The sequence below is a fragment of the Piliocolobus tephrosceles genome, chromosome 9, assembly GCF_002776525.5.
Source record: "Piliocolobus tephrosceles isolate RC106 chromosome 9, ASM277652v3, whole genome shotgun sequence".
Taxonomy (NCBI): domain Eukaryota; kingdom Metazoa; phylum Chordata; class Mammalia; order Primates; family Cercopithecidae; genus Piliocolobus; species Piliocolobus tephrosceles.
The window spans coordinates 44,378,121-44,450,209 of NC_045442.1; the positions used below are offsets into that span (position 1 = coordinate 44,378,121).

A 72,089-nucleotide genomic window follows, 5' to 3' on the forward strand; every position below is an offset into this window, starting at 1 on the left:
TGCCTTTAAAAACTTCCCCTTGTCTTAACCTCTTTAAATATGCACATAGTATAATATGGCACACTTATTCCCATTGCAAACCTGAATCAATGTCTTAACCTCTTTAAATATGCACATAGTATAATATGGCACACTTATTCCCATTGCAAACCTGAATCAATGTCATTTTCTTCTGTAGAGTCTCCTTTTCTCTTTCATTAAGTTTAACATGGAAAAGGTGTGGGTCATCCACCAGTCATTGTGGATCACAATGGCCCAAAGCAGGAAGTAGGAGAAATCTTCCCCTACCTGGGTGAAGGAATTTTGTGGTTATATTTTCATTCATTCACTCACAGATGACAACCTGGATTCAGTTTGTCTGGGTTGCATTTTGGGCTGCATCACTTTTTACTTTTGCGAAATTGTGCTAAGCCCTCTACATAGAGTGTCTCATTCAATCCTCAAAACTACCTTTATATCCCCATTTTACAAGTGAAGAAACTGAGGCTTAGAAAGGTTAACTATATTGCCCAATGTCTGACACACAGAAATGCTGCTCAATCTGTTGCTCATTTCTCAGTACTCACTTCACTTAAGCTATCATTGGCACTTGCCTGGGCTGATCACTTCCTCTTTCATGAAATTTCTTTCTTCACTTCATGTCAAGTACAACACACTCAGTTCTCCTCCAACCTCATTGTCTTCTCAGCTTTTATGTCTTCTGAATCTCTATGTGTGTTCTTTGCTACTTATGCTTACTTTACAGGGGATCTCATCCAGCCTCATGTCTTTAAATACTGTTTCTAATATGATTAGTCACAAATCATATCTCTAGCCTGGAGCTTGAATACAACATCTATATTTCCTAGTCCCTACTCAACATCTCCATGTGGATGTTTTGCCAATCTTCTCCTTTTTGTCTCCAAATCCATTCCCTGTCCTACCCCTGTTCTGCTCTGTCATGTGGAGGATGGAGTGGTCTGACCTCTGCAAGCTCTTGTGTCAGCCAGCTTTAGCCTGTCTAGGATCCTCAGAAGGGACTTGTGGAAGACTGAAGGAAGAAGGAAGGGAAGGTCCAGCTATTTCTAGCTCCTCTCTTTCTTGGCAAGGGGTGGTGTCTCGACGGAGACTGCTGCTCAACTTCTGGTCTATGGTATGACATTTCCTTCATCCAATGATACTCCAGCTCTTCCCACTGTTAATATTCTGTGGTGCCACCCGAACCCTGTTTGTCTTCTCAGCAATGCCGTCACCTGTGTAACCATGTCCTCTGTTTGCAATGCCTAGAGTGGCTTCTTTTTGCTGATATGGCCTGACTTGATACAGGTCTCTAACAGGCATCTCAAAACCAACAAATCTAGAACAAACTCCTAATTTCCCTCTCAAGTTGCTCTTCCTGGTACTTTGTCCATTCAAATTCATGGCAACTCCATTAGTGCCATCCTTGTTGCTACTGTCCCTCTCATATCTGTATTCAATCCACCAGCAAGTCCTGTTGGTTCAACGTTATAAACATACCTAGAGTTGACTATTTTTCTCCACTTTCACTGCTATCACCATCCTGGTCCAAGTCATTTTAACTCTCACTTGGACTATCGTAGCCTTCTGATGTGGTTTGGCTGTGTCCCCACTCAAATCATTATCTTGAATTGTAGTTCCCATAATGCCCACATGTTGTGGGAGGTATCCAGTGGGAGATAATTAAATCATGGGGGCAGTTTTCCCCATACCTCTCCTGTGGTAGTGACTAGGTCTCATGAGATCCGATGGGTTTATAAGGGGAAACCCCTTTCACTTTGTTCTCATATCCTCTCACGTCTGCTGCCATGTAAGACATGCCTTTTGCCTTCTGCCATGATTGTGAGTCCACCCCAGCCACGTGAAACTGTGAGTCAATTAAATCTCTTTCCTTTATAAATTACCTAGTCTTGGGTATGTCTTTATTAGCAGCATAAGAACTGACGGTAGTGAGCCAAGATCACGCCACTGCACACCAGCCTGGGTGACAGAGCAAGACTCCATCTCAAAAAAACAAAACAAAACAAAAAAAAACCACAAGAACTGACTGACACAGTAAATTGATACCAGTAGACTGGGGTGCTATTGTAAAGATACCTGAAAATGTGGAAGTGGCTTTGGAACTGGGTAACAGGCAGAGGTTGGAACAGTTTGGAGGGCTCAGAAGAAGACAGGAAGACATGGGAAAGTTTGGAACTTCTTACAGAACTGTTGAATGACTTTGACCAAAATGCTGATAATGATATGGACAATGAAATTCAGGCTGAGATGGTCTCAGACAGAGATGAGGAACACGTTGGGAACCGTAGTAAAGGTGACTCTTGCTCTGTTTTAGCAAAGATACTGGGGGCATTTTGTCCCTGCCCTAGAGATTTGTGAAACTTTGAACTTGAGGGAGATGATTTAGGGTATCTGGGGGAAGAAATTTCTAAGCAGTAAAACATTGAGATGGTGACTTGGGTGCTGTTAAAAGAATTCAGTTTTAAAAGGGAAACATAACAGACAAGTTCAGAAAATTTGCAGCCTGACAACACGATAGAAAAGAAAAACCCATTTTCTGAGGAGAAATTCAAGCCGGCTGCAGACATTTGCATAAGTAACGAGGAGCCAAATGTTAATTGCCAAGACAATGGGGAAAATGTCTCCAGGGCATGTCAGAGACCTTTGAGGTAGCCCCTCTCATCAGAGGCCTGGAGGCCTAGGAGGAATAAATAGTTTCCTGGGTTGGCTCAGGTCCTTCCTGCTATGTGCAGCCTAGGGACTTGTGTCCCAGCCGCTGTAGCCATGGCTAAAAGGGGTTGAAGTACAGCTCAGGCCATGACTTCAGAGGGTACAATCCCTAAGCTTTGGCAGTTTCCATGTAGTGTTGAGCCTGTGGGTGCACAGAAGTCAAGAACTGAGGTTTGAGAACCTCCACCTGTATTTCAGAGAGTGTATGGAAATGCCTGGATGTCTGGGCAGAAGTTTGCTGCAGGGGTGTGGCCCTTAATGAGAACCTGGGCTAGGGCAGTGCAGAAGGGAAATGTGGGATTGGAGGCCCCACACAGAGTCCCCACTAGGGCACTGCCTAGTGGAGCTGTGAGAAGAGGACCACTGTTCTCCAGATCCCAGAATGGTAGATCCACTGACAGCTTGCTCTGTGCACCTGGGAAAGCTGCAGACACTCAACACCAGCCTGTAAAATCAGCCAGGAGGAAGGGTTGCCCCTGCAAAGCCACAGGGGCAGAGCTGCCCAAGACCGTGGAAACCCACCTCTTGCATCAGTGTGACCTGGATGTGAGACATGGAGTCAAAGGAGATCATTTTGCAGCTTTAAGAATTGACTGCCTTGATAGATCTGGACTTGCATGGGGCTTTTAGCTCCTTCATTTTGGCCAGTTTCTCCCATTTGAAATGGGTGTATTTATCACATGCCGGTACCCCCATTGTATCTAAGAAGCAACTAACTTGCTTTTGATTTTACAGGCTAATAGGTGGAAGGGACTTGCCTTGTCTCACATGAGACTTTGGACTGTGGACTTTTGAGTTAATGCTGAAATGAGTTAAGACTTGGGGGGACTATTGGGATGGCATGATTGGTTTTTGAAATGTGAGGACATGAGATTTGGGAGTGGCCAGGGGCAGAACGATATGGTTTGGTTGTGTCCCCACCCAAATCTCATCTTGAATTTTAGCTCTCATAGTTCCCATGTGCTGTGGGAGGGAGCCGGTGGGAGAAAATTGAATCATAGGGACAGGTTACCCCATACTGTTCTTGTGGTAGTAAATAAGTCTCACAAGGTCTGATGGTTTTATAAGAGGAAAACCCTTTCATTTGGTTCTTTCTCTCAGATCTGCCGCCATGTAAGACATGCCTTTTGCCTTCTGCCATGATTGTGAGGCCTCCCCAGTCCTGTGGAACTGTGAGTCAATTAAACCTTTTTCCTTTATAAACTACCCAGTCTTGGGTATGTCTTTATTAGCAGCATGAGAACAGACTAATATACCTTCTAATTAGTCTCCCTGCTTCTGTAGTTCAGAATGATCTTTCTAAACTAGATTATGCTGCCCTTCTATTGAAAATATTCCATTGGCTTCTCATCTTAGTCAGAAGATATGGTAAAATCTTGACAAGTGGCTCCCAAGGCACCAAACTTCTAGGACTTCATGTTCTGCTACTTTCTACTATGTACATTCTGTTTTAGCCTCAAAGACCTCACCACTCTGACTAGGACCCACCAGGAATATTCCTACCACAGGGCCTTTATACTTGCTATTTGCACCTGGAATGTGCTTTCTCCAGTATCTAAGGCTATTGACTACCTCCTTGCCTGTGCTTAGATGTCACTTCATCAGAGTCCTTTTCTGATTACTATATACATGTCATCCTCCTTCTTATCCCTGTTTTTTTTTTTTTTTTTGAGATGGAGTCTCACTCTGTTGCCCAGGCTGGAGTGCAGTGGCATAATCTCCACTCACTGCAACCTCCACCTGCCTGGTTCAGGCGATTTTCCTACCTCAGCCTCCCAAGTAGCTGGGATTAAAGGCGCACACCACTATACCTGCTAATTTTGTATTTTTAGTAGAGACGGAGTTTCCCTATGTTGGCCGGGCTGGTCTTGAACTCCGGTCCTCAGGTGATCTGCCCTCCTCAGCTTCCCAAAGTGCTGGGATTACAGGCGTAAGCCACTGTGCCCAGCCCCTTGTTTTTTTTTTGTTGTTGTTGTTGTTTGTTTGTTTTTGTTGTTCTTTATAGCACTTATCACCACCTCATGTATTATATAGTTATTCATGACGTGTCTCTTCCCATCAGAATATACACAAGAGAACAGGGATTTGCTTAGTTCGTTTCTCTATCTCCACTGTCTTACTACTGCCTGGCATTTAGTAGGTGCTCAATAAAATCTTTGTTTTAGAAAATGATAAATAATATGTGCATATTGAATATTGTTTCCTCTTGTAACAAATCTTTAATCATAATAAAAAATTAAAAGCAGCAAGATTGCTTTGCATCAGGCACAATGATCAACGCTTTAAATAGAGCACATGATTCACTTTCATTTATAGAGCCCACATGCTCTCTGTCAGGCGCAGAGGGTGCCAGCCCTGCAGGAGCTTCGGGGGCGGAGCAGGAGGCCGCCTAAAAGAGCCTCTGCTAAGAGAGCATGCGTAGGCGGCGCGCTGGTAGAGCTGGGGACCTGCCAGCCTGGGAGGCGGAGGACGGATCCCATCTCTTAGGACCGCCTACAGCGCATGCTCTGCTGGATCAACTGGCTAGCTGGTAAGCGGCCGCGCTGGGCTGGGGCGGAGTCTCCGCGGCACTTCCCGGTGGCTGGCTGCTCTGATTGGCTGAACAAATAGCCTGAGGGTGGTGGGCACCCGCCCTCCCGACAAGGCAGACCAGGCCCCCTGCAGGTACCCTATCCGCACCCCGGCCCCTTTGAGCTGGCACTGCGACTCGAGACAGCGGCCTGGCAGGACAGCTCCAGGTGAGAGTGCCGGCCCCGCGGCGCTGCCAGGTGCGGGTGCGGCGTGGAAGCTGGTGCCTCCGCCAAGGGGAGGGTCGCGCCCTGAGGCTCTGCCGGCCGGCAGGACCCTCTGCGTTTGGACCCGGCGAGTCTTGCCTGGGGTGCCTGCGGGTGCTTTTTCTGCGGGCGTTGGCTCAAGGCATCTGCCAATCGAAGTTGCCCACTCTTCCCTGGGCGCTGTTCACTTTCCTGGACAGGCGCGGTCGCCGGTCAGTGAAGTTGCCCAGTGCTCCTGGACCGTGAGGACAGCAGGGATGTCTGAGTCCTCTCTCTGCATCCTCGTGCTCTCCTCCCATTAGCTCCTCCAGGCATCCCATCTTACCTCTCTTGTTAGCCAACGGCGTGGTCGAAAGCAGACTTGGGCATCAATCCTGGTTAAAGTCCCAGCGATATTGCTTTTTAAACAGCTGACACTTTGCTTCCAGTACTTAAGCTGGGTGAACCTCAGATTCCTGAAAAATGGAATTAATGGTACTGCCATAGTGTCGGTCGAGGAGTAATTGACATAGTAGATCAGAAGCGCTCCCTGCGGTGGCTGGCGCCTCGCGAGAGCTTAAATTTGAGTCGTAATAATTGTTGTTAGTAGAAAGCTAAATGGCAAGCTGCCTTGGGACCTTTTCTTCTTCCACTGAACTGTTGGACTGCTCCTATCTTTTTTCAGAATCTGTACTATGCATCTAATATATACATGGCACTTCGCTTGGTTCTGGGGGTACAAAGCTGAGTCAGACTCAGGCTTTGCCCTGTGGCCTTGGGCTGGGGTGAAATGAGGGCAGACAAATATCTAATTGGATTGTTACAAAGTCTAAAGTACTGAGATGAAGGTGTTAATAACAGCCCAGAAAAGCACACTGAATTCAGCCTGGAGGTTTTGTTTTTCTCCCCCCTCCTTCGAGATTTTCACAGTTATCTCCTTTGTAAGAATTGCTTGGCTTTGTATGTTGAGAAAAACATACTAAGTATGTAGTGTTGTGTTGAAAGGAAAACTTAACTGGGTGAGATTTTCAGCTGAGTAGCTTTAGCTGTTACTCTCATGGACCTTCCTCTAGGCAGCTGGTGCAGGTTCTGTAGGAAAACTGCCGAATGAAAGCAGCTACTGCAGATGCTACTCTGTTTTAAATTGTGGTAATTCCTTTGATTTTTTTCCCTTTCAGTTTACTCCTTATACTCTAGTAATAATAGACTTTTGGGAGGTTGCGTTTATCATAAAAAATAGCCTGGGGCTGTACAATCCTTCCTATCATAAAGAAGTACAAAGTTGTAAGTAGAAGCAGTGGCCTTGCTTTGCCAATGCACACTGAAGGGGATAACGTTTGCTCCTGTTTAGAATTTAGAGCTCACGGCCAGGCGCGGTGGCTCACGCCTGTAATCCTAGCGTTTTTGGAGGCCGAGGCCAGCGGATCACGAGGTCAGGAGATCAAGACCATCCTGGCTAACACAGTGAAACTCCGTCTCTACTAAAAATACAAAAAACAAAATTAGCCGGGCGTGGTGGCGGGCGCCTGTAGTTCCAGCTACTCGGGAGGCTGAGGCAGGAGAATGGCGTGAACCCACGAGGCGTAGCTTGCAGTGAGCCAAGATCTCACTACTGCACTCCAACCTGGGCGACAAAGCAAGACTCTGTCTAAAAAAAAAAAAAAAAAAAAAAAAACAAGAAGAAAAGAATTTCAGAGTTCACTACTTCTTGGAAAAAAATAATCCCAGGAGGAATTCCTTCAACAGAAGGGAGTCAGTTCACTTTTGCAATCTCCTGAGAATCAATTTCTTAAGACTTGTGGAATATTCAGTTTAAACACAAGACTAAAAACGAACAGCTGTAGTGGAGTATTATTGACATACGATAGCATGGCATATTTCAATTGTACAATTGTATAAGTTTTTACATGTGTACACACCTGTGAAACCATCAGTACATTCAATATTATGAACCTGTACATCACCCTCAAAAGATTCTTTGTGCATATTTCTTTGTAATCCTTTCTTACTGCCCCTTCTCTCCCCAGGAAATCACTGATCTGCTTTCTGTGAGTATAGATTAGACTGCATTTTGTGGAGTTTTATGTGAAGGGAATCAGACAGTACTTCTTTTTTTTTTCTTTATTTTGATCTGGCTTCTTTCGGCATAATTAGTTTGAGATTCATCTATATTGTTTTGTGTTCATTCTCTTTTATAGCTGAGTAGTAGGTATATACCATAATTTATCCAGTCATCCATTTAAAACATTTGGGTTTTTCCAGTTTTTGGCTATAACACCATAAACTGCTATAAACATTTATGTACAAATCTTTGTATGGGCATACATGCCTGCATCTTTTTAAGTGTTTCTATTTATTTTTTAAAAATGTAGAAGTTCTGGACTATAGTCATAGGTTTTTCTCTAACCATTTGTGTGTTCTTAGGAGAAGCGTTTAACTTTGCCTTCAGCGTCCTCAAGGTTGAGTCATCACTGCCAGAAACCAAGATGGTCTTTGTTGATTTGATGGTTAGAGAATTTCAGAAGGAGAGAAATGGGTCAAAGTTTTCCTTTCTGTTTCTTTTGAAGGCTCTATTTTCTTTCATTTCATTTTTTTTCCCATGATTGACAAATTTAATTGCTGACATATAATTGGGGCAAGAACAGAAGTGGTTAAACAAGTAGGACGAAAAGCTAATAGTGGCTGAACTTAAACATGTCTAAATCACAGGTGGAGGGCAAGAGGTGGGAAATAAGCAAGCTCAGAAATTTTGTAGCTCTTTCTTTTTCTCAAACTATCCTCTTCTAAGTCTTGCCTTTTGTTATTTCTCCATGAACAATTTGTTTTTAACTTTGGGGTTAGGACGTATGTGGGTATGCTGGACTCCAAAGGTCATATATTAACTGGAGGTGGTGGGTGGGAGGTTTCTTAGTTAAAAATAATTCCTTTGGGAGGCAGAGGTGGGCAGATCACCAGGTCAGGAGTTTGAGACCAGCCTTGCCAATATAGTGAAACCCCATCTCTACTAAAAATACAAAAATTAGCTGGGCATGGTGGCCCTCTCCTATAGTCCCAGCTACTCTGGAGGCTGAGGCAGCAGAACCACTTGAACCCGGGAGGTGGAGGTTGTGGTGAGTGGAGATATCACGCCACTGCACTCCAGCTTGGGTAACAGAGCAAGACTCAGTCTCAAAAAAAAAAAAAAAAAAAAAAAAATTCCTGGCCGGGCACGGTGGCTCATGCCTGTAATCCCAGCACTTTGAGAATCTGAGGTGGGTGAATCACGAAGTCAGGAGTTTGAGACCAGTTTGGCCAATATGGTGAAACCCTGTCTCCACTAAAAATAGAAAAATTAGCCTAGCATGGTTGTGTGCACCTGTTGTCCCAGCTACTCGGGAGGCTGAAGCAGAAGAATTGCTTGAACCCAGGAGGTGGAGGTTACAGTGAGCTGAGATTGCGCCACTACACTCCAGCCTGGGTGACAGAGTAAGACTCTGTCTCAAAAAAAAAATAAAATAAAATAAAATAAAAATAAATTAAAAATAAAATAAAATAAGAAATTCCTTATTTTCTCCTTTCAGATATGGCTGGAGTCATTTGTTTCATATTTTCCCTTCACCTTTTACTTGCCCTAAATCTGGTTCAGAACTTTTTGTGGGAGCATTAATTTACCAGAATATTTTTGTGTAGTAAAATAAAAGCAAATAATAATAGACTGTTTTATTATACAGAATGAAAATGCGGTTCTTGGAGTTGGTGATCTGTTTGGTTCTCTGGACCCTGCATTCTGAGGGGTCTGGAGGGAAACTGACAGCTGTGAATCCTGAAACAAACATGAATGTGGTAAGTTTCTCAAAGTTATGTACTTTTAAAATGCATCTGTGACAAATGTTGTTTTCTCAGATCCAGTTATGTGAGCTACATGAAACCATACTCATACATTCATCTCTTTATAACTCCTTTGCTTTTCAATTTCTCTGAATCTTTTTTTTTTGAGACAGAGTCTTACTCTGTCACCCGCCCACCCAGGCTGGAGTGCAGTGGTGCCATCTTGGCTCATTGCAATCTCTGCCTCAGGGGCTCAAGCGATTCTCGAGCCTCAGCCTCCCGAGTAGCTGGGACTACAGGGATGCGTCACCACGCCTGGCTACCTTTTTTTGTATTTTAGTAGAGACAGGGTTTCACCATGTTGCCCAGGGTGGTCTTGAACTCCTAAGCCCAGGTAATCTGCCTGCCTCGGCCTCCCAAAGTGCTGGGATTACAGGCGTGAGCCATCACGATTGGCCCAATTTCTCTGAATCTTAGATTCAGTTTGTTAGCCTTTTCTCACCAGGTAATATGTAGTTAACAAACCTCAGTTTAATGTTATATATACTTCTTAATAAGCTAAATTATGATATTTATTAATTCATTTCATTTCTAAGTCTTAATAAGTTTGTTTAAACTATAAAAAAGTATTTAAACTTTGCAAGAACTTAACTGCTATTGAGTGCTGGTTTTAGAATACATGGAACAAAGATTGTGATTAAGAATGTCCGGGGAACATATTTCTATACAGAAGTCAAAGTATCTGAGGAAAATTTTGTTAGAACAAATATGCAAAAATAACTACTCGACTAATTAAAACATCTAAAAATTATTAATCTTAAGTAAACAACAAAATCTGGAAATACCTCATTTAGGCACAAAATATCAGAAAAGTACAAATTATTAAAGAAAACAACAACTTTAAAATAGACGTTGCAGTGACCCAGCTGAAGAATCTGGCAAGTTTAGGGACTCGGAGAGAAATTCACAGTGAGCCAGGAGAGTGTGACCTGATAGCAGGGTCTTAGAGTTAAGTTTTACTTCTTAGCTCAAAGCTTTTCTTTTGCCTCCCAACTTTTCCAACTTTTAAAAGAATTTTTTAAATAAGAATGATAAAATTAAATTCTTTCAAGTACTTACAGAAGAGAGGGTATGTGCACTTATTTACATTAAATCCTCTGGATACTTGAATTATCCATATCCCACTGAGCTCCTGATTAACAATTGTCCCATGAATCTTTTCCTATAGAGAAGTGAATGTGACCATAATTCCCTATTTTGTTCAACTTTTCTTTCATCCCACCTTGACATTCTACATAATCTTTTTAGTCCATTGATAAAAACAGGTTAATATTTTTTATGCTTTTTATTGGCCAGCAGGAGATGTCTCAAAACAAAGGAAGTGTTTTATACACTGACAGTTCTAGCTGGCATATTTAGAAAAGAAAGAAATGAGCATTTATTTGTGCCTGGTAGGCAGGATGGAAACAAAGAGGCCCAAGCTGTGGTAAAGTTAGACACATTTGTGTATAAACATGCTAGAATGATGAAACTGAAGTTTAACCAAACACCTGTAGGTAGAACACAAGCGTGAAACAAGGGAGGATTTACTGTTGTGATGGGAGGTTGGTCACTAGATTTAGCAGGCTAAAATTTCAATGACAAATGCTTTCTTAAAGCCTGGAGAACACAGTTTATCTGCTCCTTTGCTTGTGAATGTGGGAGACTGTTGCAGATTCTGTCCACCCAGTTTCCATTGTCCTTTTTCTCTATAGAGTGAAATTATCTCTTACTGGGGATTCCCTAGTGAGGAATACCTAGTTGAGACAGAAGATGGATATATTCTGTGCCTTAACCGAATTCCTCACGGGAGGAAGAACCAGTCTGACAAAGGTATGGGAACGCTCTTAAAAGTAAAAACCAGAATTTGGCTGGGTTTTGTGTTAGTAACCAAGTTCAGATTTAACTTAAAAACATTGAAATGGGACTATTTTTAGACCAAAGCACTAGCTGTGTTGCAGTTTTGCAAGGCATAGACAAATAATTTTCTTGTAAAGAAGTAAGGACGAGAGTCATCCAATGTTTTGTTCAAAGGTCAGATTCATTTGAAGATATGCTGAAATCTCTGTGGCTTTGTTTTTTTAAGGAAGTATCTCATTTAATGAAATGTTTTGAGCATTAAGTAGATGACTTTTGCTATCTAAAATTTATTTAATATTTTTGAATTCATATAATCTAAAAATCAGAGAATTAGAGGACATACAGTAAAATGCCTCCATTCTCGCTCACTCCCTACTTGCTGCTTTTTTGTATATCTTTCTAAAATAACTTCACTTTAAAATCTTTTTATTTCCAAAAATCTCATTAGAAACAAGTACAAACACAGATTCTTATTTTTCCCTTGCCTCCATTTTAATGCAAAAGATGGCACTATTTTCTTCTTTGAATTTTTTACTTAGCACTTGGAGATCTTTCCATACAGTACATAAAGCACATCTTCCAGAGGTGCATGGTATTTCATTATATGGCTGCATCATGATTTATTTACCAAGTGTCCTATTAATGAGTATTTGTGCTATTTTCAGTCTTCTGTTAATAAATATTGCTGCTCTAAATAAGCCTTTGTGTTTGCAAGTTTATGTATACGAGACATGTCCAGAAATAGAATTTTTGGATCACAGGATATATGCATTTGTGATTTTGATATATATTGCCACGCTGATTTTCATGTGCACGTGTCCTGATAATACCTATCACTATGAATATATGAAAGTTCTTGTAGCTTTGGCTTAAAAAGTATATATGTATATGTATATCTTTTTTCTCTCATTTTATAACTCAAGCAAAACTGCAGTTTGTAGTACGGATAAAGGAATTTCTAGACAGACTGATTGAAATTATTAAGCAGGTATCAGAAGAAGGATCTAATCTTTATTCAATTAACTCTCCAGATGTAGTTTATTTATTTATTTATTTTTTTGAGACGGATTTTCGCTCTTGTTGCCCAGGCTGGAATGCAATGGTGCAATCTTGGCTCACTGCAACCTCCACCTCCCGGGTTCAAGTAAGATGTAGCTTATTCTATAACTTTTTTTTGTTTCTGGAGACTTTTCTTGGGGAAATTAAGGTTTAGATTAAGGTAGTTAGATAGCTATTCTTCAACTTAAGTGTTATACGGGCAGCGGAACCATCTTTGCCTCAATTCCTGCCCAAATTGTTATTCAAAGCAAACTGAAAAACCCTCTGTGTTAATGTGAGCGTTGTATTATTATTTGCTTTGTTTTTTCTTAATTTATCCTAATTTAGCTTTTTTCTTCCATGTGTTCTAGCTATAATAAGATTTTAATAATGTTTAGGTGGCCGTGACAACCATTGTTTTTGAAATTTGATTTCTAACTCTTGAGATTTTTATGGTTTACAGATATATGCCATTAAGCTTTCTTTTTATAAATATGTTATAAAATGAGTGATAATTTATAGTGAGAGCTTTTAGTTTTTCCTGTGCTCAAAACACTCAAAACATATTTTATGCTAGAGCAAGCATATAATCTTGGTTTCCTTCTTTTTTTTCCCCCAAAGAATAACCTCTGCATACTGATTTCAGATACTGTATAAAGAAAAATGTTTTGTATTATTTTTCTTAAAATTATAGTTGATTAATTAGTAATGTGAATCACTGTTAAACGATGGTAAGCATTTCAATAAAACATGCTGAGAGCTCTCCTCCTATATCCACCTTCAGACTTCTTTCTCCATGCAGTGGTTAAAACACTCAGAGTCACATGCTCTACCTGTGTGTATCACATTGTTGCAGGGGAAGGTGCAGTGCCCTGGAATATGAAGAAAGTGAGCATGAGTCTTGATATGCTCCCAGGTAATAGAAAGGAGACTTACGGGACCTTGGTGCTAGACCTGGGTCTGCCCCTGACTTCTTGTATGCTTTTGTTTTTCATTTTTTTAAACCTCTGTGGGATATATTATATATACTTTATTTTATTTTTGGCAGGAGGGTTGGGGATTGGGAGAGTGGAGAGTCTAGGTCTTTAGAATGGGGAATATAGACCGAAAGTACTTACTCTAAGCTAAATCTGTTCATAGCATTTGATCCTCATGTTCTTTCTGTATTCTGAAGAGGCCCTCCCTGTAGGGGATCACTGATATGAATGTCATACCTGCCATGAGCTAACCTCAATGGGGAGTTTTCAAGGAAGTCTATGGTGAACAACTCAGTTCTCTAAAGGAATTGCGATTTTCCTAAGAACTGCATGGGTACTTTTCTGATGGTTTGCATTTCCACAGTCTAAAAGAGAGCATGGACAGAGGCTCTTTACTGTCCTCCACTCGTATTCAAGAGCGAGGTTGTTGCCACTGGTGTTATTTCGGCTGTTTAAAGACAAATAGATAAAAAGAATGGAGAAGGCCTTTCACACCCAAAGTGAAACGTGTCGTCTTCTCATGCATCCCACTTCCCCTCCTGACTTCCTCCTCTATTATTAATAGCACCAGCATCCTCCTAATGACATAGCCTGGAATCTGCAGAATCATTCTTGACCACGGGTCCTCTCTAGGCCACCCACATTAAATTGCTTCAGTTCATATTTTTCTTCTGTTTCCCTGACCACCATCCTACATTAGGCTCTTGTTACCACTTAACTGGGTGCCTGAAATAAGCGCAGCAGCTGAGAGAATCTTGAGCCATTTCCCTTTTCAAGGCTCCTCGTATGTTAACAAAAAGAAAGAATTTCCAAATAGGAATATGAAAATTCAGTTTGCTTATATAGTTTAAGAAATTAATGCCTTTAATACACACAAAAATACTGCTATACATTCATACTATTTCCAAGTAATTACAAAATATATTAAAACATTATTCATTTTTTGGTACCACATTCCTTGTGGAACCTGAGTCTACAGCTGAATGGTGAGCATCTTTCAGTCCTGTTGCCATGGGCCTCTTTGACTTACTGTGTAGCCTCACTTGGAGATTGGGTTTTTTTAATGAACACAGGGCTTGGCCACATGGCTTCTCTGCCCATGTTTGCTTAAAAGCTTTACCTAACTGCTCTTTTCTCTGCCAGCCTTCCTGTTCTCGTTCATCCTACATGGTTTTGCAGGATTAAGTTTCTTAAAACTCAGCTATAATTATGTGAAATTGCCATTCAGCAAGCTTCAGAAGTCTCAGAAATGAAGATATACACTGTTCCATAAATATTCCGTCCTAGCTGGTATTTGTACTTTTCACCTCCATTCTGTATGGTAGTAGCCCTTGGCTACTTGTGCAGTATGTGCATGTTGTTTCCCATCATTAAGCAACCTTCTTAGAAAGTGTTGAGTAACCCTTTGCTCCTGAAGGGAACTGAAATTCAGAAATTAATCCTTCACAGGGAAGTGGCTCTGTTTTCATCTGCTCAGCCTTATTTCAGAAAGTCATAGGGAGTTAGCACTAGAGGGATCTCAGATTCCTGCCTGGGCTAGGGATTTTTGGTTTTTTAACACACTTCACTGATGGGTTCCAAGGTAGAATTCTTGGTTTTGGCAACCTGTGTTCTAGACTAACACCCTCATTTTGTTGGATAAGAAAGCCAGGTTCAAATAGGGAAAGGAATTTGCCGCAGGTCGGAGGGTCATGGCCTGGCCTAACTACAGATTCAGTGATCTTTGAACTGGAGAATGTGGCCTTACATAATAAATATTAACCAATTGATCCCGTGATAGGCACAATATATATTTTATTAAGGAAATACACACTGGTCTTGCATTAAATACATACAACAACAAGGCAGATTTACTTCTTGCCTGACTAAGAAATTGGCCAATCATCAAAACACCAAGAGTGGCACATTTGTATCTGAAAGGTACGCATCAGATTGCCAAGTGGGTGAAGTGGTGCTGTAGACTGTGAAAGCCTGGAATGACTGCGAAAACCTGGAATGACTGCCTTCAGCGTCCAGAAACAGGCTTTTCAACTGTGGCCTCAGCAGAGATTCCCCAGGGGTTGTCCATTGAGCTATCAAGAGTCATACCTGAAAATTCACAGCATGGCTTGTGAGTTAAGTCTTTAGAAGGAGACTATCAGCTTGTATTTTGCTTTGATTGTTTATTTTAGAATTCTGGTTGATTTCTAGATTTTTCTTTCTTTATAGAAAAATCCTTCACTTCTAAAGAAACTATTTTTTGAATCACTACAGTGCCCTAACAGGCTATACATAGGCCTTGGTGATCGGGGATGTAATTCCTCACCCCTGATGGTGCCGAACAGATGTGGGTTCATTAATCAATGCCTGAGCTTGGTGACTTGGGCTGAGCTCAGGCTCATGTAGCACTCTGATGGTGCGTTGGGTAGGGGATTGCATTCAGAACCTTTGCCTAATGGAGCAGCATAAGTGAGGTCAGCCATACAGTTTGTCTCATAGGCCCAGGATGGGATCAGAGCAGAGAGCCAAGTGGAAAGGAATACAGTGCTCTGCCCTGTCCCCTTCCCTCCTCTTCCTCCTGGTTACCGCTCTGACCTGTCCTCTGTCTTCAACCTAATTTTCACATCTTCAGGGAGGATTTCCTCAGCCTCTCACAATAGATCAGGCACCTGGCTACAGATTCTCATAGTTCTCTGTGTTTTTCTTCATTACAATTAAGACAATAAACAATATATTATTATGTAGATGATGATGTGTGTGACCTCTGTCATCCCCACCAGACTCTGTGGGGGCGAAGACTTTTCTGATTCTCTTTAAATGGTAAATTACTTTAACTCCAGGCTTCAGTCTACCCAAGTATGCTCCTGCAACCCTCCTGTGACACTGAGATTTAATAGTGTCCCCTGCTCAAGGCCACACTGCATTAAGGATTTCCTACTCCTGGGGTCCTAGGAGTCCATGAACACAACTTGAAAGCGTCCTGTGGTGGGTAAAACTTGAAGCTGTATTGCCTCGTGTTAAGGTGAGCATATGAAGAGCCACCAGTCATGGGTGTTCTGGCTCTACTATTTAACTAGCTGTGTGACTTGGCAATTTTCTTTACCTCTCGAAGTTTTGACTTATTCCATTATTAAACAGGAAGAATAATACTGGCTACTTCGTAGACTGTTGAGAACATTTGATAAGGCCTGTGAAATATATTATAATAAGTACAGGTGATACAGTTTCTTTTAAGACATTTATTTATTTAAAATATTTAAATGAATAAATAAATATTTTAAAAGTCTCGTCCTGTCTCCCAGGCTAGAGTGCAGTGGTACGATCACAGCTTACTGCAGCCTCAAATGATCCTCCCTCAGCCTCCCAAAGGGCTGGGATAACAGACATGAACCATGGTGCCCAGCCTCTGTTTTTAATTTTGAAATATCAACGTGGATTTGATGGTGGTCTTTGATATTGACTTCTTCAGGATTAAGCCCTCCATGACAGGGATGTATTCTAAATTGTATGCAAAGGAGGAAGATGCCTTTGTTTACAATGGACTTAAGTAAGAAAAGTAAGAAATGTCATAGAACTATGTCTGGGGGTCAGGTGACACGTGCGGTGTCATCTCTAGCCCTGTGTGTCCTGAAAGTGCTTTCTTCTGTGGACCCTCCGCTCCTTCTGTTGAGGGAGCATTTTGGATGAGAGCTGGATAATTTCCCAAAATTCGGTCAACTGTGAAACTCTGGAACTCAAGTTGCTGTGCTGCAAAGCTGTCTGAGGACAGGCTGTGGTGACAGAGAGGGGCAAGGAAGACAGAAAGGCAATTTGGCATGGAGATGATGGGCACGTTTGTCACATGACCTGGGTTTGATTCCCAGCTCCATTATATACTAATTATGTGTCCTGGGTCAAATGATTTATTCTCTCTAAGCCTCAGGGGCCCCAAAGGAGGAAGAATGATGTAAATGGCCCAGCACCATCCTGGGTGCATGGAAAACTCTAATTATGACAATGTCCTGGAAAGTTCTGCAGTGAACAAGACAGACCACATCACTGCTTTCATGTTGCCTGGTGATCAGAGTGACTATTGCTAGTGGTGGGGAAAACAGCATGGAATGGCATGGAACGGTTTTCTTCCCTGCTCTGTGATGCAGGGCGCTCCTGGTGTGTTCACTCTTGCAGGCCACCTGCTCCCTAGCAGAGTGACAGTGAAGTGTGAGTGCAGTGGACTGCACAGCGGCAAAGGCCATGTGACTCTCTGAATGCGTCCTGTGGACTGGTCAAGCGCTGTGCTCTGTGTGCATCATCAGGTGAACTCTCATACAATTCTAGGGTGTAAGAACTCCTGTTACCTCCTGTTTTACAGATGAGGAAACCAAGGTTTATAGGGGTTAATTAACTTTCCCAAGATAAAGCAGCTGATGGGTAGTGAAGGCGGGAGTCACACAGCCCGTGACTGTTCCTGCCCACTTGATCCTCTTCTCAGGCCTGAGAACAGCTATGATGTCCTTGATAAGGTCACACTATAGAAAGTATCGGACTTAGATGTCCTGTATCTGCTAGATGTCCTGCTTCTGCCTACTACACCAACTCAGAGAGCCGTTAGGTGACTTATTTGAGATAATGCATGTAAAGCACTTAAGTGCTTAGCATGGTGCCTGACACATTTTCAACATTTAGTACACTCTTGCTGTTACTATGATTATATTACCTGGGCCAAAGAATACCACTTCACTTTATCCTTCTTCATAGTGGTTGTGTTCTAATAATATTTTATTACATTTACAGTTGACTCTTTAACAACATGGGGGTTAGGGGTGTTGGCCTCCAGAGCTATTGAAAACTGTATATAACTTTTGCATTCCTCAAAATTTAACTAATAACCTACTGTTGACCGGAGGCCTTACCTATAATAGACATAGCCGATTAACATATATTTTGTATGTTATATGTATTATATACTATATTCTTACAATAAGTAAACTAGAGAAAGAAAATGTTATAAGGAAATCATAAGGAAAAGAAAATATATTTACTATTCATTAAGTGGAAGTGGATCATCATAAAGGTCTTCATTCTCATGTTGGAACAGGCTAAGGAAGAGGAGGAAGAGGAAGAGTTGGTCTTGCTGTCCTATAGCAGAGGTGGAAGAAGGGGAGGAAGTGGAAAGGCAGACAGGAGAAGTAGGCACATTCAGGGTAACTTTATAAAAATACATTGTAATTTCTGACCTTTTTTCATTTCCCTAGAAATGTTTCTATAGAATAGCAATTCTTCCATCATTCGCTTGAGTTTCAGTGCCTGTGTCGTAGAAGCGTCAATGTTGTAAAGGAAGTCTTGAATAATTGCAATTGCCACCCTTCTGCTGAATTGTCTAATATCAGTTTGTTTTGTGGCACTGCATTTCCCATGTCATCTTCCCCATAGTCTGGTGCTGTTTTAGAAGCACTCATGTCCATCAAGTTATCTTCTGTAAATTCCTCTGGTGTGTATATTAGCTCTTGACTTCATTTAAGATGCATATCTTGAAACTCTTTACCTGCTCCCACCCTCCACCTTTTTGCCATATCCACAATCTTTTTCTTGATTTCCTTGATTGGCTAAGTCATGGATATGGATTCTGTGAAGTCAAGCACAACATCTGGACACAGTTTTCTGCAGCAGGAATTTATTGTTTCAGGCTTGATAACTTTAACAGCTTTTTCTGTAACAGCAGTGGCATCTTCAGTGGTGTAATTCTTCCAGACCTTCATGATGTTCTCTCTGTTGGGGTTCTCTTCCATAACATTGTCCATCCTTTCCATGGTGTATGTGTGTAATGAGCCTTAAAGGACCTTATGATCTCCTGATTTAGAGACTGAATTAAAGATGTGTTTGGGGGCAAGCAGACCACTTCGATGCCTTTGGTATTGAATTCATGGGGTTCTGTGTGGCCAGAGGTATTGTCCAATATCAAAATAACTTTGAAAGGCAGTCCCTTACTGGCAAGGTACTTCCTGACTTCAGGCAAAAAGCATCAATGGAACCAATCTGGAAAAATAGTTCTCATTGTCCAGACCTTCTTATTGTACAGCCAAAAGACTGACAGCTGATGTCTATATTTTCCCTTCAAGGCTCAGGGATTAGCAGATTTATAGATAATGGCAGACCTGACCATCAACCCTACTGCATTTGCACAGAACAGCAGAGTTAGCCTATCCCTTCCTGCCTTAAATCCTGGTGCTTGCTTCTCTTCCTTACTAATAAATGTCTTTTGTGGGATTTGTTTTTTTTCCAGAATGGAACACTTTCATCTGCATTAAAAATCTGTTCAGGCAGATACATTTTCCTCCAGGAACTTATATGTGGCCTCTTGGCTGGCAGAAGCTGCTGCTTCTGTTATCTTGGCATATTTTTAAAGTTTTTAAAATTTTTAATTCTTAAAATTAATTAATTTTTGGCTTTTTAGAGATGACATCTTGCTCTGTCACCCAGCTGGAGTGCAGTGGCACCATTATAGCTCACTGTAACCTCAAACTCCTAGGCTCAAGCAGTCTTCTTACTTCAGCCTTCTAAGTAACTAGGACTACAAACACGTGCCAAACATACTCGGCTAATTTTTAAAACAATTTTTGATAGAGATGGGATCTCATTGTGTTTTTCAGGCTGATTTCGAACTCCTGGCCTCAAGAGATCCTCCCACTTTGGCCTCCCAAAGTGCTGGGATTACAAACATAAGCCACCGTGCCTGGTCTGTCTTGGCATTTTAAAAGCCAAACAAACCTCTTTGTAAAATTATCAAAGCATCTTTTATTGGCATTACATTCTCCAACTTTAGATTCTTCGCCTTCTTTTTTCTTTAAGTTGTCATACAATGACTTTGCTTTTTCTTGAATCTTAGAGTCTAGAATCTATTCTTGCTTTATCTTGAATATAAGAGTCTAGAATCATATTAGGGCAATTCTGCACCCACATAAAAGCTGCATTTTCAATATGAGATCAAAGGTATTTCAGAAAAAGTGCAAGGTTTTGGCACTTGCTGTCATAGCTACAATGACAAATGGCTTCACAGATTTTCTTCCCCCCCTTTTTTTTTAACAGTTGTCTTTATGTGTCATTTATCTTGAAATGAAGATAATTGAAGCTGCAGACCTTAATCTATGACACATATCAAGCAATCCAACTTTTTCTTGTCTGGACTTTTCTCTGCTTTTTGGGGGCACTCCCAGACCACTATTAGTTCTTCGTATGGGTCCCATGGTGTTACTCAAGTTTTGTGATATTGCACTAAACATGATGGAAAACATACGAGAACTGCAAGAGATCACTGTTTACTGCAATATGCATTTACTGGAGAGACGAACTGCTCACGTGGAGATGATTAGTGTCATGGGAAATTTAAGCAGATATTTACAACACTTGAGCTCACCACAAGAGCAACAGGAGGCGGCTACAAAATTATTACAGTAGTACACAATATACTCTAGTTAATTTTATATGCAGTTATGATTTAATACCGCATCTTCACATTTGTTTACATTTCTCTTAACTGTCAATGGCACCGTGTATGGTCTGTAAGTGTGTGTCTAAATTTTGAAAATGTTAACTTTTTATACTTTGTGTATATTTATGGTAATAAATAAAAAATAGGCCAATATCTAAATATATTTTATACATTCATGACATACCTAACCTTTTAGTAACTTTTTATTATTTCTAGACTACAGTTGGTCTGTTTTTCTCAAATTGTTGCGAATCTCCAACAAATTTTTCAATGTTTATTGAAAAAAAATTCATGTATGAGTGGACCTGTGCAGTTCAAACCTGTATTGTTTAAGGACCAACTGTATAGATTTATTATTGTTACTATCAGGGACTATTATCTATTCAGCTTTACTATGTATTAACTACTTCATCATTCTCACTTTAGAAAAGAACACCTATACTTCAGAGAGAGTTGAGCAAATCCTATGAAGTTTTGTAGCCAGTAAGAACTGAAGTCTGCTTCATGCTAATGCCCTGGTGTCTGACCTCCTCCTTGTTCTCTGTTTCGGTTCTGCCCTGGACCTCAGCTGATTTCTCACATGTGTTTTGGAGTGTGACAGAGTCCTGTTCGGACTCAGCATCCTGGCAGAGAAGGCCAGTGCCTTGGGAGGCAGGAGGAACTTCCCCACCCACCCGGTCATCTTCCTCCTGCAGAACTGTGGACTCAGCACATTCAGTTTCGGAGCCTGAGTAATCCCCTCCTGGCTTCCACCCACACTGGGAAGGCAGCGTCATGGTGGGCTGGCACTGGGCTGCTTCTTTGTCAGTTTTGTCCTATAGGGCCATGATGAATTCACTTGCCATCTCCAGGCTGAGAAATGGTCCTTTAGTCTTTTCCCTTAATCCCCAGCCCTCCTAGAGCCACCCGTAGGGCACAGCTGGGGAAGGCAGTCCTTGATCTGTCATGCTGGTTTGTCACTCAGACAAACAGGGCTTTAGGGTGCCTGAGTGCATTGAGCAGGTTGGGCCTTGGAGGAGCTGCCTGAGCAGGCGAGGCTGAGTGGGTGCCTCTCCTTTCATTCCCTATCCCCTCCATCTACTAGAGATTACTTTCTTCAAGCACTTTGTCCATATCCTCTCAAAAATAGCTTCCCGCCTTCAGTCAGAAGCCCTCAGTGTGTTCTAGAGACTTCTCTCTTGTTAACCTTCTGTCCCTAGCAAAGCAGTGAAAAGCATGGCCTGTGGTGTCAGACACACCTTGTTAGACTCCAACTCCCCCGCTTCCTAGCTCTCGTTCAGCCTTGGGCAAGTTACTTGACTTCTCTGCCACAATTCCCTGTTCTCTTAAATGGCAGTAGTGCCAACTTCAAAGGATTTTCAGTACAGTACCTACAGCATATAAGCGTGCAATCGGCGCTAGCTATCATTTCAATCAGCTATTCTCAGCAAGGTGAAGTGAAATCTGAAATAGTTCACTGGAAGATGTGAGCGGCAATAGGTTTTACCTTCCCAGAGAGAAACATCCTTTGCCAGTAAATCCTTAAATCCTTGTTTGGTGGTGGGATGGGAAAGAACCACGTTGTACCTTCCTTTCTTCTCCCTGCTGGGAGCAGATGAGAGAAGATGGCAGACAGTTGGCTGGGCCTGCTTTCAGCATCCAGTCAATATCATTTCCTTTTGTATTCACCCAGTGCCAGAGGGAAGGGGCAAGCAGTTTAGCAGCCATTTTTAAAGGTTTTCCACGCTAGGATTTGATACTATTTTCTTTGTTGAGGATCCATGATGCCTAATGGAACCGCCGTCTCTGGAAGCTCAGTAAGTTATGTCCTCTGCATCTCCCTCCTCAGAAGAGACTTTTTTGTTCTCGGATGAAAGGAAACTGGCTCAGCCTGGAAAGATGTGCATCCCGTGAAGTCCTTCCTATTCCCTGTGTTCCCAGGTCAGATAAGGCACTGGACTTTTCCTAGTTGTTCCCCAGCCTGGCTGCGCATCAGAATCAGGCAGGGAGGCTTTCATGTGCGCATTGGTCCCACCTGGCCAAGGCCTGGGTGTGGTGTCAGCTCTCTATTCATCTGACTCCTATGTTTTCTCCAGAACCCTTTGTGGAAACATCTGTCTCTTAGAATCCAGGTCAAATGTTTGTCCCTCTGGCCAAGTAACTTTCTCCTTCTTCTGAGTGGTGTTCTAGCCTTCCTTCTTCCTGAGTGGTGTTCCTGAGTGGTGTTCTAGCCGCCTTCTTCCTGGGCTAGACAGTCACTGTGTGTTTGTCTCCCTAGAGGATGCAGCTCCCTGTGGGAGGGAGCAGGGTTACCCATCTTTGCATTCCTAGCATCTATTAGGTTGGGGCAAAAGTAATTGTGGTTTTTGCCTTACTTTTTTATGCCATGGGGGTGGGAGCTAATGGAATCCCTCTCTGTCACCTAGGCTAGAGTCCAGTGGTGCGATCTTGGCTGACCGCAACCTCCACCTCTTGGGTTCCAACAATTCTCCTGCCTCAGCCTCCTGAGTAGCTGGGATTACAGGCATCCACCACTAGGGTTTTGCCATGTTGGCTAGGCAGGCCTCAAACTCTTGACCTCAGGTGATCCGCCCGCCTTGGCCTCCCAAAGTGCTGGGATTACAGGCGAGCCACCGTGCCCGGGACTGCCATTGCTTTTTAGGGGCAAAAACCGCAATGACTTTTGCAACAACCTAATAGCAGTGGCTGCTACTCAGTAGGCACCACTAAAGGTTTGCACAAAACGTAATGTGTGTTTTCAAGTCACCTCTTGATATTTTACCTTCTAGTGCACTGCTTAAGATATAGCAGATTTCCATTAAAAACTTTTCACCTGAATGTGGAGGACACAGCTGAGTGGCCTCCATTGCTCTAAAGCCATGCCTTTTGTCAGACATTTACCTTTCTTCATCAGTCCCTTTCCTTATCTGCCAGCATTTCCCATGAGAAAACAGTGTGGTCTGCAGTACCCTTTGGGGTGCTTGGCCCAGATTCTTCAGATTTGAAAACATTTAACTTGTAAAGGCCGGGCGAGGTGGCTCAAGCCTGTAATCCCAGCACTTTGGGAGGCCGAGACGGGCGGATCACGAGGTCAGGAGATCGAGACCATCCTGGCTAACACGGTGAAACCCCGTCTCTACTAAAAAATACAAAAAAACTAGCCGGGCGAGGTAGCGGGCGCCTGTAGTCCCAGCTACTCGGGAGGCTGAGGCAGGAGAATGGCGTAAACCTGGGAGGCGGAGCTTGCAGTGAGCTGAGATCTGGCCACTGCACTCCAGCCTGGGCGACAGAGCGAGACTCCGTCTCAAAAAAAAAAAAAAGAGTAGATTCACTGTTTCCTTCCCATCTGGTGCATCTTTTGTGTCTGTTGTTAATTGAGCTTTTGTATTCAGCTTGAAGTAGGGGATGGAAGAATCCAAACAAACAAAAAAGGACAATTAGAAAAATAGTGGCTTTGACTTGTTCTTTAGAAGGCTCCTTCAAAGGATAAAGTAATTCCCTGAGAAAAGTGTTGTGCAGGTGTGAATTAGGTCTGGTGGAACAAGGGTATTTACAGATGTTCTTAGAAGCTGCTCAGCCACCCTAGGCATGGTCTCCTGGGTAGCACATGCTCCAGCTGTCCACATGCCATTCCTTGCTTTACACTCAGCTCCCAGGAAAACTGCAGTAGCTCCTTATTGCCCTTGGGAATCCAGGAGTTATTTATTGGGGATGTTTAAAGACTTTCCTGATATGTCTTCAACTTGTCAACTTCCACATTTCCCCATTCAAAGCTCCTGGAGGTTAGAGAGGGAAGTACAGGGACTTCATGGAAATTTTGAACATTGCCCACTGAGAGAAGGTGGGGAGCTGAGTCCTGGTCCCATGCACTGGCCAACGTCTCCCCTCCCAGCCTCTGTCCTGTCCTGGCCTGGCTGCCACACATCACCCTCCTCCTCCTCTCGCAATTATCCTTGCCCCAGGGCCCTCTCTGGTTTCAAACCATTCCTGCCTTTCTCTGGACACTCTCCCCTGAGGAGTGGACTAGGCAGCCCCGGGTTTTCCGTGTTAACTGCAGAGGCACAGATTGGAACAAGTGCCAAGGAATTAGGCCACCTACCGAGCCTTCCTCTTGCCTCACTCTGACTCTCCATCCTGAGAGAAGACGATTGCAGTTGTTTTTGTTGGAAATGACCTGACCTGTGGGAGCATCCCGTTCCTGGCCTTTGAAAGTCAAGTTGCCTTCCTCATGGCCTAGCCCCTGATCACTCTTGGTGGGTGAAAAGTGTCTCAACATACCCAAGGAGCCATGGCATGAGCAGGAAAACCCCTCTTTCTAGAAAGTGTCAGGCACCATCAGTAGGGCAGAGCCACCGCATCGTACAACTCCCAGTCACCATTCTCACTGCATTGTACAGTTACCATGAGATGATGCTGCTGCCTGCAGTTACACATTTTTCAACTATAATTTAGTAATGAATTGATTTTGGTAATTATTATTGTCACACTGACGTTTATAATTTTGAATTTTTAATGATCATTTTACATATTTTCCCAGCTGGATTATCATCTTCTTCATTGAAGCCAAGAAGCCTATGCATAAGATGCTGTATCTACCACAGTGCCTTCCACATACACTTTCATAGTAAATTTAGTCTTGTTACTATCACATTAAAATGAACCTTTGAAGGCAAAGATGAGCACATAAAGCAGCCCTAATATTGTCCTATTTGCTTTCTATTTTCTCCCCATGGGTAGAAGTTCATCTACATGGCCCTGGAATTTCTATTTTGTCATAAGAAAATCACAGCAGCCAGACATGATGGCTCACTTCTGTAATCCCTGCACTTTGAGACGCCAAGGCAAGAGAATCACTTGAGACCAGGAGTTTGAGACCAGCCTGGGTAACATAGTAAGACCTCACCTCTCTGAAAAATTTTTTAAAAAATTGCCTGGATGTTGTGGTACACGCCTGTAATCCTAGTTCTTCAGGGACCTGAGGTGGGAGGATCACTTGAGTCCAGGAGTTTGAGGCTGCAGTGAGCAGTCATGCCACTGCACTCCTGTCTAGGTGATAAGACGAGACCTTGTCTCTCTTAAAAAAAAAAAAGTTATAGGAATCATTTTATACTCTTGGCCTGGGGTCTTGCTATTTTAACAACATGAGGGTACAGCACCCCTAGGTTGTACAACTCCAGGGAGTACCATGTATATTTTCATGTATGTGAGCCGTGCCTTCCGGAGTGGTCTACAGAAGCTACCTTGCAGCAGAACTGTCATTTAAAAATGATTTGCTAGTTACCAAATCTATATTAGGACATTAGCAGAAACCAACGTTTGTCAATTCACTTATAGTCTTATCATCCAGACAAATCATTCTTCTCATTTTCCCTTGGTATTTTACACTCCTCTTTGGTGTACATTATTTTTGCATAGCTGTAATTCAGCGTAGTCTATAATTTTGTATTTTGCTTTTACTTTTACCTTTTACAAGGTATGTTATAAGCTTTTCTATGCTGTCACTGTTCTTGTCATGGTTGATGGACAATTATTGTACCAAGTAGATGTCAATGAATTATTTGACCACTTGACAATTAGCTTATTTCCAGTTTTTCACTATTGTAAAGAATGAGCAGGGGACAAAGAAGCTCTCATTTGTTCACTGTGACCTGTGTGTCAGTCACTATGCTGGATACTTACCTCTTAATAATTATTTTTGGAACTGAGACGCAGACTGGTTAAGCAACTTAATTCTATGAGTTGATGTATAGTCAACTCTTACTGTGTGTCAGACACTTTGCTACCTACTTTTCATATAATATCTCATATCTCACTATGTCCTATAAAATGTGTGTTGTCATTTCTACTCTTCAGGGAGTGATATTAATTTTAGGAGAAGTTTCCCCAAGGTGTCACGTCAGAACTTGGAGAGGACAGAGTTGAGCCTAGGTTTGTCCGAGCTGTCTAAAACTCATGGTCAGGCTGGGCGTGGTGGCTCACACCTGGGTGTAATCCCAGCACTTTGGGAAGCCGAGGTGGGCAGATTGCTTGAGTCAGGAGTTTGAGAACACCCTGGGAACATGGTGAAACACTGTCTCTACAAAAAACACAAAAATTAGCTGGGTGTGGTGGTGCATGCCCGAAATCCCAGCTACTCGGGAGGTTGAGATGGAAGGATCACTTGAGCCCAGGAGGTGGAGGTTGCTGTGAGGGGAGATCATGCCACTGCACTCCATCCTGGGCCACAGAGCAAGACCCTATCTCAATCAATCAATCAATCAATCAATCAATCGGTCAATCAAATAAGTGAATAAAACTCATGGTCAGTATAATGTCAGCTCCATAGGGGTATTTTTTTTCCCTCTGTTTTTGTTCTCTGCTGTGTTCTCAGTGCTGAGAAGAATGCCTGGCACATAGTTGGTACTCAATAAAGGCTTGTTTTGAATAACTGAATGGTCTCAGCATTAGGTAAGCAGCTTGAGGTCAGGTTTCTTTGGCTCCCACATCTTTGTTTTTTCTGCTGTATCACTGTCTCAGGTATAGGTGAGTAGAAAATAAATTCTCACAGGCAGACACAGACACATATATTTATGAATTTGTGTGTGTGAGCCTTTTTATCTATTTAAATTTTATTCAGCTTTAAAAATTTTTATTAGATTTTATTTTTTAAAGCAGTTTTAAGTTCACAGCAAAATTGAGTGGAAGGTACAGAGATTTCCCATATACCCTCTGGCCCCCACACTCCCGTTATGAACATCCCCCACAGAGTGGAATTATAATTGTTACAGCTGATGAACCTACATTCACACAAAGTCCATAGTTTATATTAGGGTTCACTTTTTTTTTTTTTGAGACTGAGTCTCGCTCTGTCCCCTAGGCTGGAGTGCAGCAGTGCAATCTTGGCTCACTGCAACCTCTGCCTCCCGGGTTCAAGCAATTCTCCTGCCTCAGCTTCCTGAATAGCTGGGATGACAGGCGTGCACCACCACACCCAGCTATTTTTTTGTATTTTTAGTAGAGACAGGATTTTGCCATGTTGGCCAGGCTAGTCTCAAACTACTGACCTCAAGTGATTCACCCGCCTCAGCCTCCCAAAGTGCTGGGATTACAGGCGTGAGCTACCACACCTGGCCATTACGGTTCACTCTTGATGTTGTATATTCTATAGTTTTGGACAAATGTATGATGGCACGTATCTACCACTATAGTATCATACAGAGTTGTCTCACTGACCTAAAAAATCCTCTTTGCTCTGTCTATGAATGCCTTCCTCCCTCCTAACCCCTGGCAACCAGGATCTTTTTCACTGTCTCTATAGTTTTGTCTTTTCCAGCATGTCATACAGAATGCAGCCTTTACAGATCTTAGTAATATATATTTAAGGTTCCTCTACGTCTTTTCGTGACTTGATAGCTCATTTCCTTTTAGGGCTGAGTAACACTCCATTGTCTGGATGTAGCACGGTTTAGTTACCCATTCATTTACTGGAGCACATCTTGGTTGCTTCTAAGTTTTGGCAATTATGAGTAAAGCTACTATAGACATCTGTATGCAGGTTTTTGTGTAGATGTAATTTTTCAACTCCTTTGGGTAAAATACCAAGGAACGTGATTGCTGGATTATATGGTAAGAGTATGTTTAGTTTTGTAAGAAACTGCCAAACTTTTCCAATGTGGTGCTACCAGTTTGCATTTCCACCAGCAATGAATGAGACTTCCTATTCCCCATCCTGTTCAGCAGTTGGTGTTTTCAGTGTTTTTAGATGTTGCTCATTCTGATACATGTATAGTGGTGTCTCATTATGTGTGATCTTTTTCTTTCCTTTGGTTTATTTTGTTAGGAATTATCGTGAGAAATGCAATTATGAAAGAAAATTGTAAAAAGATTTTACAAGTTCTTAAAAATATATTATATTGATTTTTGTTTTTGCTGCTTACATAAGTGTGTCTTATTAGTGGACATGCACAAAATGTTCCAGTTTCACTGCTACCTTGCCAGTGCTGTTTTAAAAAATTCTTTGCTAATGTTACATGGGAATACATCAACACCTCAATCTTTCAATTTATTTCTAGTTCATTATTTGCCTATGGATCTTTTACGAATGTTCTATTTAGCAAGATATCATATTTGTTTTGAAGCTTGGTGCCACTGCCTCCTAAACGATGAATGTTTTTCAGGTCCCAAACCAGTTGTCTTCCTGCAACATGGCTTGCTGGCAGATTCTAGTAACTGGGTCACAAACCTTGCCAACAGCAGCCTGGGCTTCATTCTTGCTGATGCTGGTTTTGACGTGTGGATGGGCAACAGCCGAGGAAATACCTGGTCTCGGAAACATAAGACACTCTCGGTTACTCAGGATGAATTCTGGGCTTTCAGGTATATTTGAATTGATAATGGCATGGATGTATGTCCTTAGTGCTCTTAAAGCAGGCAACAGGATTCCAGAAGAAGAGGCAGATAGGTGGGTAACTCTGAAGTTGTAGGAGAGGGGAAGTTGGTGTCTTTTGAAAGGTTTTAAACGTTGCTAGGAATGTAATGACTAGCAGTAAGGTAAATTTTAAGCAAATGATTACATTAAGATTTACATTTAGTTAGGAATTCTTAAGTTATTTTGGCATTTCTGGTGGTGTGGGTGCTGCTGGGTAAATGTTGCTCCATAACTTTCCTCCTTTCTCTGTAAATATATAATCCAGATGTTCACGTTTCTTCTTTCCAGAAATTGTCCTTTCCTCCCTCTTACTTCTGCCTCTACCAATTAATTGCTGTATGACATTGGGCATCTTACATAAGTCTCCTGTGTCTCGGTTTCCTCATTTGTAAAATGGAGCATAAGAAACACCTACCTCATAAGGTCACTGGGGACTAAAGGAGAGGATGCAGAGAAGGAGCCTCCACAGAACCTGGCACATTGTATGAACTTGCTAGGGGTTGGCTCTTCTCCTGCCACGGCAACACGGGCACGCCTATAACCATATGCACACTTGGGTTTTGGTCTATGTTTTGGTACCAGGTATCAGAGAAAGTCTGCAGCACTATAGCAGCCTCCAGGCTGGCTTCCCATTTTTAAAACCAGAGGCACCCCTAAGGACATGAAACACAAGAATGAGAGCTTTTACCAAAAGGCATATACAAGAATAGGTTTATGGTCACGCTATTTGTAACAGTGGAAAACAGGAAACTACCCAAATGCATGTCAGCAGTGAATGGATAAAGTGTTGTATACTTTTATAGTAGAATAAGAATGAACAACTTACAATTATATGCAGCAAAAAATGGATGAAGCCAGATACAGAAGAATACACGCTGTATAATTCTACTTACAGAAATATTTAAAAACAGGTGAAACTAATTTCCGGTGTGAAAAATGAGGACAATAGTTACCTTTGGTAGACACAACTGGAAGAGAGCCCAGGGGGTCTTCTGCGGTCCTGCTGGTGGTGTTTCCTGGACTCACTGCTGGTTTTCCCAGCTGTGTTTAGTTTGTGATAACTCATCAAACTGCATACTCAGTATGGGTGTGCTATTCTATTTTATGTACTATTTCAATGAAAGAGTTCCTTTCTTGGATTCCAGTTACGATGAGATGGCAAAATATGACCTACCAGCTTCCATTAACTTCATTCTGAATAAAACTGGCCAAGAACAAGTGTATTATGTGGGTCATTCTCAAGGCACTACAATAGGTATGTATGTAAATAAAACTAGAAGTTGATATAAATTCTTCATTACAGAGTTTGTACTTTTCTTAAAAGTGACATATAAAAAGATGTTAGTTCAAATTCCATTTGTTTTTAAATGCCAAGCAGAAATAACGAATAAGATACGGAATTTTGGTAACATTTAGTCTTCTGTGAAAATTCATGGTATATGGTTCTCTTGAAATTGAAGAAATTAATGTAAGCCACAATACATTATATGTTTTCCTAGATAAAGCAAGATAGGGATGTGAGAGGGTAGAAAACAAATAGTTTCTAAATTCAGAGGCTTATATAAAGAAAACAAGAAAATATACTGCCTTCTGAAGTTAAGTGGAATATAACTACAGGTACATTTGGTTTACAAAAAATTTTGAAAAGTTATATGATTTTAATTTATGCTGATTATATAAGTAATGCATATTCACTGTAGAAAAGCAGAAGAACAGAAGATTTAGCAAAATTAAAGAAAATAAAAATTGCCCTTAATTCTAGCAAGCAAGAGTTTTTGTAATTAGGGGCTAGGAACCTGTCCTATAATTTATTTAATTTCCCTTTTAATGTTTACTATGACTAACACCTTAGTGTTCCCGTCACATGCTTTCCTTAGAACATTCCTAGAAGGAGCCTTACTATATGAAAGATATGAATGTTTTTAAGGGTCTCAAAACATGTGGTTATATTGCCAGAAAAAGATGGGAGTTAGGCATTTTTCTGTATTTATATTTCTTCTTTCATGACTTGCCTGCTTGAGCCCTTTGCCCCACTGCTTCCTAAAGTGACATTCTGGGACCAGGTGGCAAGACGTCAGAGAGGGTTGTATTAATTCGTTCTGGTGCTGCTAATAAAGACATACCCGAGACTGTGTAATATATAAAGAAAAAGAGATTTAGTGGACTCACAGTTTAATGGATTGTGAGCTAGGGAGGTCTTACAATCATGGCAGAAGAGCAAGGGCAGACAAAAGAGTGAGAGCCAAGCAAAAAGGGGTTTCCCCTTATAAAACCATCAAACCTCCGCTGGGCGCGGTGGCTCAGGGCTGTAATCCCGGCACTTTGGGAGGCCGAGGCGGGCGGATCATGAGGTCAGGAGATCGAGACCATCCTGGCTAACACAGTGAAACCTCGTCTCTACTAAAAATACAAAAAATTAGCCGGGCGTGGTGACGGGTGCCTGTAGCCTCAGCTACTCGGGAGGATGAGGCAGGAGAATGGCGTGAACCCGGGAGGCGGAGTTTGCGGTGAGCAGAGCTCGCGCCACTGCACTCCAGCCTGGGCGGCAGAGCCAGACTCCGTCTGAAAAAAAAAAAAACAAAAAGCAGAAAAACAACAAAAAAGCCCCATCAAATCTCTCGAGACTTATTCACTACCACAAGAACAGTACTGGGGAAACCGCCTCCATGGTTCAATTATCTCCCACCAGGTCCCTCCCACAACACATGGGAATTATGGGAACTACAATTAGAGATGAGATTTGGTTGGGGACACAGTCAAACCACAGCAAGGGTTAAAATATATTTTAAAGCTAGGGGATTCTAAATGTGTGAGTTCCTTTGAAATCATTGGTGGTTTATTTGAAAGGGGTGTCTGTAAATTGTTCTTTGGAGGAGGGGCATGGGGGGATAAAGGTGATGGGGTGAGGCTCTTGGAAATACAGTCTGTTATTTATATTGTAAAAGGAACTGGGAGGATTTTCTGGTTCCCCAGCCTGGATTTCTTACAGTACTTATCTAGGTTGAGATTTGGAACAAGCATTAACAAATGCTTGATTTACTAATTTAACCAAATTCAGTGGTAGGGCACACGGAAGTTCAGAGGGCGCCATGTCAAGTATTTTGCCTCCTGCCGGTGGTGGTGCTTGCGTGGGTCTCAGGCCGCCACGAGAGGGCGGGCCTTTGTGTTTTCTGAGAAGGAAATCCCAGAAGATGGAATTCCTGTTTTCTTCCCTTTGTTCTCACAGGTTTTATAGCATTTTCACAGATCCCTGAGCTGGCCAAAAGGATTAAAATATTTTTTGCCCTGGCTCCTGTGGTTTCACTCGACTTCTGTACTAGCCCTATGGCCAAATTAGGGCGATTTCCAGATCTTCTCATTAAGGTACTTGGACCCCTCCCATCCCTCTCCTCTCCCCACAGATTTCCTCCTAGATCTGAAGAGCTGGCAAGTGGAGGGAGAATCTGTGCCTTCTTCCCCTGCATTTTGATGTCAGTGGAGCAGTGGGCTTTTCTTCTTCCGTTTACCCCTCCTTCCAGACCGGGGGTGGCCAGGGACGCCTGTCCTTCCCTGCACACTGGTGCCACGTGTACTCATGGTTAGCATGTGTCAGTACAGCTCTGCCCACCTCACAGGGAGAGCAAGGAAAGTCTGGGAGAAAATAATTTAAGCATTGGTGGAGTTGCCCTTTATCCCATGAGGGGAGCCTGTGCACAGAGGATGTAGGAGATGGCAGGTAGGAAGTGTTCCCAAAAGTCCATCCCTAGCTACACTGAGGGTGAACTAACAACGCTATCATTATTGTATTTTATAATATGGCTCCTAAACACAGCCAGTAGCTTCGTCAGGGCTCTGCCCTAAAGCTGTGGCACCCGAACCTCTGTTCAAGGAGGAAATAGATTTCATGAAAAAGAGTTTTAAGCCAGGTAAGAGCAGATGGTCTATTATGCATGCATTATATGTCTTTTATGAACTATATGTTTACACACACACATATGAAATCCTGTATAGAAATATATACATGAAATCAGTATAACGTCTCTCTTGGGCCATTTAGAAGACTTTGATAGGAAAGATGGAAACTCAAGGCAGTCCTCCTGCCTTGGCCTCCCAAAGTGCTGGGATTACAGGCGTGAGCCACCATGCCTGGCCAATAAAAAAAAATTTTAAAAACAAAATGAAACAAAAAACAAGTGATGGGCTGGATTTGGCCTGCTGGCCAATAGCATTGAATTAGATAGACACACCTCCAGCAGACATTACTGATCAATCATAGTCTTGACTGTTTCTTAGAAGTAACCACCGATCCATCAGTCACATGAAAACTACTTGGGATGGCCCTGGAAGGGTGGTCATTAAGGCTCTTTCCCATTGTAGAAGTCTGCTGTAAACTTATTTTCCTCCCTCCATCTCTTCATTTGGAGAATTTAAATACACCTCTGTAGTGTGTGAATTTTGCTTTGGTAAACTTCTGCAAAAGCATCCTGGTTTGATGTCCACTGGCTGCCATTCTCTCCTGAGACCATTTGTGGAGACATTGGGTACTTGTCTCTGCTTCTGAGGTGAGTCATGGAGACCTGTGCACCAGCATGAAATGCTGAAATGTTCTTGGGTTTCTTTTTATTTTGTAGGACTTATTTGGAGACAAAGAATTTCTTCCCCAGAGTGCGTTTTTGAAGTGGCTGGGTACCCACGTTTGCACTCATGTCATACTGAAGGAGCTCTGTGAAAATCTCTGTTTTCTTCTATGTGGATTTAATGAGAGAAATTTAAATATGGTATGCATGTTTATAGTAAGACTTGATTTTCTTTTATCTGTGAATGTGCTTATTTGTGTTGAATGATGTGGGAGAGGCAAGAATGACCTCATCAGAACTCTGAAGGGTCTTTCATTTGAGAGGCACAAGCATGAACTTCGGCCAATGCCTAGAATATGGTACCACCTGCTGCTATCCTCAGGCTGGCTGTGGTCACCTTCTTATGTTGTACCTAGATGGAGTCTATTGAATGAGGAGATCTGTCACAAATTAAGTTGTAATATTTGTATTTACTCTAGTGATTTGTTTCTTTTAGAAATTATTATAAGTGGTAGACTTAAAGATGGGAACAGTAGACACTGGGGACTCCAAAAGGGAGGAGGGAGAGGGACAAGGGCTGAAGAACTTCCAGTTGAGTACTATAGCCAATATTGAGTACTGTGGTTATGGGATCAATAGAAGCCTGCATCTCAACATCATGCAAGCTACACTTGTAACAAACCTGCACATGTACCCCCCGAAAAAAAATTACTCTAAGTATTTAAATTTCGAATGGCCATTTACATACACATATGTGTATGCTTGCAGTGTGTGTGTATTTATAAAAATACATTTTATAAAATGTAAACCCTTGGCCAATACGATGCTCGTGTTTCTAAATGTATTTGTTAGTTTGTCATGTGGCATTTTGAAAAAAAGGGTTAAAATCCTGGAATAAAGGCCCTAAGGAATTTAAGTGCCATTTTTCTTTTGTCTGATAATTAAAGCAAGGTGTGATTGTTATGTGAAATTTGGGAAATTCAGGAAAGCATGAAGAAGAAAATGAAAATGCTCTGTAAACTCAACCTACACAGTCCCGTGCTTACCGTATTGTTGCACCTCCTTCTTATGGACTCTGTGTGTGGTTGTATGTATTTTTATAGGACAGATTTTTAGTCAAATCATTTTTTTCTACCTCTGATCTCATATACTTGAGATTATGGCTCTAGTTTTTAGTGCTTTGAAGGGCAAAATACAATGTTTATTATCAATGTCACCTTAATGCTGTTTTCATTCTTCATTTCAATGTATTTATTTTGCAGTCTAGACTGGATGTATATACAACACATTCTCCCGCTGGAACTTCTGTGCAGAACATATTACACTGGAGCCAGGTAGGCATTCCGGGAGTGCATTTGGGGCTCATGTAAAATCAGCATCAGAAAGGTCTGGGCATGAAAACCCTTCCCAAATAGAAAGACAACCTGCTTACAAATCTGATCCGGTTTTCTTCCGCAGAGCCCTGGGTTTTTGTCATCGTACTTGTGTTGCTTTTGATACCTGTAGTGGGGCACACTGTGTTATATGTGGGTTCACAAACAGCTACTGGGGTTGACATTTTTCTTTTCCCTCCTCTCCCTTCCTCAAATCTCAGGTTAATATATTCTCTCCCTTTCCTTCTCCCCGCCTTTCTTTTCCTCCCCCTGTTTCCTCCCCTCCGTCTTTTTCTCATTGAGTCCTAGATTTGTTTTATTTCTGTGTTGCTTCATAAAGAGTGATTTTAAAGCCGTTTCGAAGATAGAAACCGCTGTTTCAACATTAACCCCTGATCGCAATATGCTTGGAACAGCAGTGAATAAACTGGAGCTAAACCGATGATAGATGTGAATGGGGGCCCCTGACTTTTGAAATACAGCTTTGATTATTTTATCACTTAAATAAGTCATGTTCCTTCTAGAAAATTTAGAAACCACATGTAGAAAAAAATTATCTTAAAATAAAAATAGAATCATTCTATAACCCTACACAGAGAGGAAATGCATATCCATAGATATTGAATGTCTCTGCATTCTATTCTATACCTCTTTTCAAAAAGATGCTGTTAAAGACATGGATAGAAATAGTAGATGTAGAAATAGATTGATTTTTCTTCTGCTTACTGTTTTATAGCTTGCTTTTGTTTTTTCACCTGACAATATGTCAGGGACTTCTTTCTACCTCAGGACATAATTTTGTGCCATTTATTTTTCAGCTAACTTCATTTTGAATATGAAGCAACTCACCATTTAAGCCCTAAACCATGATGCTGTAGGTGTCTTGAATAGTAATTTCAAAAAACACCTGGCAGTCACTGCTTGTATCAGAATCACCACATTGCTTTAGAAAGTACACCCTTTAATAAATCATTGCTTTAAAAAAGTAATGGGAGTTGGGATTATAGTGGAACTCTTGGACTGGCTACCCTCCAGGCTTATAAAACAAAGACTCCTATGTCCCAATCATTTGGACTAGAGAATCTGTACTTTTATTTTTTGTTTTATTTTATTTTTTTGAGACGGAGTCTCGCTCTGTCGCCAGGCTGGAGTGTAGTGGTGCAATCTCTGCTCACTGCAACCTCCGCCTCCTAGGTTCATGTTTCTCCTGCCTCAGCCTCCCGAGTAGTTTTATTATTTTTTTAAAAAAAATTTTATTGAGGTATAAGTGACATACAGTATTTAAAGTGTACAATTTGATATATTTCAGTGTTTATATACACCTGTGAAACCATCACCATAATCGGCACTGCAGATATATCATCATCCTAAAAGGTCCCTGCTGCCCCTTTGTGACACCTCCCCCATCCCTGCCCTCCATCCCACTGATCTGTTTCCTGTCGCTGTAGCCTAGTTTGCATTTCCTAGAGCTCGTAGGAGAACAGTCATGCAGTTGATACTTGTTTTTGTCCAGCTTCTTCCACTCAGAATACTTGTTTTGAAATTTACCTGTGTTGTGTATGTCAGTATTCATTCCTTTTTATTTCTGAGGATCTGTAATTTTAAAATATCTGCCTGGTAGATTCTTTTGCTCAACCAGGTTTGGGAGCAAACCTGGTCGGCACATCCTGATACTTCCATCTCCTTCTTCAGTTGCCCCAGGAACTCTGACGGTGCTATAGTTCTCCTCTCCCTGGGGCTCATCGCTAAGGAACTAGGAAGAGCCTGGCCTTAGGCTCTTGACCCTTTATAGTAACTAGAAGGCTGAGAGTTAAATGTCAGTCCCTCAGGGGCAGTTTGTTGTGGCCTAAAAGAGGGGCATCTGGAATGCAAATAGTTCATGACGTGCTGAACAGCACACGCTTACCACTTAAGGAATGCCCCCAAACCTTCAAAAATCCTCAAATTCACAGAGATTGAGGATTTGGGTTCTTGGTTCAGGTCTCTGCTTTTCTCCTTGGTCACATGTATGCTTATAGTCACTTGTTTTCTTCATATACCCTGTCACTAGAATTCCCCTACATTTTTGAGGATGCCTAGAACCTCTTACCTAATGGACATTTTCCTAAAAGGCCCAATGTCTGTCACCTCAGCAGTTTTTGCACCCCCAGAGACGATGGAGGGTGACTGAGCTACCTGGAGGCAGATCCTGAGCTTTCCCACCACTTAGTGACTGCCAGCAGCCCACGCGCAGTACACGTCAGGCCTCAGCAAAGGACAAATGGCCACCAGACCTGGGATGTCAGAGGCCCTTGGGAATGTTGAAACCAAGGCTGTCCTAGACCAACTCTATTTTATATTACAAACCTGTGTTGCTTCGCCCTTCCATGTCTTGGGCCTCCACTGAGCATGGGGCTTGCAGTAGAGATGTTGGATTGGCTATCATCCAGGCTACTGCTCTTGTTCCAGCCCTCTTATCCAGGAGCTAGCCAGGGTCAAAGGCTGCAGACTGAGGGCTGAGCACTGCTCTGTGCCCCATGTGTGACCTGGTGACTTTAGATTCTAGCTACCGTGGAATATACCTCCAGAATATTTGCAAAGCCCAGATTTGCTGTAAGAGGCAGCCTGGTCCTTTGCTCTTCTGCCCACTGTACCATCTTTTGTCAATAAAATGGTTGGTTGCTTTGTGCAGCCGTTGTGTCAGATCTTCCCTTTGGCCCTCCCTCCTCTGGGCTGTTGACTAGGGGCTGCCACTGGTGCAGGCTGCAGGCTCCAAGAGGCAGTGCAGGAAAGGGCTTCTGTGGAAGGTAAGCAGGCCTGGATGCCGGGCAGGCTGGGGCTAGAATTCAGATGTGGCATTAGAGGGCTCTTATGGTATGAGTTTGGGGTTGACCCTAAAGGCCATTTTGTTTACAGTACATTCAGAAGTTTTTGTTTAAATAATTAGTATTAACTTGTTAATAAATTCCATACCTCGTTCTTTAGTGGGCTTTTAAATTTAGTGTACTCATCTTTCCATTCTCCTTATAAACCTGATGAATATCAAAGCTCCCCAGGGCGAAGACTTGATATTACTGCTCACTTTCTCACTGGCCCTGCCCAGAGCCCGGGTACTCTTGCCTGTGTGAAGAAGGCCGTCCCAACATAGCTTTCCAGTGTTGTGCTGAACTACCTAAGGTGCTACTAAAAATACAGCTTCTTGGGCCTGCCTGAGACCTGTGGAGACTCTGAATTCCTAGGACTGTGACCCTGAGATCTATGTTTGAATAAGTACCTTAGATGATTATGATGTGCTCTTGTTTTTTTTTTTTTTTTCTTTAAAGGGAAAAAACATACTTTTGGTAGGCTTTTAAAGAACACTGTAAAAAGGATATTCATTATCATTTTTGTTATACATGTAATATGTTTTATGAAATTTTAGAAAATATGTGAGTGAAAGAAAAATGACTTGTACATCTAGCACCCAGGAATAGCCACTATTAATATTTTGGTATAATCTTACGATTTTGTAATATAATCATTTCCATTACAAAAATCAGATCATACTACATCTGCTTTTAAGTAAATTTTCATCTAATGAAATGCCATTATATTTGTTAGATACACATTTAGCTGTTGTATTAGAGACCCCAAAATACAGCTGATAAATAAAGAGTTTCTTTCTTTCTCATAATAAAGTTCAGAGAGCGGTGGCCCAGACTGATGACAGTGGGGGTTTTGGCTATGTTCCATGAGGCCGTGCAGGGACCCAGTTCCCTCCAGACTATAGCTCTGCCATCCTTGGGGTGCTGTCCTCTTCTGCCTGGTTGCACCTGGGTTACCTCCATGTCCCTTCCAACTCACAGGAAGGCAGAGGAGAGGGAGCTCAGGGCAAGTGACTTTGTGTGAAGGAGACAGCTCAGAAGTGAGCGTTATGGCCATAGCCTGGCTGCTCGCAGGAGGATGAGGATGTGGTTTCTATCCTGGCAGCCATGTGCTTAGGGAAAGTTTTGGGGATTGTTACTGAAAAGAAGAAGGCAAGAATGGGCATGGGGACAGTCTCTGCCACAATTAAAAATGCCTTTCCAGGTCAGTAACTAAATTTTTAAAATATTTGTCATAAAGGGCAGTTTTCTGTTGCTTGAATTTTATTATCTTTTTTTTTTTTTTTTACAGCGATAGTTGTTTTGCAGTCATAAGTCATCTGTCCTTATATGTTAGTCAGAATATTTTCTTAGGATGATACATTCATAGTAGTAGACTTAGTAGGGAGAGGGTAGGCGTAGCTTTAACACTTCTGATACATATTGTACTTTAGAAAAGTTGAACCTGTTTACATTTTTATTACCATTCAAGACCTAAATATAATTTTTAAAATTTCATTTTAAAAGCATTTATCCTAATACTATGAGGTGTTTCCTCCTGATCATTATCTACATATACTCTGTGATATGATTATCACAGAAGTATAACCTTAGTGTATATTCAGTTTCATTTTCTTTTTCCACTTAGTATTGTTTGTGAGATTATTTATAAGCCATTTTGTTTCTATGTTATTTATATTTATGACAGTGGCATACTCCTTGTATATATTTATGTAACATATTTACCCAAACATCTATTATTGGGCTTTAGTTTATTTCCAGGTTTTTGTTACTGTAAATAATCTTAATAATTTTCTTTTGAAATACCCTTTCAAGTGGATAGCTTGATGTCCTAAGTGACTCTGAGCACAAAGTCAAATTTAGAACCTCAGTCTGAGCTATAGGCAAGTTTCAGCTTTGTATTCTGTGCTCTCATTGGTGCTTCATATAAATGCTGAAGGACATGTGACAAAGTGATGAACTGCTGTCTGTGTTCAGTGGCAGAATAGTTTGCATCAATATATTTTCACTGACAAAGATGGGGAACAGATGTACCAACAGGTGCTGTGAATCCAAATTTTGTTTTGCTTGTTAAATATGCCACAGGTATTTAATATCTGTCATTTGCAATGGCAAAAACAGATGCCAAACATTTCTCCTGTAACAATCCCTGTAGTGTATCATCTCACTCTGTCTTTTATTACATCAAACAGTAGAATTGTATGTAGTTGATAAGAACAGACTTCACATAAATCAAAAGCAGTTTTGACAAGGAATGTCTGGGCATTTTTTTTTACCAGGCGCCACCTTGTGACCAAAACTTACTATTTCCAATTCATTAGGCTTGCCAATTTTTGGGTTTAATTCTTGACATACATTTGAGAGTGTAGAGGAAATATGGATTTGCACTATTTTGAATTTTAAAAATAAGTGACTTTTTGCTAATATTTTATATTATACTGTTTTAAATATGAATAAATGTAAATTTCAATACAATTTCAATTTCATGGCTCTTGTATCCCTAACTAGTTAGAATTGTGCTGGCATGCAGTACTACTTGGTGATTATACTGGTACCAATACTCAAGAAAAAGTGTTTAATCAATACGATCATTAAAATTTGACTAAGTAATATAACTAGACAAGTAGAATGGGTACATAGAAAATATACAGTTGTCCCTCAAGTATCTTTGGGGACTGGCTGCAGACATCACCCCTAAACCAAAATTCAGAGATACTCAAGTCCCTTATATAAAATGGTGTAGTATTTGCATATAGCCTATGCACATCCTTTCATGTGCTTTAAATCATCTCTTGATTAGTTATGATGCTTAATACAATGTAAATGCTGTGTAAGTAGGTGTTATACTATGTTTTAAAATTTGTATTTTTTATTGTTTTATTGTTTTTTTCTAAATATTTTCAATCTGCAAAATATCACTTGGTTGAATCCACAGATGCAAAACTGTGGATATGGAGGGCCAATTGTATATTACATTTATTTTATCTATATATATCCATCTCTCTCTCTCTATATATATATATGTATGTATATAGATATGTATCTATCTATCTGTCTACCTATATTTCTCAAGTAAAATCACTAACTCTTTGAAAAAGCTTAGGACGCAAATTTCAGCAGAAAATGTCAGCCTAAAGTTCCCCTAGCAGGAGCAACTCTTGATCTAGTATAATTGACAGCATATGTGCATAGCTGCTTTCTTGTGTCAGGTGGTAGCTGCTTAACAACCATATAATGAGAAATTGAGTCATTCAGTAAAGCAGAACAAAATCATGCCATTTCATTTAAAATAATGCCTTAGAAATCAAGAGTAAATCTGGATATTGGTATAAAGTTGATTTCTGAGGTCGTGGCTAGCTCCAGCAACCTAGGATGTTATCTCTAACTTCGGTGTCAGATAACTCTTTCCTAAATTATCTTCTTTTTAGGCTGTTAAATTCCAAAAATTTCAAGCCTTTGACTGGGGAAGCAGTGCCAAGAATTATTTTCATTACAACCAGGTAAAGTTTTTAGTCTTTTCATTAAAGGGGGCCCTGAAAACTCATCAAGAAAGCCAACCTGGCCTATCAGGATTTTGGCTAGGCTCGGGTGCTGTGGGAAATGTTTGGGGGAGTTGACTAGTGTTTGTTTTTCATCAGTCCATTCAGAACAATCCTAGCTTTGCAGCTGATATTGTGGACTGGGCCTCCTCTCTGTCTTGTCCCCAGCTCTAAATAAGAATCATCACTGTTATGCATTATTCAGAGTAATCACAAACACAGCCTGTAGAGTCAGACAGTCCTAGGTCTGTTATCTGGTAGCTGTGGGGCCTTGGCCAGATGACATTGCTTAAGCCTCTTCTTCCCTGTACTAATAGAATTAGCATTTTTGAGCACGCTAAATGCACGGAAGTGTGAGACACTTTGCTCTGTTTTTTAAATTTAATTCCCAGAACATCTCTGTGACATAAATGTGATTATCTCTGACTTAAACATGAGGACAATGAGGCTTAGAGAATTTGTGTGACTTGTCTTACACCCAAAGGGAGGAAGTAGGAGGGCATGACTCCAAACTCTTTCTAGCCACTTGGTTCTGTTGACTTGCGTCTACTACCTATGGAGTACAACACCTTCCTTGCCGGGGATTAAACATTCATTTTGGTGCCCAGCCTAGGGTAGCAGCTCCATAGCTAGTGGCGATTATAATTAGCATTCTTTCATTTGGGGTTAGATTTCTTTTTTTGTGCTGGTAATGGTAACTTGAAAAGATACTCAAAGGGATTTTAAAAATTTAGTTTGTTATTCTTAGTCAAACTTATTAGACAATGTTTAATGGAGATTGTGCTTATTGTCATTTTGAAAATTAAAACAACAACAACGAGGCTTTCTGTGGTTCCTTTTCATTGTAGAGTTACCCTCCCCCATACAACGTGAAGGACGTGCTTGTGCCGACTGCAGTCTGGAGTGGGGGTCACGACTGGCTTGCGGATGTCTACGACGTCAATATCTTACTGACTCAGATCACCAACTTGGTGTTCCATGAGAGCATTCCGGAGTGGGAGCATCTTGACTTCATCTGGGGCCTGGATGCCCCTTGGAGGCTTTATAATAAAATTATTAATCTAATGAGGAAATATCAGTGAAAGCTGAATGTGAGCTGTGTACCACCAAGTCAATGATTATGTCTTGTGAAAATGTGTTTGCTTAATTTCTGTAAAACACTCGTTTTTCTTTCCCAGGCCTTTTGTATTTTTATATCCAAGAAAATGATAACTTTGAAGATGCCCAGTTCTCTCTAGTTACAATTAGACACATACTAGCTATTTTTTCTTTGATTAGGACTGGAATAGGAAGCCAGTGTCTCAACCATAGTATTGTCTCTTTAAGTCTTTTAAATATCATTGATGTATGAAAAGGTCATTATATCCATTCTATTTTAAAAATTTAAAATATACTATATTGACTTTTTGCCCTTCATAGGACAAAGTAATACAAGTGTTGGAATTTTAAAATTATGTTATTGGTAAATCTGTCACTGACCTGAGCTAGGTGTAAAATTATGCAGTTTTCATGTCCTTGCCTTAAAGAGTGCTCCAGTCTAATGGTCTTGTAGTTAGAGAGCTAAATGACATATTATTATGTTTTCCTGCAGTAGGTGCATAGTCAAATCCAGAAATATCACAGCTGTGCCAGTAATAAGGATTCTACAATTACTTTTATCAAACCTAACTGTGACAGCTGTGATTTGACACGTTTTAATTGCTCGGGTTAAATGAAATAGTTTTCTGGCGTCTTCAAAAACAAATTGCACTGACAAAAAAACCAAAAAACTATGTTTTGAATGCTTGAAGACTGACACACTCAACCATCTATGTTCGTGAACTCTCAATTTCATGGCAGGCCATAATTCTACTTATCTGAGAAGCAAATCCCTGTGGAGACGATACCACTATTTTTTCTGAGATTAATGTCCTCTTGGAGCCGGCTACTGTCATTACTGATCACATCTGTGTGAAACCAAAGCCCCGTGGTTGCCCATGAGAAGTGTCCTAGTTCATTTTCACCCAAATGAAGTGTGAACGTGATGTTTTCAGATAAAAGCTCAGCTCAGGGATTCATTTTGTGTCTTAGTTTTATATGTGTCCTTATTTTTAATACGCCGGCTTCATGTCTCTATGTTGGGAAGTCCATATTTGTCTGCTTTTCTTGCAGCATCATTTCCTTACAATAATGTCCAGTGGACAAAAATGACAATTAATATGTTTTTCTGATACAGTTACTTTGGCTGCAGTAACAATACAGTGCTTGTTATTGGCTAATGTAGGCAGGCAGAATACTACTTTGTAACTTTTAAAGTCTTACTTAAACTTTTCAATAAAATTGAGTGAGCCTTATAGGCCCAAAGAATTGTGTGTATGATTTTTCTCTTTTATTTAATAGCCGTCTGATTCTCCCCTTTCTCTCGTGGCAGGACTTGGAACTCTTCTCTAAGTTAATGTGTTTACTCCAGGAAATGAAGGGTTACCAAGTTAACTAGTGATTTTTAAGAATCATTTTTTTTGTTTGCCACAAGAGGGCACTCTTGGCTTTGCTTGCAAATCTTCCCACGCTCCCTTCCCTCACTAGTTCTAAGATTTTCTCCAGCGTTCTTCCTCTAGGGAACGTAGAGGACTTTGTTGCTTTATGAGCTGGTTGGTAATTTGATGGCCAGCCATGGTAGTATTATTTCTGTTCAGGAGTATAATTAACTATTGCCTAGTGGATAACATCTGGCAAACGTTCTTAAGGAATAGTTGCCCCTCAAATGTAAACTGAAAATAAAAATTTACCTAATAGGTAAATGAGTGATCAGAACTTCAGATGTGGTTGGTGGATGGGTGGCAGGAAAAGGTTTTAACTCAGGCCTCACACATATATAGGACTGAAATTTAGACTAGTGACATCCCCAAATCATGATTATTTTGTGTTTGTGGGTATTAAAGGTGTTAATCTGTTAAATGTAAACATTAAAAATATACTGTAATTTGATCTTTTGTCATTTATTTTTTAATGTATTAAGAGATTTTCAAAAGATAAGTCACCCTGATCTGTTGTGACACTAAAAGTCACCTTTGAATCGTACTTCTGATTTTTAAAAAGTTACTCAACCAATACTTCACTATGTTGTGCTAGGTGCAGATTTCAAGTTCAATTCCAAATTAAGTAAGCAAAACTCTTTCTCTGTCAAATTGTCTTAGCATTACTAAAAATAATACTTTGTATTTTGCATTATGCCTTGCGGGGTTTCAAAGCCTTTTCATGAGGCTTTGATATTTGCAATAACCCCTTTGACAGGTGAGGCGAGTATTTGCTTCTCTACAGGCAAGGGGATGCCTTTTTAATGGGGATGATTTTATATGCCTTAAATGTTTCAGAGAGGTTGATGAGAGTTTCAACAGTATAAGTGAGTAGAAGCGCCCACTTATATGCGACATGTAAACGGGTCAAAATATGAAGTGTTTAAAACCAAATATGCACCAGTATTTGGACTAATAGGAGCATCAAGGGAGTGTCTGGAGGAAGCTGACATCCCCATGTTCTTCATCAGCATCTCCTATTGTTTTTGGCACGGCTAATTAATGTTTTCTGAGTCTTTTGTAAGGTGTCACACAAAAGCAGCTTCAATGACCCCTTCCAACACCAAACTCCTCCTGAAGAGATACTTACCTTGGAACCAACACTGGCCCTTTTCTGCTCAGTTTGGCTGTAACTTGCTTTTTCACCCTAGTTAGTCTTGTCTTGACTTTTCCAAGACTGCATTTTTAATCTTTAGTCCTTAAAATGAAGGATTAGATTTTGGTATTTGAGATCATTCCACCTGTATGAGTCTTCCCTGTTACACAGCACTATACATCTCTAATATCCAGGAACAGTTTTGGTTAGACAGATGCCCAAATGAGTTTACCTAATCTGAGAAAGAAAAAGAAATCATAAAGGTCATTTTAAAAAAGGGATGATGTGATTGGTGACAGGCTTTGCTACCTACATGTTCTATTTGCTGGGGGAAGGGGAGCAGTATCCACAGTCTTTTGGTAAGTTGGTGCCATATAACTTTGAGATTGTGATTAGTGTGCACAGACTTGATTGTTGTACTCTCGGAAAAGTGATTTGACTCCCGTGATAAGCAGAAAATAAAGGATTCCTGTCCTCCAACCCTGCCAGAAAAACCATGCCAATACAAAAATGATATGCGGGAAGCCATGATCAACTGGAGAAGAGATGGCATGGCCAAAGTTCTGATGCTACCTGTCAGAAAACACCCCCTTTTGCGGAAAACCATCAATTGGACAAGAAATGGTGTGGGCTAAAGTTCTAATCAGAAAACACCCTGTTTTAGGGAAGACCATCTTTATAGGTGAGTAGATCCAAACTACATCAAGCAGTACTCCAGAAAAAAAAAAGATTTTATTTTTTAGCCTCAATTTACAGTTAATATCCTTTAAAATGAATCTTTAGTCCACAAATATGTTTTGAACACTCATTATATAAAAGACGCAATACTTGGCACTGTGAGAAGTCCTAGAAGACACACCCTGTGCTCTAAAAAGACCTATTCATCTAGCAAGCTATTGCATGTTTGTGCAAATAAAAACTGTTCAAAGGTGCAAGTGTACCAAATTCAAGAAATGATACCATCTTAGTCAGCACTTGATAGTGTTCAATTTTATTTTGGTCCATTAAGTGATACTGTTTTTGGTTACCTGACGTATTGTTCAGCATTCCACATGATATAGAGTGGAGAAATAATACGACTGTAATTCACCAATTCTCCCAGGATGTTTGCGTTTGTATGTTAGACAAAACTTCTGTCCTGGTCAGCTGCAAGTGCAGAGATGGCAGAGAAACTTAGTTGCAATTCTTCAAAATGCCACAAAGTCAGCGGGGAGAGTCCGGACAAAGCAGGCTGAAGCCAGAGCTCTCAAGTTTTACTGCCCACAGCTTTCTGTTATCAGCACATGGACCCTATTCTAACAGCAATAGATGATGGATGCACCAAAGCGGAAAATGAATGGGTTGGTTCGGGCTGGGGGCTCAAAGGAGACAGTCTTGACAGCAAATCTAGTAGATAAATCCAAATTAAGCAAACCTGCCAATCCCACTCACTTAAAAAAAATCTGCAAGAGCAACCAAAGCACCCAAGCATGATAACTGAGACCACAAGAAAAGGACAATGTGTGCTGAAAGGAAATTTGAGGGCTAACTTCTGTTGAGGGTAAATTGGAGCGACATTTTACTTATGAGCAGAAACCCAATTTTAAGGCTGAGAAAGTGAGCTCTAATGGTCCCTTTGGGGCAGTGAGAAGGACACTCTTCTCTGAAACACTGCATCAAGGACAAGACCACATCTAGCAGGAATGAGAAAGAAAAGTTTCTGGGTTGCCCTAAAAGTGAACTGAAAACAGAACTGGGGAAGGGAGAGGATGGTGTGGTGGTGGTGCAGTGGAGATGGACAGCCTAGCAAGGACAGGTTGTTTACTTGGAAGAAACCAGGGGCCTACATTATACCTATTTTCTGCTACCATAGAGAAATCAAAGCAGCAGCATTGGAAAAATTCATCCTCGTTCCCTTTTTGCATTGGCTATCAAGAAACTCAATGCTACTTCTGGAATTTTATCTCATCAACAGCAAATATGTCAGCAGAATATAATAATATTTTCATGGCACACTGGGTTAAATAAAAAGGCTGCTATAGGGCTGGAGGCTACTGCTGAGGGCTCCTGGGAATGAGCATCTAAGGAATGTCAGTATTCCATCAGTGGCAGTTAGTGGACACACACCAGTTAGGAGATTCTGAATTACAAATTGGCCTATTATATGTATCTATATCCTATATATTATATATTATGAATTGGCCTATTATATATATCGTATGTATGCATATATACCATCTATTATCATAGTTTTAGGTCCATATATTGGTTCATATTTTTGTAGTATTTGTTCTTTCCTCATAATAGATTGCTTTATATCTTTTATTTCTCTTTACATAATGTTACTTGATTTTAATTTCAAATTTCTCAGTTATTCTTTAGGTAACATGTGGAGTACAAATTTAAAATACCATGCATATTACTTTGTGTGTTTTCTGTGTGCTAGGGCCTATGATTTTACTCCTGTAAACCCACAGTAATGATAATAATCCTATTTCTTGGCAGGGTAGGGAAGCCAGCTCTTTTGAGAATTGGATAAAATCTATTCAAATAAAACATTCAGCCAATCTGTGGCACCTAGTAGGTGGGTTTTACACCGTAGACATTATTTTTCCATTTAATACTCTCAATTTCCCTTTGTGGGGAATCGGGGAGAATAAGAAAATGCAAGCTTCAAGGAGTGAAGGGCTGGACCCAACCACATAGATACAAGACACTAAGCAAGAATCAGGAGTTCTCCTCGGCTTCAAAGCTGGTGTCCAAAACAACTATCCTCTAAGGCACCCTTTTGTCGTGTCATGTGTCAGACCCTGGGTTGAACGCGACGATTTTTGTGCTGTTCGCAGGGTCTCCCAAGAGCTCTCCATGTACCGACCTCCTTGTGCTGGGTGGCCCCTGGCCCGAGGACCCCAGTTGGGTGGCGGAGAAACGCAGGGGATAGAGACGAGCCCCGTAGCCCGGCTCTGTGGGCCCGGAGTGGACTCAAGGAAGGGAGGCGGAGGGCGAGGGCCAGATGGCCCCGCAAAGCCAACAAGGGGAAGGGCAGGGTAGTGGCGACATCACCTGTTCCTTCAACAGCCTCCCGGGAGGCTTCAGTAACGCACGTCTCTTTCCCTTGATGAACAACGCAGGTGGTTTGCTGAATTAAGTGTTCCCACCCCAAATTGAGATACAACGGCTTTTTAGCCAGATTGGCGCAGACTGGGCGTTAAATCCAGCATTTCCCCGGCAAAGCGGAGCCTGGCTGCCGCGAAGCCCTCTTTCCGCTGTGTGGTGCCTCCCGGCTCCGATCGTTGGCCTAGCGCCCCGGGACGCGCCGCCGAGGGTAGCTCAGCGGCCGGGCTGCGGCCCCTCCAGGAGAGCCTGTGTGCGGGGTCTCTCCGGCTTGCTGCCCGCCGGCCAGGAAAACTCTCCGGAGAAGATGGAGCTGGTGGAGGTTCCCATCTGGCCACCCGTCCCGTCTGATTTCCTGAGCTGACGGCCACCGCCGGCGGTCGGGAACCAGCAGTTCCCTGTGCGAAGCGCTTGTTTCCCGATCGCCCCTGGACAGACCGCAACCGGGTTCGCAGACAGAAAACACCCGAGCTACAGACTGCATGTCGTTTTAAAGTTTTTAACAATGCGATTATGCTTGCGTCTTTATGAAAGCACATGGATGCAGTTATACGTATGCATTAAAAAATACAAACTATTCTGCACTGATTGCAAAGGAGAGCTTTCTGGTGGCAATGGAAACGGTCTAGTTTGGGACCTGTGATGACACACGTGAACTGAGTTGCCAAACTCATAGAAACTCCACACGGTAAATCTGTCCATTAACACATTATCATGTGTTAATTGTAGTCAACTGAAAAATCAGAACTTACGTGAAAAGTACTAAGTGCCACTGCATACACGCACATCTAAAACCCGATAAGATGCCGTTATAGATCAGCATATTTACAGCAATCAAGCGCCACTCTGCCGGGTTGCTTTCTTATTCAAGCTTCGCATCGCCAGGAAAGGCATGGAAAGGCAGCTGACGTCACTTGGGGCGGGGCCGCGAGTCTTGTGAAAAGTCGGTGGAACGCGAGCAGCAGCGCAGCTGCCTGCACAGCCTCGCCATGAGCTGCCAGAACTCCTCCGACCCCCAGGTCCTTTGCAGCTCGGAGCAGCTGTTTCTGCAGCCCCTGTGGGACCACCTGAGGAGCTGGGAGGCCCTCATACAGTCACCCTTCTTCCCGGTCATCTTCTCCATCACCACATACGTGGCCTTTTGCCTGCCCTTCGTGGTCCTGGACATCCTGTGCTCCTGGGTGCCCGCCCTGCGGCGCTACAAGATCCACCCCGACTTCTCGCCGTCAGCGAGGCAGCTGCTACCCTGCCTGGGACAGACCCTCTACCAGCATGTGATGTTTGTGTTCCCCGTGACGCTGCTGCATTGGGCCAGCAGGCCGGCCCTCCTGCCCCACGAAGCCCCCGAGCTGCTCCTGCTGCTGCACCACATCCTGTTCTGCCTGCTACTCTTCGACACGGAGTTCTTCGTGTGGCACCTGCTGCACCACAAGGTGCCCTGGCTGTACCGCACCTTCCACAAAGTGCACCACCAGAACCCGTCCTCGTTCGCGCTGGCCACGCAGTATATGAGCATCTGGGAACTGTTTTCTTTGGGCTTCTTCGACATGATGAACGTCACGCTGCTCGGGTGCCATCCGCTCACCTCCCTGACCTTCCACGTGGTCAACATCTGGCTGTCCGTGGAGGACCACTCCGGCTACAACTTCCCTTGGTCCACTCACAGACTGGTGCCGTTCGGGTGGTACGGGGGTGTGGTGCACCACGACCTGCATCACTCTCACTTTAACTGCAACTTCGCTCCGTACTTTACACACTGGGACAAAATATTGGGAACGCTGCGGACTGCATCTGTCCCAGCGCGGTGATGTGGCTGCGGTGGGTGCCCCTAAGACATGGGACTGCTGTGCCTTTCACACTTGAATCAAGAGAAACGCCTGGGCTATATATATTTTTATGGCAACTAACTTATTAACCGATGAAAACCATAGATAAAACCTGATGTATTTTTGTAATCTGACAAAGTAATTTACATACGGTTTACATATCAATGCAATTTTGTGTTCTTGGTATTCTTAGTCTAGCTCACCTCAATAGCCTTGAATCCTGGTTATGAATTAGACCTTCATCACTGGCATATTTAGAGTATCTCTAAAAGGACTTGCTTGTAGAATAAGGAATTTTCTATGTTTCAAAGTGTTCTAAAACCTGGCTTAAAGAACGTATTTTTATGGATGGGGTTGACTTCTGACTCTAAAAACAATCAAATATGTTTCTGCTGGGACAGTGACCACGATTATAGTACCTTTTTATATTTTTTATAGAACTGTATATTTATTTTGAAAGAAATGTTATTCGTGCTTCAAAAAAGAAAAAAAAAGAACATGAATCAAATAAGTATTGACTCCCATTTCACTGGCATTTTGACTGACAAAAAGGGAAGAGGGAGTGGGCATACCAAATGTGCTTCTAGGCCTCCATCAGCCTTACCATGGAAAGAGAGGAATCTGGTTGTAGTGTGTTCTGTCGGGGGTTGTTGGAGAAAAGGAGGCAGGAGAAGGAGGTCTGTTTGTCGTTGTTCTCTAGCAATTTCATGGAGAAAAAAACGCTAATGCTCTTAATGCTTTTCAGCTGATTTCTGCATAACAGGCAAATGATAGGATTACTCTGTAAAGTTTCATAAAGAGATTAACCCTAAACAATCAACCATTTTATTATTTGTAGGAAAGGACTGGGGGAGGAACAGAATTGGAGGTGTGCCTTGCTTTGCAGAACTGGTGAGTCAATTGCATACACTAGAGCAGCTGATAGATGCAGAAGGTGATTCTGAGGAGGCTCCTGTTTCATGAAGCCATCTGTAGCTACTGCAAATGAACCTCAAAGCATTGCTTCTGAAATCTGGAATTTTTGTATATTCAGTTTTCTTAATTAAAACACACATGCAGCAGGTACAGCCCTTTCTAAAAGAAAGATAAAGTGAAATTTGGCCCTGGATCCCTGGTTCCTCATCTGGAAAAGGAGGAGGTGTCCCAGATGTTCTTGCAGATGACAGTAAATATTCCTATTACTAACCACACATCCATCACCCATCACGTGCCCCATCTAACTCCTGCCTATTCATTTTGATTTTGTTTTTGGAGTATAGTTTATATAGTGTAAAGTTAAAAACCTAGACAAGTTAGACAAAATATAAAGAATGGCAGCTTTGTGTGTAATTCTTGGCTCATTATTTTTGAATCAAACTGTCGTGTTTAAAGGTAAAACATCCATTTAGAGACCTGGTCTCCACAGTCTGCCAAATGAGACTCCCAAGAAATATGGTTAGGCCCTCCAAATGTTTGGCAGAATGCCCCAGCATGTGGAGCCTCACAGTCAGTTTTCCCATGTTCCCTTCAACGTGTGTATTCCTTTAGCTTCTTGACTGAATACAACGTGTGTATTCCTGATACCTCCTCCTCTGTCTGTATCAGGACCAGATTGGGATTTAAAGATGGTATTGATTTATAAAAGTGAAATCCATGAAAAGAGGAAGTGAGATGTGAGGAGAAAATGCTACATTGACGGTGGTATATTATTATCATGATGCATGTGGCGCCTGGAGTAAGAAGAGAAGAATAAACAGGCAGGTGTGGAGTCTGTGGTGCAACTATTAGTTGTAAGCAGCTGTAGGCAGGCAAAAGCTGTCCTGTAAATCATGGATAATGACAATTTATCACAGCTTATCCTCAGAGAATTGTAAAAATGTATCATGTTGCATCGCTGCATAAGGGAATTTTAGATTTGGGTCAAATTATACACATGGAAAGTGCACAATTTGGATTTAGAAACACTTTCTCACAATCGAATGTCTTAACAGTTTTTAATGCCTTGGAAGGTAGAACTGGGGAAGTGGAGAGGGTGAGCAGTTTTTCAGAAAGCTTGAGAACCTGTTAATAAAAATAGTAAAGAAGAAGTTCAGATGCACGTGAGCTTTCACACAATTTCTCACTTGCTCCTTACAACAACACCATAGGGATGTAGAGTAATAATTATTATTATTCTCATCATCATCCCATGTTACGGATAGAGGATTGGTACCCACACAGGTTAAGTACATTTTTCCAGGTTACAAAATACGAGGAGTGGGAGCCAGTTCTACTAAACTTAGGTCTGGTAGTGTATACTGTGCATCTCTTCTGATAACATAACTGCCAGAGAGCTGCAAACCGTGCAACACCAACAAATGGCCTCCCTCTGTTGTTCCTCCTTTGTTACTATCCCTAAAACAGTGTCACCCTGGCCCACTACTTCACTTCCACAAGGCTGCCAAAGCCTGTGCCTGGGTAGGGGAGAAAGCCAGGGGAGGTAGATCAAGACCAGTCTAAGCAGGCACTGGGAGAGCAGGAGGCAGGTCAATGACTGTGTTTTCTGCATCCTTCATTGCACCTGTGCTACAAACGCAACTACTGCAGCCAGATTACCTGGGTGGCAATCTGGGTTCTGGGACTTACTAGCTGAGTGACTTTGGATAAGTTGCTTAACCTCTCTGTGCCTTAGCTTCCTTATCTGTTGATCATAGACCGTCCCTTGCTGAGTTGTTGTGAGGGATTTTTGAGTTACTAGACGCAAAGTGCTAGATGAATCCAAAATCCTGGCTGTAGTCGTGTTTGCAGTGACTATGCTTCCCAACATGAGTGCTAGGACTGCAGTTCAGAATGCTAAAAGGTTTTGTTCACAAACATGCTTGTGCTCTCTCATCTTCGGGGAATCAAATAAAGCCAAGTTGTTGGTTCTGCTTCCATCACAAGGTACTTCTCCCATCATCCTTTCAAGGCAAAAGTTTTAGAAAGAGACAGAAATCTAAGTTTGTTTGATTCTACTTCCTTACCTCTGAGTCATTCTACTCCCACTCCTCCGGAAACTTTTGCTCTGGGTTGCCTACTAATTTCCTAATTATCAAATCCAGTGACATTTCCCCCCTTGGGTTTCCATTTCCTTGGCTTTCTTTCTTCTTCTTCTTTGTTTTTTTCTGAGGAATTTGATCTTTAAACCAGCTCATCTTAGAATGTGGTTCTTGCTTGGCTTTAGTGAGGTTTCTCTCAACTCCTTTCTATTTTCATTCTCCAGCTGTTTCTTCTCTCTTCAATGGCTCCTCTTTTGCCACAATAGAGAGGCAAGCCTCAAGGTGCTTCTCATTTTACTAAAATATACCTGTATTGTTTATAATTAATATCCTCCCTACCATCTCCTAATATACTCTATAAATGTCCTACTGCGTTGCATTCTAGTAGATACACACAATGTGTGTACGCATGTATATTCACATACACCGTGTATAGGTCCATATGCATGTAACATGTAAAAGCACTGTATATGTACACACTATACACAAAAACTCTATGCCTATATGCTATTATGTGTACACATAGATGTATTTATACACTGTGTACATATGCTGTATATAGGCACACATGTATAAGCACACTATATACTATATATGTGTTTACATTATATGTACACACACTATATATGTAAACATATACGAACTTGCTATCTTTGTACTAGATGTGTACACACACACTATGTCTCCTCTTCTCTCTCTCTTCACATACATAAACACACAACTATTTTTGCCCTATCTACCATTTATCTCTGCCTCTAGTACTATGCCTAGTTCTTAATAAACATTGGTTCAGTGTTGCATGAATCCTGGAAGAACTAGAAACACACCTTTGCCATTAATCATGCATTTCTCAAACATTCCTTCTTGTTCTTCTCCATCTTCCATCACTAGTCAATCCCAGATTTCTAACTCAGGCCATGATCACCACTCATAATCTCTGTTCTAGAGGAGGTCACACTCTACTGGGATAGAGAGTCAGGCAAGCGAATGCATTTAATCTAATGTGGCCAGTGCTTTAATGGAGGATGTTAACAGGTTGTTAAGGGAGTTCAAAAAGAGATGGGACATTTGAGCTAAATCATGAAGGATTTTTGTGTCTTCACTAAGCAGGGTAAAGGCATACCTGGCAGAAGAAACAGCAGTTGCAAAATTAGAGAGGGATGAAATAATTTGACATTCTTGAAATATGGCAGGAAGCTCTGAGCACTGAATGAACAAGGAAGAAATGTGTCTGACACTCAAGGCATATGTCTAACAAGGCAGTTAGGGCCTGGGATTGGGTCCCAGCAACAAACATTTGCTGTCTTGCCTCTTCACGAGCCATTGAAACTTTTTAGAACTGTTGACTCACCTGCTTATGTCCCAAGGTTTTTGAGAGATGTAAAATTGCTTTGAAACAAACGTTAGAGCTTCTTGTTATCTGTTGATTTATAATGAATAGACAGATAAATGCATTGAAAACTGAACTTGGGCAATTGAGCGACTGGGAAGGGTGGTCCACAGATTTCAAGCAAGGAAGTGATATTAGATCTGGTTCAAGAAGTTAACTGGCAGCAGCGAACAGAGGCAGTGATTCCAGTTAGGTGACTGTTGCAAGTTCTGCCTGGATTCCAATCCTGGCTCCACTGCTTATAAACTTTTTGACCCTGAACAAGTTACTTACTGTCTCTTGCTGTGTATTAAGAATGCAGTTGTGGGACACTACTTAGAAAATGCTGCAATCAATATTCTTTGCTAATCATTTACATAAACCCAATATAAATAGCTCTGCCGACCTGTAGCAACTTGAGTGAAGTGTTTATTTCCAAGTTTGCTAAGATCTACACTGCCACATATTTTTGTGGGTACTTAGTGGGAACTTTTTTTTTATATCTGTGAACTCTGAAAAGTTTTGTTTAAAAAATGTTTAAAAAAGCATTCACGGGCCGGGCGCGGTGACTCAAGCCTGTGATCCCAGCACTTTGGGAGGCCGAGACGGGTGGATCACGAGGTCAGGAGATCGAGACCATCCTGGCTAACCCGGTGAAACCCCGTCTCTACTAAAAATACAAAAACTAGCCGGGCGAGGTGGCGGGTGCCTGTAGTCCCAGCTACTCGGGAGGCTGAGGCAGGAGAATGGCGTAAACCCGGGAGGCGGAGCTTGCAGTGAGCTGAGATCCGGCCACTGCATTCCAGTCCCCGCGACAGAGCCAGAGAGCGAGACTCCGCCTCAAAAAAAAAAAAAAAAAAAAAAAAAAAGCATTCACACAACGGAATATGACTCAGTAATAAACAGAAAAAGATGATTAATACGTGCAGCAATAAGGTTATGTCCTAATTATGCTGAATAAAAGAAGCCAGACAAAAAAGACTATTTACTATATAGTTCAATTCATATAAAACTCCAGAAAATGCAAATGAATTAATAGGGACAGAAAGTAGACCAGTAGTTGTTTGGTGAAGGGAAGGGCAGCAAACATGAATTACCTAATGGGTCTGAGAAAACATAGTAATGAGGGATATGTTCACTATCTTGATTGTGGGGATGGTTTTACAGGTGTACACAAATGCCAATAATTACCAGATTGTGTACTTTAAATATGTGTGGTATATAGTATGTCAATTAGACCAAATGTTGATGGTGATGACAATTTAATCTAGGACCTCATGTTCTGAGTTTTAGCTTTAAAGCTAGTTTACCATGAACACACACACATACACAAACACTCATACACACACACACACACACACGGAGTCTATAATCCATCCTTTGCCCATCCTTTCTCCTGACCTACTGGAGAAAGCCTCTCAGGAAGAAGAAGGTATGCATGTCCGGGAGCCTGCAAAACCCAGACCCCTTTCTTTAATAACTTCCTCAACCCCCATTATGCACATGCACAAACACAGATTGGGTCCCTGTATCTATTGTTATATTATATGATCCCTACATCATGGCCACAGCTTTCTGTGCCATAGTTGAAATCTGATCCACCTAGGAAGAATTAGGCTGTTTTCCAGGCATTTAGGATATGTAAACCAGCAGATCCAGGTGACCATTTTGGGGCTGCCATTCATACCGTGTGAATAATGATGCCAAGAAAGCCCATCTGTACAGGGAATGAAAGGAGGATGAGCAGATTTTCAGGGAGGGGGAAATGAGAGACACATACCCCTAGAAGGAGTGGAAAGGGGAATGGCAGTTCTGGGAGTAGACCACTGACCTGGTTTCTGGAAGAAGCTCTATAGGCCCAGGTTCTCGACCCTAAACCTGCTACACTTTTTGCCTTTGGGTTCCATGACTTTCTAATAGATTCCTCTTCTCGGGCTGGTTAAATACCTTTCTGGTTCTTGTATGTAAAGAGGACATTGGTTAAAACCTAAGGGTTCTGTGGTGTCCTTTCGCCTTTAGATTGTAGGAGGAAGCCCTTTAGCGCAAACCACTATAGAAGGTTTTTTGTGGTTGTCATCAGTGGACAATGAATAGCCACATCCTAATTGACAGGCAGAGTCTGTGGTGCTCCACAGGCCAGGAAGGGAAACTGACTATGTGTGGTTGTTAGGGGCCAATGTGAAGAACAAAATGAGTGTTCTGACATGATTTAGTACCAGCCAACCCCATCTTGACCCTCTATTACCCAAGGTGAGCAAGTGCTATTTTATAGCAATTTGAGTACAGAGTTTATTCCAAATGTTTGCTAAAGACATCTCAAGTCTCATAAAAAAGACTTTGAACCTAAGCCTAATTGGAAGCCCAAACTTTACCTCAATCCTATCCTTCCTATAGAGGGCATATCCTTATTTCCTAACAGGCCTCTTATGGGTAATGGGTCCTATAGTGCCACATTGTGTTCCCCATGGATTTGAGGTCCCAGCTGATGCTAGCAGCTTCCTAACACACACCTTGACCTCCTCTGTTGGACTAACTTTCCATTTGACACATCTTGATGCTGCTTGGAATTTTTCCTGTCTCTGTGTGTTTGTTTCCAGCTGTGTCTCTTTTGCTGCCTTGTTCTTTTGTTTTGTTCTTGGCTGACATTTATCAAATGCTTACTAGGTATGAGATTCTCTCAACTCATTTTATGTCTAGAAACTCATTTAATTCCTAACAGCAACCCATGAATGACACAGAGACATTCAGAAACTCACCTCGTATCTTTTAGCTAGTAAGTGGCCGAGCCATGGTACACACCAGGCACATCCTTCTGGAACCTGCCTTTATCACTTGTCATCACTGGACTCTGCCATCCCCTCAGAAGCTCAGTTTTTCTTTGTCTCATCTTCTTCTCATGATCTCATAGAAAAATGAGCCAAAGTTTGCTTAGAAGAGTTTTGTCTTTGGAAACTTGTTCCTTTTTCTGCAAGGAAAAGGTGAGTTGCTACAAGCGCAGATTATATTTTCATAACAAGAAGCTAGACTGTGAATCAATCCATTCAAAGGGATATGTCCATAGGCAGCTTTTTCCATATAACCCACTATGTACTTGCTAATGGGGATTTTATGAGATTGGATGGAAGGACTAGTGTTCATTAATGAAAGAAAAAAGTGGACCATAAATAAAAAACGTTTGCAAAGAACAATTTGTATACAGTGCAGGTATAACATGCATTATTCTGGTGAGATGGGGTGGAGACCTCCTGAAGGGCAATGAAGAGGTATGGGAAAGGGACTGCAGAGGTGGGTTTCAGATCTGGTAGCTGAGCAGCCAGCCACTTGTGCATCCAGCCAGGAGCTGTGGTCTGGTTGCCAAAGGTTGGGGCTTCTTTCTGGTTTGACCCTCCTAGTAGGCTGCTCTGATTGAGGCTTTGACCACGTTACCAGCACAGAGCTCAGCACATCAGTCTACTCAAGACTACTCTATGTTGCCTCCCTAGCATAATACTCAGCACTTCAATTTAACCAACAGCTTAATGAGCACCTACAGTGTGATAATAAATAATCATGATAACCGTAACAAGAATAATGATAATAATGGCTATTATATAACAATTGCTGATTATGGCTCAGGTGTTGTGCTAAATGCTTTGCATGTATGATTCCTTTTTATCCTTTTTTTTTTTTTTTTTGAAATGGAATCTTACTCTGTCAACCAGGCTGGAGTGCAGTGTCATGATCTTGGCTCACTGCAACCTCCGCCTTCTGGGTTCAAGCAATTCTCCTGCCTCAGCCTCCTAAGTAGCTGGGATTACAGATATGCACCACCACGCCCGACTAATTTTTGTATTTTTAGTAGAGATGGGGTTTCACTATATTGGCCAGGGTGGTCTTGAACTCCTGATCTCAGGTGATCTGCCTGCCTTGGCCTCCCAAAATGTTGGGATTACAGGCGTGAGCCACCGTGCCCGGCCAAAACAACCTCATTTTCAAAGCCAACAATCTGCTTGGTTAAGTAATACCTTTATTAACTCACCTCAAAGATCCACCCCAGATGATAAACAAATACATAAATTAATTTCAGATTATGTTAATGCTATGAAAAACAATGAACCGGTTTGATATGACGGAGAGGACCTGGGAGGGAGGGAGGGTTCCTGCAGAAGGGGGATAAGGGAAGGCCTCTTTGAGAAAGTGATATTTAAGAGGAGACCTGAATGACAAGAGGGAGCCAGCCAGGTGAAGTACGTTGTGTGTTCATTCCTATTTCACAGACAAGAAGGAAAGTTTAAAGTAATTGCCTAAGATCAAATAGCTGTATGGTAAAAGCCAGAGTTGGGGCCCAGGCTGGTCCTATCATTTTGCTCCAGTCTCTTCCAATGTGTCCACTCAGCATGTCATGCTCTCTTTCAGCTGCCATTGTTTCACCTGTCCAAGGGTTCTTCATTGTTTCTGGCTCTTGCCATTCAAATTCCTTTCCTGTTATCCATTTCTCTCTGACCTCTGATTTTCCAGGTTCAAGCTCATTAGCCAGTTGTTAAGGCAGGTTTTAACCTTAGATAAAGATTATCTTCTAAAGTGGTATCCGGCCTCCGTAGTAACTGTGGGCTAGGGTTGTACATGCCTTGTGCAGAGGCAGTGTGTCTGTAGGATGCCCTTGGGGCTGAAGAGCTTCCATTCCATCCCAGATCCCAGCCTGCAGAATAAAGATAACTAAACTCTGACAGGTTGGGATATGGAATGGAGTGGAAGTAAATGGGATATGGAGTGCAAATAAAGTGTGTATGCAGATAACGACATTTTACTCTTCCTTTTCGATCTAGATGCCCTTTTTTTTTTTTTTTTTTTTTCTTTTTCTTGCTTTCTTGCTCTGGCCAGAAGGCTAGAACCTACCGTAAAAATTGAATAGAAGTAACATAAGAGAGGATATCCTTGCCTTGTTCTTAATCTTAGAGAAAAAACACTCATGGTTTCACTGTTATGTATGAAATTATCTCTAAATTTTTTGTACATGCCCTCCATCAGATTGAAGAATTCCCTTTTATTCCTAGCTTTCAGAGAGTTTCAAATAAAAAAATGGACATAATGTTAAAAATAAAATTTTCTTATTATCCTTGTAGTATCTGTAGAATATATATTTATCTCACCCACCCACACCTAACATAGATAAGTTGTGTCTTTTTTCCCTCATCAGTTTAAATAGAGGCTTATCAATTTTACTGGAAGAGGGAAGTCCTCTTCCAGGAAGTGCTATTTAAGAGGAGAGGGAAAGTTGATGTCATTGCTTTAATATTTTCTTTTCTAATGATATAGATACTTTAATGCTATAAAGTTTCCTACAAGCACTGCTTTGGCTGTAACCTAAAAATTTTGTTACGTTAATTTAATATAATTTTGTTACGTTGTGTTTTCATTTTAATATAATTCATTTTAATATAATATAATATAATATATAAAAATTTAATATAATTTCACTTTTATTTTTTGTCCCATAACCATGTCAAGTATGTTATTTAGTTTCCAACATTTTGGAGAGCTTCCAAATATCTTTCTGTTACTGATTTCTAATTTAATTCCATTTTGTTCAGAGACCATACTTTGTATGTTTTTTTAAAAAAATGAGATAAAATTTACATAACATAAAATTCACCATTTCAATTACTTTAACGTGCCCAACTCAGTAGATGTTAGTATATTCACAAAGTTGTGTAACTCACCATTATCGAATTTCAGAGGATTTTCATCACTCCCACCCAAAAATCCATACTCCTTGCTAGTTACTCCTCATTCACTGCTCCTGATAGTTTCTAGTAGGGAACACTAATCTACTTTCTATCTCTATGGCTTTATTTTTTCTGCCATTTTATTAAAAATATTATAATTTAAATATTATAGCTATTTTGATGGGGCAATAGTATCTCATTGTGATTTTGATTTGCATTTTCTAATGACTAACAATGTTGAGCATCTATTTATGTTTTTTTTTTTTTTTTTTTTTTTGAGGTGGAGTTTCGTTCTGTCATCCAGGCTGGAGTGCAATGGTGTGATTTTGGCTCACTGCAACCTCCGCCTCACAGGTTCAAGTGATTCTCCTGTCTCAGCCTCCCAGGTAGTTGGGGATTACAGGTGCTCAAAACCACACCCGTCTAATTTTTGTATTTTTAGTAAAGACAGAGTTTCACCAGGTTGGCCAGCCTGGTTTCGAACTCCTGGCCTCAGAGGATCCACCCGCCTAGGAATCCCAAAGTGCTGGAATTACAGGCATGAACCACTGCCTATTTATGTTCTTACTGATAAAATAGTGTGGAACTTCAAATATAATGTTGAATAGAAGTGATGAGATTAGACATCCTTGTCTTATTACTAGGGAGAGCACTTACAGTCTTTCACCATGGAGTGTGATGTTACCTGTGGGGTTTTTAATGCTCCTTATCATGGTGAAGAAGGTCCCTCTGTTCTTAATTTGTTGTGTGTTTTCGACAAGAAAGCGTGTTTGATTTTTTGCCAAATGCTTTCTCTGTATATATGGAGATGATCGTGTAGGATTTTTCCCTTTTATTCTATCAATTTAATCTGATTGAGGTTGAAGCACACTGGAATAAATCCCACTTTGTCATGATGCATAATAATCCTTTTAATATGCTGCTGGATTTGGTTAGCAGTTTTCTGTATTGACTTTGGTATCAGGGTAATTATGCTGTCTTTCTAGATTGAGTTGGAACATGTTCTCTCCTCATCTACGTTTCGGAATAGTTTGAGAAGGTTTGGTGTTAATTATTCTCTGAATGTTGGATAGAATTCACAAGTGAAGCAATTAGAACCTGGAAATTTCTTTATTGGGGTATTTTGATTACTAATTCATTATCTTTACTTGTTAAAGGTTTATTCAGATTTTCTATTTCTTCTTGAGTTAGTTTTGGTAGTTTGTATGATTCTAGAACATAGTTCATTTCATCTAGGTCATCTAATTTGTTGTCATAAAACTTTTCATTGTATTCTCCTATAATCATTTTTATTTCTGTAAGGTTGGCTGTAATATCTTCATTTTTATTTCTTATTTTACTTATTTTAGTCTTCTCTTTTTTATTGATCAACAGAGCTCAAGATTTTTCAATTTTATTAATTTTTCAAAGATTCATCTTTTGGTTTCATCAGCTTCCATTTTTTTTGTTCTTTTTTAATTCTCTATTTCATTTATCTCTACTCTAATTTTTATTACTTCTTGTCTTCTGCTGGCTTTGAGTTTTGTTTGCTCCTCTTGTTCTTGAAGGTGTAAAGTTCTTGATTTGAAGTCTTTCTCCTTTTATTTTATTTATTTTTTTTTATTTTTGGAGACAGTGTCTTTTTCTGTCACCCCTGCTGGAGTGCAGTGACATGATCTCGGCTCACTGCAACCTCCACCTCCTGGATTCAAGCAATTCTCCTGCCTCAGCCTCCCAAGTAGCTGGGACTACAAGCGCACATCACCATGCCCGGCTAGTCTTTCTATTTTTAAAATGTAGAAACTTACACGTATAATTTTCCCTATGAGCACTCTTGCTGCCTCTGATAACTTTGGCATGTCATGTTTGCATTTTTTTTTTCCATCTCAATTAATTTTCTAGTTCCCATGTGGTTTTTTTTTGACCTACTGGTAATTTATAAACATTATTTAATTTCCACATATTTGTGAATTTTTAAATTTTTTTGTTATTGGTTTCTAATTTAATTCTTTTGTGGGGAGAAAATATATTTCACATAACTTTAATCCTTGGAAGGTAGAGGGAGGGAAAAAGACATTCTATGCAAATGTACACCAAAAGCGAGCAGGAGTAGCTCTTCTTATATCTGACAAAACAAACTTCAAAGCAACAGCAGTTAAAAAAGACAAAGAGAGACATTATATAACGATAAAAGGCCTTGTCCAACATGAAAATATCACAATCCTAAATATATATGCACCTAACACTGGAGCTCCCAAATTTATAAAACAATTACTACTAGACCTAAGAAATGAGATTGACAGCAACCTAGTAACAGTGGGGGACTTTAATACTCTACTGACAGCACTAGACAGGTCATCAATACAAAAAGTCAGCAAAGAAACAATGGATTTAAACTACACCCTGAAACAAATGGACTTAACAGATATTTACAGAACATTCTACCCAACAATTGAAGAATATACATTCTATTCATCAGTGCATGGAACTTTCTCCAAGATAGACTATATGATAAGCCACAAAATAAGCCTCAATAAATTTAAGAAAATTGAAATTACATCAAATACTCTCTCAGACCACAGGGAATAAAACTGAAAATCAACTCCAGAAGGAACCTCCAAAACCATGCTAATACATGGAAATTAAATAACCTATTCCTGAATGATCACTGGGTCAACAATGAAACCAAGATGGAAATTAAGAAATTCTTCCAACTGAACAATAATAGTGACAAAACCTATCAAAACCTCTGGGATACAGCAAAGCAGTGCTAAGAGGAATGTTCATAGCCTTACATGCCTACATCAAAAAGTCTGAAAGAGCACAAATAGACAATCTAAGGTCACATCACAAGGAACTAGAGAAACAAAAATAAACCAAACTCAAACCCAGCAGAAGAAAGAAAATAGCCAACATCAGAACATAACTAAATGAAACTGAAACAAACAAACAAATACAAAAGACAAATGAAACAAAAAGTGGTTCTTTGAAAAGATAATGAAAATTGATAGACCATTAGCAAGGTTAACCAAGAAAAGAAGAGAGAAGATCCAAATAAGCTCAATTAGAAATGAAACGGGAGATATTACAACTGACACCACAGAAATACAAAATATCATTTAAGGCTACTATGAACAACTTTATGCACCTTAACTAAAAAACTTAGAGGTGATGGATAAATTCTTGGAAAGATACAATCCTCTTAGCTTAAATCAGGAAGAGTTAGAAATCTTGAACAAACCAACAACTAGCAGCGAGATTGAAATGGTAATAAAAAAATTACCAACAAAAAAAGTTCAGGACCAGATAGATTCACAGCTAAATTCTACTAGACATTCAACGATGAATTGCTACCAATCCTATTGACACTACTCCACAAGATAGGGAAAGAAGGAATTCTCCCTAAATTATTCTATGAAGCCAGTATCACCCTAATGCCTAAGGACATAACAAAAAAAGAAAACTACAGACCAATATCCCTGATGAACATAGATGCAAAAATTCTTAACAAAATGCTAGCTAACTGAATCCAACAGCATATCAAAAAGATAATCCACCATGATCAAATGGGTTTCATACCAGAGATGCAGGGATGGTTTAATGTACACAAGTCAATCATTGTGATATACCACATAAACAGAATTAAAAACAAAAATCACATGATCATCTCAATAGATGCAGAAAAAGTATTAGACAAAATCTAGCATCCTTTTCTCTAGAGGGACAGAACTAATATATATGTTAGTTTATATATAAACTCCTCTTTATATATATATATATATACACACACACATATATACATATACACATATATGTACTTTATATACATATATACAAAGATAAGTAAAATTGATAGACCATTAACAAGATTAACCAAGAAAAGAAGAGAGAAGATCCAAATAAGCTCAATTAGAAAAGAAACAGGAGACATTACAAGATATTACAACAGGAGAAAGATGTAGGCTGAGAGGCTAAGCCAGTCTAGTTTTTTCACATTCTTCTGCCTGCTTTTTATTGTGGCTGTGCTGGCAGCTGATTAGATTATGCCCACCCAGATTAAGGTTAGATCTGCTTTTCCCAGCCCACTGACTCAAATGTTAATCTCCTTTGGCAATACCCTCAAAGACACACCCAGGATCAATACGTTGTATCCTTCAATCCAATCAAGTTGACGCTCAGTATTAACTATCACAGTTTATGACTGAAATCCTCAACAAAATCAGCATACAAGGGACATCCCTCAATATAATAAATGCCATCTATGACAAACCAACAGCCAACATAATACTGAATGGGAAAAAGTTAAAAGCATTCCTTCTGAGAACAGGAACAAGACAAGGATGCCCACTCTCACCACTTCTATTCAACATCATACTGGAAGTCCTAGCCAGAGCAATCAGACAAGAGAAAGAAATCAGGGGTATCCAAATCAGTAAAGAGGAAGTCAAATTGTCGCTGTTTGCTGATTATATGATTGTATACCTAGAAAACCCTGAAGACTCCTCCAAAAAGCTCCTTGAACAGATAAATAAATTCAGTAAAGTTTCAGGATACAAAATTAATATACAAATCAGTATCTCTGCTACACACCAACAGCAACCAAGCTGAGAATCAAATCAAGAACTCAACCCCTTTTACAATAGCTGCAAAAGAATAAAATACTTAGGAATATACCTAACCAAGGAGGTGGAAGACCTCTACAAGGAAAACTACAAAACACTGCTCAGAGAAATCATAGATGACACAAACAAATGGAAACACATCCCATACTCATTGATGGGTAGAATTGATATTGCAAAAACGATCATACTGCCAAAAGCAAGCTACAAATTCAATGCAATTCCCATCAAAATACCACTATCATTCTTCACAGAACTAGAAAAAACAATACCAAAATTCATATGGAAGCACAAAAGATGTTGCATAACCAAAGCAAGATTTAGCAAAAAGAACAAATCTGGATGCCGAGACCAGCTCGGTTGGGGAGACCCTAACCCAGTGGTGCTAGAGGGATTACAGACACACACACAGAAATATAGAGGTGTGAAGTAGGGAATCAGGGGTCTCACAGCCTTCAGAGCTGAGAGCCCCAAACAGAGATTTACCCATATATTTATTAACAGCAAACCAGTCATTAGCATTGTTTCTATAGATATTAAATTAACTAAAAGTATCCCTGATGGGAAATGAAGGGATGGGCTGAATTAACTGCAGCAGGAACATGCCCTTAGGACACAGATTGCTCATGCTAATTGTTTGTGGCTTAAGAATGTCTTTAAGTATCTTCCACCCTGGGCAGGCCACGTGTTCCTTGCCCTCATTCCTGTAAACCCACAACCTTCCAGCTTGGGCATTAGGACCATTAAGAACAGGTTATATTGCTGCAGAGATTTTATTTATGGCCAGTTTTGGGGCCAGTTTATGGCCAGACTTGGGGGGGCTTGCTCCCAACATCTGGAGGCATCACATTACCCAATTTCAAACTATACTATAAGGGCATAGTCACCAAACAGCATGGTACTGGCATAAAAATAGGCACATAGGCCAATGGAACAAAATAAGAGAATCCAGAAATAAACGCAAATATTTACAGCCAACTGATCTTTGACAAAGCAAGCAAAAACAAAGTAGGGAAAGGACACCCCACTCAACAAATAGTGCTGAGATAATTGGCAAGCCACATGTAGGGAATGAAACTGGATCCTCATCTCTCACCTTAAAAAAAAATCAACTCAAGATGGATCAAGGACTTAAATTTGAGGCCTGAAACTATAAACATTCTAGAAGATAACATGGAAAAACCCTTTTAGACATTGGCTTAGGCAAAGATTTCATGATGAAGAACCCAAAAACAAATGCAATAAAAACAAAGATAAATAGGTGCAACTTAATTAAACTAAAGAGCTTCTGCATGGCCAAAGGAACAGTCATCAGAGTCAATGGACAACCCACAGAGTGGGAGAAAATTTATTCATAATGTATACGTCTGACAAAGGACTAATATCCAGAATCTACAAGGAACTCAAATAAGCAAGAAAATAACAAACAATCCTATCAAAAAGTGGGCTAAGGACATAGACAATTCTCAAAAGAAGATACACAAATGGCCAACAAACATGAAAACATGCTCAGCATCAGGAATGATCAGTGAAAAGCAAGTCAAAACCATAATGCAATACCACCTTACTTCTTCAAAGATGGCCATAATCAAAAAAAAAAAAAAAAAAGAAAAGAAAAAGAAAAAAAGATGCGGCATGAATGAGGTGAAAAAGGAACACTTCTGCATTGCTGGTGGGAATGTAGACTAGTACAACAACGAACTAAAAGTAGAACTACCATTTGATTCAGCAATCCCACTACTGGTTATCTGCCCAGAGGACAAGAAGTCATGCAGAAAAGATACTTGCACATGCATGTTTATAGCAGTACAATTGCAAAAATGTGGAACAAGCCCAAATGCCCATCAATCAATTAGGGGATAAAGAAACTGTGATATATATATGTGTGTGTGTATATCTAGATATAGATATAGATATAGATATAGATATAGATATAGATATAGATATAGATATATTTAATGGAACACTACTCAGCCAGAAAAAGGAATGAGTTAATGACATTCATAGCAACTTGGATGGCATTGGAGACTGTTATTCTAAGTAAAGTAACTCAGGAATGGAAAACCCAGCATTGTATGTTCTCACTCATAAGTGGGTGCTAAGCTATGGGGATGCAAAGGCATAAGACTGATACAAGGGACTTTGGGGACTCTGGGAGGGGGAAAGGGTGGGAAGGGGGTGAGGGATAAAAGACTACAAATTGGGTTCAGTGTATACTGTTCAGGTGATGGGTGCATCAAAATCTCATAAATCACCACTAAAGAACTTAGTCATATAACCAAATACCACCTTTTCCCCCAAAAACCTATGGAAATAATTTTTTAAAAAGGTAATAAACCCTGCAACATATTAAAAATGTCTTCTATTTCCTTGCTGATCTTCCATCTAATTATTCCGTCCATTATCTAAAGTGGGGTTTTGAAGTTATTGCTAAACTGTTTCTCCCTTCAATTCTGTCAGTTTTTGCTTCACACGTTTTGGGGATCTGTGTTAGGTGTATATGTGTGTTGAATAGCTATATCTTCTTGATGAATTGAATCTTTTATCACAATACAATCATTTTTGTCTCTTATAAAAATATTTGTGTTTTTGTTTTTGTTTTTGTTTTTTTTTTGAGACAGCTTCTCCTAAGCTTTTCCTTTCAATTCTTTCCTCCCAAGGTTTTGGTTAGTTAATTGCTTGCCCAAATGCTATCTAATGCCCAAGCAGCAGCACTGGGTGAGTTCAAATTAGATTAGATAAAGGTAGGTTTTTTGGGCTTATCCTCCAGGCGGACACCAAAGTGGTCATAACAAATGACCAAAGTTCTTTGGAAACGAAGTGCATTCTGCTCCTGCCAGTACCAGTACCTGTAATAGGAATGCAGAATGTTATCTTTAAGGCAACTGTTGAGACAGGAAGTGGGGCATGAAGCCAGGGTAAATTAAAAAGACAAAAAGTTCTCTGTTCTTATTGAGAGTCAGCCAAATTTTATTCATTAAGCATTTTCGTGGTTCTTGCAAGCTTTTGTTTAGTTTCCAATGTTCCAATAAAAGTTGATTCTGATAGTTTTTGGTAGTTTTTCCGGTACCTTTAAGAAGGGATAATTTTTTCAAGTTTCTTACCCTCCATTTCAACTCCTACTTTGTATGTTTTGAATAATTTAAAATTTCTGAAGGCTGTTTGTGGTTGAGAATATGATCTATCTTGGAAAATGTTTCACGTGTGCTTGTATGAGTCAGTTTGGGCTGCTATAACAAAATACTACAGACTGGCTGGCTTAAACAACAGACATTTATTTCTCATAGTTCTGGAGGCTATGAGGTGCTAGACAATTCAGTTTCTGGTGAGGGTCCCCTTCCTGGCTTGCAGACAACCACTCTCTCACATGATGCTGTGATGGCAAGCAATGGTCACTCTTCCTCTTCTTAGAAGAACACAAATTCCGTCATGGGAGCCCCACTCTCATGACCTCATCTAAACCTAATTATCTCCCAGAGGTCCCACCTCCAAATACTATCACACTGGGAGTTAGCGCTTCAATATTTAGGGTTCCAAAATAATTATTTTTTTGTAGTGGAAACAAACATTCAATCTATAATAATATTTGCAAAGACTATGCATTCTCTTCTTGGATGACGTGTTCTATAGTTGTTAAGTACATCAAGTTGATTGAAGTGTATTCCACATTTCTTATATCCATATTTTCTTTCTACTTGACCTATCAATTATTAAAATTGGGTTTTTGAAATCTCTGATTCTAATTGTAGATGTATCTATTTCTTCTTTTAGTTTTATCAATTTTTGCTTCATTTATTTTGAACTTTATGAGGTATATTTTTATATGAGGCATACAAAAATTTAGGATCATAATGCACTCCTGATTTACCAAGCAACTACTGTGTGACAAACATTCTTCTACTTGCTTTTTACATGTAAACTCCTTCACTGTTAAAAGCTTATTCAGTAAATGCCATCTTATTTTTAAAGAGGAGAAAAAAACGGAGGCACAAAGTGGTGAAGAACCTCACACAAAGTTTTCTATAGCAGAATAAAAACCCAAACATGAGGCTGCAGAGCTCTCAATTTTAACTAGTATGTTATTTTAGGTGTGGAGGGGGGATTTGAACTTAGAGTAAGGTCAAGCAGAGGAATATGATTAAATTGCAAGCTTCCCTGGAAACGGAGTCTTTGTTGTAGTAGTTGTTGAACTGGTTCAAATCATAGCATATCAAGTACTTCTATTACTAGATGAAATCACAAAACATATTTTCTTGCAAAATAAAAGTAATTTAGCTTGGGGCCATCATTTAAATTTCACATGTTTCTGTTTCTCTCTTGGTAGGTACGTGTGATCTTAGAGCTGATCTCTCTTTTCCTATCCCTGGGTTATACAAAAGCAGTCCCAAGGTGGCCGATGAGAAGAAAGGATATATCTTAAAAAATTTTTAGTCCTGTAAAAGCCATTGTCAAGGAAGCTCAGTAGTCAACCCCAGTTGGCCAATAGGGCTTTATTCAAATGCCTCCCACAACCTCCTCTGTTTCTTGCTGAATCATTTAGAGATAGGACACTGGACTTCTAATGAAAATAAGAGATTTGAGTTTTAGCTTTTTCACCTACTAACTTTGTGACTATGAAAAAGTGACTTAACTAATCTGTACCATCAATCTACTATAGCACCTACAAACAAAAAAGGTTATTTTGATGGTAATACATAAAGCACTATTTAAATATGGGGCATTTTCCTTATTCTTATTTTTCTTCTTTTAAATAAAGGATGCCTGCTTCCTCCAGTGTCTGCTTGGTGGTCTGTAAGTCATTACAAATAAATATTATTTAATAAGTTCCTTCCATTTATCAGGCACTTTCATCTACATCACCTCATTTAGCCCTCATTAACCCATCAACCTCATAGAATCTTTTTCGCAATTGCCAGAGGAGGAAATTGAGGTTCAGAGAGATTACATGACTTACCCATAATTACCCAGAGTGTATGTGGAAAACCAGGATACAAATTCAGTTTGTAAGTAAAGCCTTTTTTCCTTACCCATTCCCTTCTCTCCCCTCCCTCCAATAATATGCTCTCTGGGTCAGCCATGTACAGCCATACAGGTTGTACATTGAACAGCTCCAGGGACTGTCATTTCTTTAGGTGGTAATGTGAATGCCACCCCCTAGAGGTGTGGAGTGCTCAACTTGCAGAGCTGTATAAGGAGGCCCTGGAGCCTGTAATGTGTTTTGTTCAGAGTTAAGATTTTATTGACAACCATATCTTTACCCCAGCCTTCTTTCAATCATTCTGGAGTTGCTTTCAACGCTTTTATAAGTCTGAGTAAATCACCTAAAGGAATCTATCTGATCACACCACCTCTCATCATGTGGTGGGACTTTCTCAATGTTGTGGTAATTCATATGCCTGCATTTGTTCTATTATTTGAGTATTTGCTTTCCACATGTTTCTACCTGCCTGCCAGCTTCCAAAAATTACCGTGAAAGAAATTGGCTAGATTTGACAGGAAGAGGCCAAAACAGGCAAAAAGTGAACTACTGCCTTTGAGTTTGTTTTGACAGGTTGCCTTAATGCACTTGTGAGTGTTTAAACCATTAAAAGACTTAGAGGCACTGTTCAAAGAAAGAAGCCCTTTCATGTCTTATTTTCCAGAAAATGCAGATTAGCACCACTCTGTGCTTTTGGCTGTGAGATATGACTTCATCTATATATGGGAGGAAGTATGTATTAAGGGATAAATTAGAGAATGTGAATACTTATCATCTGGGCATATTTCTTTCCTTTCTAGGACAGCTCCCTAAATGCTGTGGTATAGAGGCCACAGCTAGGTTTTAATAAAGGTGTTTGTACTCAAGGGAGTGCAGGCAGTAGAAACACTTTTGGTGCAACTGAGAAGGGTCTAGGGTCTGGGTTGGGCCCAGTTAATGATTTGATTTAATTACCTCAGTAGTAGTTACAGAAATATTATATTTCCTTTACCTTTGTAAAGGGTTTTATAGAATGCTTTCCAGTCAGGAATGTTTATATATTATAACCTTGTGAGTTGGGATTGATAGACAGTTTTTCATCTAGCAAACAAGTCATCTGGAGCCTGAAGCTGGAGATGTCAAACGAGATGTCCAAGTTCACAAAACATTTTCACTTTCTCTCCAGGATCCCCATAGCAACTTAACTGTATCCATTTGGAGGTTATGGAGATTTAAATCCTTTGCTTTCTCTAGTCCTAAACCCAAAGATGGATAACATTTAAAACCTCTCCAAATTATTACAGTGATTCCAGACTAATTATAGTTGAGTGACCATTCCAGTAGAGTAAATCCATAACAGTGTAAGCAGCTTTATCCAGAAACAGCCTCTTCTATAATAACAGCCCTTTATCTCAACAGCAAGTGCCAACACAAACAGTAAGTGGGAGGAACTCCAGTCATTGTCTATTAATAATTGCTTCAACAAGGACTACCTCAAGACCAAGCAGATATTCATACCCCAATGTAAACATGGGGTGTTTACATTGTTACCCTGGGATATAAATAGAGGTGTGATAGGAGCCCAATGTAAACTTTACATTGCACTCCTGTAAACTTTACATTGGCCTCCTATTGGCCTATGGAGTTACAGGTAGCTAGAATGAGGACAGCCCCACCTGTTGGTTGTCATGCAACCAGATTATGATGCTATTTTCATCCACTGGGATTTGGAAATAACCATCCTCTCCAGGAAACCTGTGTCTACAACCCTGATTGGTCTCCTCTACTACTCCTATCTTAAACTGTGGTCTCCCAGGAAGCACGGGTCTTCTGTGTCTAAATGTGTATGTTGATAGAAGCATACATATTTATACATGATTCATTGATGCCAAAGAGGCTTTCATTCTTTTTCAACATCTAGGTTCCTGTGAACAATTGAACAAACTTGAAGCTAGGCTCTTGATGTGAAAGGCAAACATTATTTTGGAAAATGGAAGTTGGTGTTGATTCACAGTTCAATACAGAGTTAAGCAAAGAGATTGGCCTGGAAGTTGGAAGGAGAGAGATAATTCAGGACTTGGGAAAATTAACGTTGGTAGCTTCAAATATCATCTGTGTGGCTTGACATGGTTCCAAAAACAACTTCTTCCAAGTAATATAATATAGGACAGTCTTTTCCCTGAAAGTTAAGATTTCTATTGTTTCCAGCTCACTTGAGGGCAAATACCTTTATAAAGCTTAGCTGGTGGGGAAAGAGGTTTTGCACGTAAGCACCAATTTGAGGCATATTTTCTCCGATTTGCCAGAAACACTGAAAGAAGGCAAGAAGGGGAGGGCTGAATACAGAGTTGGAAACTTTGTTGGAGATAAATATTTGAAAATGTGTCAATTCTACACTGTTGTTTTATAAACTTTTTATCTTGTCTTAGCTGAAATCTTGTGTGGAAATGTAATAAAAATAAATATAGAAAACCAGAGCTGTTGCGGTTGAATGGGAAGTAGTTGTACAGAGTCTGCTTGACCTGCCACCCACACATCCCCAGGGGAAC

The 72,089-nt window shown here is 40.7% G+C and overlaps 2 protein-coding genes across 4 annotated transcripts; both read left to right on the forward strand.

The window, feature by feature from the left end:
• Positions 1-5,130: 5,130 nt before the first annotated feature.
• On the forward strand, positions 5,131-43,688 carry LIPA (lipase A, lysosomal acid type). 3 transcript variants are annotated; one of them, XM_023225153.2, is made up of 10 exons: positions 5,131-5,257; positions 9,191-9,302; positions 11,042-11,159; positions 28,784-28,982; positions 30,180-30,289; positions 32,261-32,397; positions 33,645-33,791; positions 34,853-34,924; positions 41,235-41,306; positions 42,194-43,688. In XM_023225153.2, the coding sequence occupies exons 2-10, from the start codon at positions 9,192-9,194 to the stop codon at positions 42,425-42,427; spliced, it is 1,200 nt and encodes a 399-aa protein (XP_023080921.1). In that variant the 5' UTR covers positions 5,131-5,257; position 9,191; the 3' UTR covers positions 42,428-43,688. The 3 variants fall into 3 exon arrangements, with proteins under 3 accessions (XP_023080921.1, XP_023080919.1, XP_023080920.1); XM_023225151.2 differs by having other exon boundaries at positions 5,149-5,465; XM_023225152.2 differs by lacking the exon at positions 5,131-5,257 and adding an exon at positions 5,299-5,495.
• Positions 43,689-49,062: 5,374 nt separating this feature from the next.
• CH25H (cholesterol 25-hydroxylase) lies at positions 49,063-50,433 on the forward strand. The gene has a single exon (XM_023225232.1). The coding sequence runs from the start codon at positions 49,079-49,081 to the stop codon at positions 49,895-49,897; it is 819 nt and encodes a 272-aa protein (XP_023081000.1). The 5' UTR covers positions 49,063-49,078; the 3' UTR covers positions 49,898-50,433.
• The last annotated feature ends 21,656 nt before the right edge of the window (positions 50,434-72,089 follow it).

What these genes read in the sequence shown, in the direction of transcription:
- LIPA (XM_023225153.2), top strand. Translation starts at nt 9,192, where the DNA reads ATGAAAATGCGGTTCTTGGAGTTGGTGATCTGTTTGGTTCTCTGGACC. An exon ending in TTCTCAAGGCACTACAATAG is followed by an intron (nt 30,290 to 32,260) that starts GTATGTATGTAA and finishes TTGTTCTCACAG; the next exon opens with GTTTTATAGCATTTTCACAG. An exon ending in ATTATTTTCATTACAACCAG is followed by an intron (nt 41,307 to 42,193) that starts GTAAAGTTTTTA and finishes TTTTCATTGTAG; the next exon opens with AGTTACCCTCCCCCATACAA.
- CH25H (XM_023225232.1), top strand. Translation starts at nt 49,079, where the DNA reads ATGAGCTGCCAGAACTCCTCCGACCCCCAGGTCCTTTGCAGCTCGGAG.